General features: G+C 39.8%; 1 long non-coding RNA gene across 1 annotated transcript; it reads left to right on the top strand.

Annotated features, from left to right (window-relative positions):
- The first annotated feature begins 37,705 nt into the window (after positions 1-37,705).
- Positions 37,706-67,155, top strand: LOC129391426 (uncharacterized). The gene is made up of 3 exons (XR_008615543.1): positions 37,706-37,810; positions 58,244-58,335; positions 64,587-67,155. It is a non-coding gene; the product is annotated as an uncharacterized lncRNA (long non-coding RNA).
- The last annotated feature ends 4,934 nt before the right edge of the window (positions 67,156-72,089 follow it).

Genomic DNA, 72,089 nt, shown 5'->3' with positions numbered 1-72,089 from the left:
TTTAAATCAATGTTTAATCATTTAGAATAGATAGAATGTATATCTCCTTTCATTAATATTACATGAAAAGAAATTTTCGATATCCTAGGGTAAAGAGAAAGGAATTACTGACCATTTTCATGAAGATTTAAGATTTTTGCAGAAATTTAACAGATGCTACATGGAAAGCAGAGGTGTTTGTAAAAGAATAAACTCTAAATGCAGTAAATAGCAGAGCCAAGCATTTCAGTGTTTTCTCCCCACTTTAATAGATTCACATGGTACTCAGTAGACACCAAACTGCAGTGACTACTCAAAGCAAAATAGTTTTCAAGCAAATTCCTTCAAGCTTTCAAGGAATCCTGCTAAAAAGAGTAAGAACATGGAGGACAATCAATGAGAAAATAAGAAAAATGGAGCAAAAATGAAATGGAAAAAAAATGGGGATTATTAAACTGGAATTAGACAGAAAATGATGAATTTGGAAGACAGTCAAAGATCCAGCATATATATAATTGGTGTTTGAAGAGATTAGAAAATCTGAAACTGAAATAATTTTTTTCAATGGTCTAAGAGAAGAAAATATTCCTGAAATAAAACTGGACCAAAATCTATAGATTAAAATACTACATGATGTTCAAGGAGGGATGATACTAAATTAACAATGCAGACAAGTCCCAATTAAGTTATCAGACTCTTGTGGGCATTAGGTCAAGAACATCAAATCAACTATGAGCATAAAAAATTATCAGGTTGACCTCTGGTTTTCCTATAGCCACACTCAGTGCTAGAAGACAGTGGTAAACTGCCTACAAAGTTCTGAGAGAAAGGAAGTGTGATTCAGTAATTTTATACTTGGCCAAGGTATGATGAAACTAGAAAGATCAAAGGTATACATCCTCATATATTCCAAAGTTTGGGTAATATAGGAACCATGGACTCTGCTTGGGGACAATAATGACTTAAAAGTGAGTCTCAGTCAATTAAGACATGAATGAAGAAACCACAGTAAAAAGACTGATTCTGATCATTGAATAAGTTTAAATATAGAATCAAGGCTAAATAACTTTGAGCAGAGTATATAAATGTTATAAACTACGGCAGTGTAGAAATATTATGCCTAAAAATAATTGAGAGATAAAGAAAGGAGGAGGCAGGAAAATAGTGTAAACATGCTGATCTCCTCTTCTTTCAGAGTTAGGGAGTCAGAAGATGCAATTTAAGGCAGATAAATACAGGTTTAAGTGTAATATGTTAAAGCACAAAATAACCTCTAGAGAAACTAAGAATAATCATATAAACAATATAAATTGGGTGGTGGAAAGGAAGGAAGAAAGATGGGAAGAATTATTAATATTAAATTTTCATCAATTATAGATAATAAATAATATTTAAAGGTGATAAATAATTTTAAAAAGTTATAGAATATTCTTCGGTCAACAACTTAAGAAAATCAACATTAAAAATGAAATAGGGGGCTTCCCTGGTGGCGCAGTGGTTGCGCGTCCGCCTGCCGATGCAGGGGAACCGGGTTCGCACCCCGGTCTGGGAGGATCCCACATGCCGCAGAGCGGCTGGGCCCGTGAGCCATGGCCGCTGAGCCTGCACGTCCGGAGCCTGTGCTCCGCAACGGGAGAGGCCACAACAAAGGGAGGCCCGCATACCACAAAAAAAAAAAAAAAAAAAGAAATAAAAACAGTACAGGCCAAGCAATAAGGGATGTAAAAGAAATAAACAAATGAGAATTAAAAATAAAAATATCAGAAACATAGTCTGTAATAGCAAAAGACAAAAAATAAATGGCTATCAAAAGGGAATTGGCGAAACTTTTAAAAATAGCCACATAATTGAATAGTGTACAATTATTTAAAGAATGAGATAGAGCTTTTGGGGAAACAACCTCCAAGGTATGTAGTCAAGGAAAAACAGAAAGGTGTCAAATAGAGTACGCAAGATTTTTCCACTTACGTAAATAAAAAAGATGTTCAGTGTACACACACACACTCTCAATGCAAACATAAATACTTGTTTAGGTAGGGAAACATTTGCAATTTTGCAGAAGAAAGTATTAATAGAGATATTTCTTTTTGGGTTAAAGCCTGGTGTTATAGAGTTGAAGAGGTATAATTTTTTACTTCTTTTTGTACAATTCATTAGGACTTTGACAAAAATAAAATAAAACTAGTTCAAGAAAATGCATATGTATATTTACAAATATATGCATATGTATACATATAATTATATAAATACACATTTCTTAACAGAGTTTAATAGACACGTGTGTATAATTAAGGAAGCATCACAAACCAAAGGAATGAACAATGAATTAGCCAATAAATTTTGCCATTAAGAAAAAACACCAAATTAGATATCTCACCTCATGTAAAAAATAAATTCCAGAAGGAAAAATATAAATATAAAAATTAAAACAAAACTAGAAAAAAAACTGTAAAGACATATTCAATTGATATTCAGTTGGTGAAGCGTTTTCTAAATATTATAAAAGACAATAAAAAAGTGAAGAAGCATCTGTAACAATATGACAGTCAAAGGGGTTCATATGTTTAATACTTTAAAAGCCATTATAAACTTATGCGGAAAAATATTTATCTCAGAGAAAAATGGTCAATATAATAAAAATAGATAAATCTATATATTTTTATTGAGTATCAACTTTGGGAATTTAGAGGTGAGCTAAGAGCTGTCATAGACTTTATAGTCTAGTGAGGGAAGAACATACTAGAAATAGGTGGATTCTTACCTCATAATTAGTTTGTCAAAATGGGCGGAAGACCTAAATAGATATTTCACGAAAGAGGACATACAGATAGCCAAGAGGCAGATGAAAAGATGCTCAACATCACTAATCATTAGAGAAATGAAAATCAAAGCTACAATGAGGTATTACCTCCCACCAGTCAGAATGGCCATCATCAAAAAATCTACAAACAATAAATGCTGGAGAGGGTGTGGAGAAAAGGGAACCCTCTTGCACTGCTGGTGGGAATGTAAATTGATACAGCCACTATGGAGAACAGTATGGAGGGACACATGTACCCCAATATTCATTGCAGCACTATTTACAATAGCCAGGACATGGAAACAACCTAAATGTCCAATGATAGATGAATGGATAAAGAAGATGTGGTACATATATACAATGGAATATTACTCAGCCATAAAAAGGAATGAAATTGGGTCATTTGTAGAGACGTGGATGGACCTAGAGTCTGTCATACAGAGTGAAGTAAGCCAGAAAGAAAAAAACAAGTATTGTATATTAAAGCATATATGTGGAATCTAGAAAAATGGTACAGATGAACCTATTCATAGGGCAGGAATAGAGACGTAGACATAGAGAATGGACACGTGGACACAGGTAGGGAAGGGGAGGGTGGGACGCATTGGGAGATTAGGTTTGACATAAATACACTACCACGTGTAAAACAGATAGCTAGTGGGAACCTGCTGTATAGCACAGGGAGCTCAGCTCGGTACTCTGTGGTGACCTAGATGGGTGGGATGGGGGTGGGGGAGGGAGATCCAAGAGGGAGGGGATATATGTATACGTATAGTTGATTCACTTCGTTGTACAGCAGAAACTAACACAACATTGTAAAGCAACTATACTCCAATTAAAAAAAAAATTGACTGACCTTTATAAAAGGAACCACAACTGGTTACTTTCTTTTATAAGCATTTAAAGCATTTTCAAGCCAGCTGTTACTCATTAACAATTGGGATATATTTTATAATATCAGTGGATATACAGACAGTATCAATGCATCCCTCAGTCTATGCTATGTGCTAGGCCACAGACGTGCATTATCTCATTTAGTCCTCACAACTCCAGGACATTGCTATTATTATTTCTCCCATTTTGCAAATGGGAAAACTGAGGGGCTTCAAGAGATTATGCAATTTATCCAGACTCACATATTCGGTAAAAGGCTAAGGCATGAATTAAATCCTCTCTAACCGCAAACTTCATGCAACAAGGTAACAACATTTGTAAAGAGCACAACTTCTGAGAAACATATATATGTTCCATAGACACAAGCTAGCTCTATATGTCACACAAATGAATGCTTTTGCAGCATAGATAAACTAATTTACAATTTTTTACTTTCTATGATATATTTTCACTTAAAATGTGTGTGTGTGTGTGTGTGTGTGTGTGTGTGTGTGTGTGTTCATCTTTGTTGGTTTCATTTTGCCTCTGTTAAGTCATTACTGCTGCGGTTTGATTAAATTAAATGACTGCCTTTGAACTCTCTCCATACTCCAAGGCAGCAGAGCAGGAAGAAACATATGGCACCAGTGCCATAGCAGCACAATTCTTAGGCCTCCTCAAGAATTATGTGGCCGGGGTGGTGATTGCTATCAACAATTTTGTGACTCCTAATTTAGAGTAGTAGATTCATGGCCTTAAAATGCAAACCGGTGGGTCAGCCAGGCAGTCTCTCTCCTGTATTCAGAGTTCAGCTTTTCAGCACACAGCCTCTGCGTTTCCCTTCACACGACCACTGCACTCAGGAGAATGTGGACCAACTCAGCACGCAAGGACAATAGGACAGGCGTTTGCTCTGTAAATAGCACACAGCATGATTACTAGAACAACTGACTTTGTAAGAAGAGAAAGGAAGAAGAGGATGTGTGTGTGTGTGTGTGTGTGTGTGTGTGTGTGTGCGTGTGTGTGCATGCAAGCGCATGCTTTCCATGCACAAAACAGGAAATTATTCATTTTATGGTCATTTACAAGACCTTGTATCCAATGCTTGGCTAAATGATGACTTTCTGCAGTTGCAAACGTGTGAGCTTAAAAAATAGAATTTCACCTCAGCATCACAGTATTTACACTGGAATTCTGTCCCAGCTAAAATCTGAAGTGCCCACAAATCTCATGACTGTGGGTCTGACATCTCTTTCTGGTTTGTTGAATTTATTCCTTCTGGACAGCTTTGCTGTATATTTTTATTATGTGAGGCTGGTCTACATTCTAGCAAATTTGCAGTTGATTATCCTAAGCTCATTCAGGACCAGTTTCCAGAGATGGTTCGTGTGACCTTGCGGAAGCAAGTGTAGGACGATGATTTTTCTTTGCAAACTCATTAAACCTTTTATTATACTTGTACCAAAAAAAAAAAAAAAAAGAGTTCATTTAGGGATTAAAAACTATGTCCTCTCCTGGAAAAGATATGAGGTCCTACTTTAGATAATGCCATTAAACATATCAACATGTCCTCTTTCTTGGACATGCGGTACACTATGGCCCTTGAATCCTGATAAAAGTGTTACTACACTTATTTTTCATTATAACGTATATGTGTGACTTTGCAGAATGTATTTTGCTTGAGAAATGGCCCCTTCTCATCCATCCTGTTGTTAATCCTTTGTTGAATGTCATTGTGCCATAGACAATGTGCACCTTGCTATGAGGAAAAGGAGGGGATTGCTAGTTAGGATGACATCACCACAACCAAGCTTCCTCCTTCCTCACCCTGCCCCTTAGCTGCTCAGCTCACCCGCCTGGATCAGAACGTTGCATTATAAGCAAATGCAGTGTTTTCCCACAGTCATCTTCTCATGGGCTGTGGCAAGAAAGCACAAAAGGAAGATGACACACACCCTGTTTTTGAGTAAGGAAGGGAGGGAGTGTCAATATTGATATTGTTCAAACATCAGAGAACATGAATAAGGACAGATTGTTGAAGACACCAATCAGGAAATTCCAAATATTGTCTCTCATCAACCCAAACTCTGTAGCCCTTGAATACTGAGGTCATCCTCATGTTACCCCTGTTTAAAGTCCCTCAAAGGCTCCCTCACCCCCCAGGATAAATGCAAAGGGCCTTCACATGGCACAGGAAGTCATCTGTGCCCCAGGCTCAGCCCTGTGTTTCTTGTCACTCCTCGACTCTTTGTTCACTAAAGCGGAAGCAAGCTCTTCGAGGACCCCACACACTCCAAGTGGTTTTCGCTCCTGGACCTTTGCTTAGGTTCTCCCATCTGCCTAGAACTCCCTTCCCCACCTTCCCCTGGCTAGCATCTAATCCTGTAATTCTTGCCCTTCCAAAAGACTTCCTCTCCTTCTCTTTGCTCCCATAATGCTTTGCATCTGGGTCTCTTTCTAGTTGGGTTAATTTATTATCTCCTCCTATTTATTCATGTGTTTCCCTGAAGCACTGTGAGGCCCTTGAAGTAGGAGACTGTGTCTTATTCATCTACCTATCCCGAAGCCCTGCAAAGACTCTGGCACATACTAAGAGCTTAATAAACATGGGTTGAATAAGTGAATTATCTTGAAAGGTTGACCTTGAAAGGGAAAAACTGAAACATATAAAATTAGCCTAATTATTTCTTTGCTTTGTTACCTTGAGCAAGTGACTTTTCCATCAAAGTCCTAATTTCCTCACCTTCACATTGGGCATAATGTGTGACAATTAAATAAGGAAACGCCTAGAAAGTGGCTTAGCCAAGTTCCTAACATGTAATAAGAATTAAATGAATGTTAGGTATTATTATTAACTAAATAATTAAAAGGAAATCCATCCTTTGACTTCTAACATGTACATTTGTCAAGAGTTAAATTTTCAGAATTATTTGGTGTTTGTTCTTGGTGGGGAATTTTTTTTTGGCCTCCTTTTGAGGATCACGTTGTGTCGTGTTACTCTTTTATCTGAATTATGCTGATCCTTTCCTCAATTTTTCTCCTCTCTGTGTGAAAAGAAATAACCAGTAATTCAGGTGCCCAGTAATTCAGGGCTGGGTGACTCACACACATGTTGAGTCAGCAGGGACTCCAATTTAGAACCACATCAGCAGACATCATCCTCTGTAAATATTTCAAAAATTGATGGACGTGGCTATTTTCACTATTCCAAATTACCGTATGTGTCTGTCACTCAAATCTGTTTCCATTCACAAATAAGTTTCATGATGTTCTTCTTGAAAGAAAGGAACCATGAATCTAAACTTCAAAATACATCAGTTTTAGCTGTTCTCACTCGCATCAAGGTTCAGCAAGGGAAGGGGAGGTTTATAATTTGGTGACGGAAGTAAATTCTACATGACCCCATAGGTCAGCAATGCCTTAAAGCATGTTAAAAACTAAAGGTCAAATCTCCAAAAGTCAAAAGTTATTTTCCAAGGGCAGAAATCTTATTTTATTTCTTTTAAGACCACAAACATGCTGATTTCCCTAAAGGTCTTGGAGATTTCCTTGGATTGTAAGTAGAACTGGAAATAAAGTTAACTTTAGCACTCAACTAATTACAGACCACCCTGGTGCTTGAGGCAGGGCAGTCGCCTTCCAGTACCACAAATATGCCGTGCTCATTTCCATCTTCTTGCTTTGACTCACACTTTCTCCTTCCTCTATAACAACCTACTTCTCTCTTAGTTCAAATCCTAGCTCTGCTGCTCGTTAGCTCGGAAACCTTGGGAAATTTACTTCACTTTCCCTGAACCTCAATTTCCTCATCTATAAAATGGGGATAAAAATTGTATCCATCTCAGAGAGTTGTTATAATAAGTTAGACAATGATTTAATTTTAGCCCAATTTCTGGCATTACAGGGCACATACTTCATGACCAATAGATGTTGCTGTTGTTAGGGCCTATCCTACCCATCATTAAAGGCCCGGTTCACCCTATATCCCTCCCAGATAGTTTCTCCATTCACTGTTCTCTCTCTTGTGTGGGTTTCATTCTTCATATGTTTATACTATGGTAAGCACTCTTCATACTATGGTTCATGATAATATATAATATATATAACACATGATTACATATATTACATAACATATATATATACGCATGTACCACATGCGTTATATAGATTATAACATAAATATTAAAAATTATAAAATAAATAAAATATATAATATGCAATAAATATATAAATAATAAAATATAATGATATATAACATAAAATAAAATAATATGAAGAAACAAATATAAATTAGGATATTTAGCACTCTTCATACTATAGTACATGCCAATACTCAGTACTCCTTCCAGGCACAGAGGAGGATTACACATTCCCACCCCCTTGCTGTCCTGGATGGGGGGAACCCACATAAGTAGTTCTGGCCAATGAGTTGTGAGTGGCAGCAACATATCACTTTCAGGCTAGGGCATTTAATTGCTGGTGAGAGACCCTCTAGAGCTCTTTGCTTCAGCCCTAGTCATTGGTCCTGGAAGCATCTGTTGAAATAAGGCCTCACTGAGTGACTACAATGAGTAGAATCCCCTGACATCTATGCTGTGTCTGTAGTTTAATGAGAAATCTTGTTTTAAGTTTCTGAGTCTGGGAAGGGAGGTTATTTGCTACTGCAGCTATTCTGATATAGATACAGATATAGATACAGATATAGACATATACATATATGACGGTTTTATCATCTTGACTAGAATGTAAACTCTTTAAGGAGAGGGAGCAAAGTCTTACCCTTCTCTGCACCAGTCACAGAACTCAGTAAGCATCTTCTACTTAACTTGGGCCAAGCTAATGGTTTCAATATTACAGCTGAGATCCAAATGGAGAACGCTCCCTGACATTAATTTCTAGTCATTACAGTGGAAATGTGTTAAACTAGTCATCCAAAAAAAAACACAACATACTCGAGTAGGACCCTAAAGCCAATAATCAGATTTCTTTCACGGCAGACCCTAAGAGCAGCAGATGAAAAAATCTCAGAAACCAGGTTTAGCAGCTGTAAGTAAGGCTGATGTAGGTCATGTGACTCAGAGAAGCATAGACTTAAGATCTTATTATCAGAAAAGAAGATTTAGGAGTGGTTTTAAGGATAAGATTAAGACATAATTTCGTGAAATCAGTTAGTCATGAGGACACCTGCCCATGAAAATGACTATTTGCTTGTTCTTCCGATGATATTTCTGATGCCGTTCAGATTCCTACAAAATAGTTTTGTTTGGCCCAAAGAGATCATGGCTCTCCTGGAAAAAAAAAAAATGGCATGACTATTTATAGAGAAAGTAGAGCATTTTATATAACCCAGAGAAAAATCCACTTTGTTCTGCTGAATTATGTGCTAACGGTTAGCTTGGAAATGTCCAAACTTATCAAAAGCCAATCTTGAATGGGGATGAGAAGTCATATACCAAGACTTAGTACGTGGATATCAGATATTTGCAAACAAGGTAAGAGAGGGTAGACAGCCAGATGACTGAGGAGCATCCAAGTTTCAAATGATAAAGCACATAAATAAGGTTCTCCTCTAAAGGTTCCCACATTTTGCTGATAATCTGAACCAACAAGCACATTTTTAAGAATACAGATTACCAGGCAGCATCTCAGACTTACTTATTCAGAATCTCCCGGAATAAGGTGGAGGCTGAGAATAAGCATTATTAACAACATTGCCAAGTTGAACTTGATGATTAGTTGGATCTAAGGACCTCAACTCTACTCAGTTTTCCTAGAAAAGAATCATTCCTTCTGCAGCTGGGGATGTTCTGGGTCCCAAAGTCAAAATCAAGGTGCTGCCCATCCTACAGAGAAAGGCACCTGGAAACCTGGGAGAATGAAGGGAAACTTTGGTAGGAACCATTCCAACTTTTCCTCCTGTCATTTGAGATTCAAGAACTAAAAGGAAGTTGGGGATCCAAGGAAATCCGGGTGGTTCCCAGCATAGGTTTTAATTACATAATTCTATTTCCAGGTGTTTTCCTGAGAGACAGAGCCTCCATGTGGTTACTGACAGACCTGAGAATCTTTCAGCCTTCTGTGTTGTCATTTTACCTGCATCAAGAGGAACTCAAGGAAATGTAAATAATGTATATCTTTTCTTAAAAATCAGTGTAAATATTTCATAGACTGTACAGTAAATAATAAATACATTTAAAAAAACAATATAAATATTTGATTATTTATAGAGCAACTGTTAAGCCTGGAATTACATATGAATGTTCCAAAAAATCCAGTAAATCCTAAATTACACACAAATGGTTTAAAAGTAACCCTGACACAGTCATGGGCACAGTTTTTTAAAATTCCTATGTTTGTTTCTTAGCCAGGGGAGTGTTAAATCAAAATGTCACAGTCTATAACAGCTTGCTTGTGACTCATCTGAAGTTTTGGTAACTCCCCAGTTCCTGTGCCTTCTGATTCTACTTGGCGTGCATCTTGAAGTAATAAAACGCCCTCTGCCTATGAGAGAAAGGCAGGCATACCACGCCATACAGCTGCTGCTTTTAATGCAAAGAGTTTCCAATCCTGTAATGGTTGCTCACACAGAAACACTGGATAATAAACATCCAAAGCCTCTTACAAACCAAGCAGGTAAAATTTTCTTACACCCAACAGTGGGTCGAATCTCTGAGTAGAAAGCTTCAACCAGATAACTGTTTGTTTGTTTTTTTTCCAGATTATCAGGGATGTGTTTCATATTCATAAAATAATCAATCCATCCTGCTAGCAGACTCCTGGTCTTTAATCTGTTCCTTTTCACATCTCTCTGCTCTTTTGGAATTATATGGAATCCCCGTCCCCATGACCCACCCAAGTTTGTCTGTGCTCTCCTCCACTTCTATTATTTCCTGTCATGTATGCCCTTTGAGACTCAGTCCCAGCACTGCTCCCCTGGGAGATCATTCTCGCTGAAACCTGCACATGCTTGTATGGCAGCATCAGTCCCCAGGAATAAAAATACTTGTTTATATTATTTATTCACCACTAGATCCCAGAATCTAGAAGAGTGCCCAGTACTTAATCAACTTTAAAAATATTTGTTGAATTAATGAATGAATGCATGTGTGTCTCCCCTAGGGACCAGGGACACAATTTTTATTCACTGTGTTCTCAGGGCCTGGTACAGTCCCTCACACAGAGTAGATACTCAGTAAAGAGATGCTGGGTGGATAAATAGACTTTATTAGATAACGTGTCTGTATGTGGTGAGGACAAATGCGGCACGTGAAAGAGAGAGAGAGGAAATAGGGGCTGTAACAAACTACAGCTTCACTCTTCTCATTGAAACACATCCTTGGGGAAGATTAGTAAGTATATGCTTTGATGAAGGCTTATGAAGGGGATAAAGGTATATTTCCTTCTAAAATAAATCCCCATAAGATTAAAAAGAAATGTTCCTGGTTACTCTCATACAGTATTATACGGCACATACCTCTAAGAAGCTCAAAGCAACACCAAAGTTAGCACATTAATTTTTGCATCAGACTACGCCTGTGTGGTTGAGGGAGGCCATTTATTCACCTCATTTTCCCCTTGGAGGAAGCAAAGGCAAATTAAAGGAAAACATCTAATGATTTGCCCAGAGGCACACAAAGATGCAGCAGCAGTGGATCCAGTTTCCTCTCCACGGCTCTTGAGAACATATGGCTCAAAGGGTTTAGATGAGCAAGTCTGGCATTGAGAATCACCAACCCTCTACAATCCACCAAGCAATAAACGCTCACAGAGTTTGAGTACCATCTATGACTTGACAGTGAAAGGTGTGCAAAAGAAAATAAGATATGGTCTCTGTCCTTGTGGAAGAATCTAGTTGAGGACACAAGACAAGACAAACCCCCAGGAAACACTTAAACCCCAACACATCGCATTAAATGGCAGGTGTAAGTGAGTGGGAGAAATGATGTATCATTTAAGGGTCTTTGATTGTCCGCAACAGTGACTGAAGCAGAAAAGATATATAATGCAAGGACAGGGAGAGCCTGAGAATACGAAAGAAGGTTGCAGAAGCAGGAAGCCCCAAAGTGCCTTAGTGAAAGGAGCTTCTTCGAAGCTTAGCCCAGCCACCATTGCTGGAATGAATGAACAATTGCTAACCATTTCTTTCTTTCTGTAATTCTGTTCAAGATTCAAAGTCCCAGTAGAGAGAGCCCAGTTGGCTGAGCGTAGGATAATACTGTCCCCTTGGCTGTACTGAAGTAATAATAGGAAGGATAAAAGTGGAAGAAGCCCCTAAGGACCTCTCAGCCTCTCATGTAGGAGGGCAGATCCCTTTGATTTATCATTCTTCTGTGACCCTACCCAATAAGCAATCTCCCAAAATGGCACTGGGGTGCTGTCAGGAGGAAGGAAGGGCCATCAGAGGATGGCAAATGAGCTTTACCAACAATTCCTGTGAAAGGAATTCAACAGAGGGGGAAATCCCTGGACATGAATCACCTTAGAATCATGGAAAAAAATGGGACTTGAGATTGGTCTAGAAGCACTTAATTAGATGGTGAGCATGTAAAATCAAGATGAAACCCACAACTAATGCTAACTAAAGAGGTTGAGGACAGGAAAGGGTAAATATTACTGTCAAAAAATTAAAGTCCACTGAAATTTAAAAAAATAATAATAAAATATATATTTTTTTAAAAACACAAGCCTATTTAGTTAAAGGCAAGAGAACATACACCAGTGAAGAAATGTACCAAATTAGCAGAGAAGTTAAAAGTCAGGTGGTTTTAAGTTCTAGCAAAGATGTTAATAGTGGTTATGTTAAACTCGCTCTCTGGGCAGTGTTGAATGAGTCCATCTATCTGTGCCATTTACACGATTGTTCAAACAGGGCCTACTTTTCATGGGTAAAGAGTTTTAGATAGGTTCAGGAAGGACTAGCATAAGGAAATTACTCAGGTTCACGGTTTTTTAACAGTTTTAGGTAGTTGTAAAAAAGCACTGCACTCAATTTTGTTATCTTTTAAGCAAGTAGTGAATTTTCCTTCTAGAGCACTTGGCTACAGTTGAAGTCACATGTTATGGTAATAATGCTATAATTTATACTTGCATAATACTTTGCTTATTTTTTCACAAATGTTAAATCAATTGAGCCTTTCAAAACTTCTATGCCATACCTACAACCTCTGTTTCTATTCTCATCTTACAGAAAGGAATTAAGCTCAGAGAGATAAATGACTTGTCCAAGATAACAGTCAGCGTCATCCAGCTGACTTCATACATTTATTTTTCCAAGTCATGTTTAATAAAGAGGCAACAAAATATGGCACCCATTTATAAACATTAGTAACCCGTATTCTCCAAATATTTTTAAGGATAATTATGACATTTCTGTGATCAAAATAATAATAATAATAGTAACAGCTCTTTTAATAGAAAAAAGAGCCATGGAGAGGATATTTCATCAGTTAACAAATATTTACTCAGTACTTTGCTTTGTGCAAATTCTCCTCCAAGACAAGCCAGGCGCCGAGGAGCTAGACAAAGCCATCAGAGTTGGACTGGATGGAGAAACAGGGAAGAAGCAGGACTGGCCTGTGACAAGAGTTTTAGAAGAAAGGAATCCAAAGGACTCCAGGGCAAGGCTGGAGACTAGAAGTAAACAGGCTATGGAACCAAATTTTCAGCCTGAGAAAGCAGAAAAGACAGGAAGAAACCAGAGAGTAACAATATAGAAGCCAGAGGCCCTAAACAAAATGATGGGGAAGGAGAGCTGGAGGATGAGGAGTCTCCCTGGGGCTTGCTGTAAAGCACCTACAGCCTCACCCCAGAGTGAGAGAGAGATGTTAAGTAAACCGGCTAAGCTAGCTCCCAGTTCTGCATGAAAGGAAGACAAAGAAAGCCTAAGAAATAATCCCCCTCAAAGAGTTCCTGATTAAGTTGGAAGGGTAAAACATAAACATTTGAAGATACATTTAATAGCGTAGGACAGGAAACCAATATGAAACAAAATAAGTTAATATGAGAATAGGCATTCAGGGAAGGAAGGGACCACTCTAGGCTAGGGCAGCCTCTGAAAATTTCACCCAGGAACAACATAGACCTTGAGAATGTGCTTGTGGCCCATATGTCTTGCCAATTTGTTTTGAAATGTAATTCAGACTTAGAGTTTACTTCTCAGTTTATCGCTTTTAGGGAGTGTAACCCTTGCACCCTTTATTTATTTTTTCTCTTCCTACACTGGATGATTTCTCTGAAAGTCAGCCAAAGTATCCAATAGGTATGCCTTTGTTTTATCTCATTTCAAAGACGTATGCTGGGTGGCTCTGCTCTGTGCTTGGCACTAGACAAAGTGCTGGACTTGAGTGAATAAGGACAGAAATTAATAAGACACAGGTCCCTGTCCTCAAGAAACTCAATTATTCAGAAAATTCAGACACATAAGCTAAACTCTTAGAAATCATGGTGGAAAACGGTACAAAAGGAATCAGTATAAAAGCTCAGAGCGATGAATTCTAGCATTAGGGGAAAGGATTTTTTAATTCTTTTATTCAACAAATATTTTGAGTGCTGCCCAGTGCTGAGCGCTGTGAAGAAATCACCCCTCAACATGCCATAGTCCATTCTTAGGAATAGTTTACATTTTAAGTTGGGGAAGAAGGCCATCTGAGTGAGAACCAAGAAAAAACATTTTGATCATCCTGAGACTTGGCATCAAAAGGGTAACACATGGTTGCAGAATGGATCTAATTTGGTATCACAGTGATGGAGGACTAAGGAGTTAGTCTACATTCCCATTATCCCTCTCAAACCACATACGGTTCTTTTCCAAACTCAAGGATCTGCCATAAGCAAAAGTAGCAATCCTAAATATCTGTCACTTAAACAAGAATCCCTTTATTATTCATCAAAAGGAACACTCATTATAGCAAGAAGAGTCTCTGCATCGGTGAGATGAGACCCAATATGAAGAGGTGTCAGCCCTGCCTTGCACCACCTGTATGTGTTCTGGGGCAGGCAAAAGGGAGCTCAGAGCCGATGTCCTCATGGTAGCTGATGTAAAGGTCTATGGCTCCCCTTCCTGTAGACTGCTCTACGTTCTTAGCCTGTGCCAGACTCACAGCGTTTCTGAAGAACTAAGAAACTACCACTCAAATCATCTCTGGCCACTGACTATTATGTACCTGTCTTAGTTCATTCTGCTCTAACAAAATGCCACTGTCTGGGTAGCTAATAAACAATAGACATTTATTCCTCACAGTTCTGGAGGCTGGGAAGTCCAAGATCAAGGTGCAAACATGATTTTGTTCTGGTGAAGTCTCTCTTCTTGGTACATAGCCAGGGCCTTCTAGCTGTGTCCTCACAAGGTGGAAGGGGTGAGAGAGCTCTGTGCTTCTCTTTTATAAGGGCACTAATCCCATTCATGAGGGCTCAACCCTCATGACCTAATCACCCCAAAGACCACACCTACTAATACCATTACCTCTGGGGATTAGGATTTCAATATGTGAATTTGCGAGAGAACACAAATATTCAGGCCATAGCTCTACCCCATAAGGTTATTGGGAAGATACATGGGGTAATAAATTACAGGGTTTAGAACTGCCTGCTACATAGGAAGCATCATGTAAGTAATAATGGTAGTGGTAATATCAGTAGTCTCCCCAAATATGTCATATAATTGCTTTTCAAATTACTAGCAAGCCAGGAGAGAATAGGAAAATCAGTTAAATGATGGCTTGAAACAAGGATAAAGTATGTAATTACCAATTTTTTAAAACTCAGAATGATGCTCATCTCCCTGGTTATAAAAACAATGTCGCCATGCCCTTCTAGTTTTATAGAATGGTATATGCCATGTATGTATATATTTGTGCATGTGTGTGTGTGAGTGCCAACTATGGTATAGTGAGGCCTATACCAATATCCCTGATGAACACAGATGCAAAAATCCTTTCAAATTATTAGAAAACCAAATTCAACAATACATTAAAATGATCACACACCATGATCAAGCGGAATTTATTCCAGGGATCCAAGGATGGTTTAGCCTCAATAAATGTGATTTGCCACATTAACAAAATGAAGGATAAAAATCATATGATCATCTCAGTAGCTACAGGAAAAGTATTTGACAAAAATCAGCACTGATTTATGATAAAGACTCTCAATAAGGGGCTTCCCTGGTGGCGCAGTGGTTGAGGGTCCGCCTGCCGATGCAGGGGACACAGGTTCGTGCCCCAGTCCGGGAAGATCCCACACGCCGTGGAGCAGCTGGGCCCGTGAGCCATGGCCGCTGAGCCTATGTGTCCGGAGCCTGTGCTCCGCAACGGGAGAGGCCACAACAGTGAGAAGCCCATGTACCGCAAAAAAGAAAGAAAAGAAATTCAGTAAAGTTGCAAGATACAAAATCAATATACAAAAATCTGTTGTGTTTCTATACACTAATAATGAACTATGAGAAATAGAAATTAAGAAAACAAGTGAATCAAAAAGAATAAAATACCTAGAAATAAATTTAACCAAAGAGGTGAAAGACCTGTACACTGAAAACTATAAGATACTGATGAAAGAAATTGAAGAAGACACAAATAAATGGAAAAATATTTCCTGCTCATGGATTGGAAGAATTAATGTTGTTAAAATGTCCATACCACCCAAAGCAATCTACAGATTCAATGCAAGCCTATCAAAATTCCAATGGCAATTTTCATAGAAATAGAACAAACCATCCTAAAATTTGTATGAAACCACAAAAGACCCCAAATAGCCAAAGCAATCCTGAGAAAGAAAAACAGAGCTAGAAACATCTCACTCCCTGATTTCAAACTATCAGCTATAGTAATCAAAACAGTATGGTACTGGCACAAAAACAGGCACATAGATCAATGGAACAGAATAGACAGCCCAGAAATAAACCCGTAAATATATGATCAATTAATATGCAACAAAGAAGCGAAGAATGTACAATGGGGAAAGGATAGTCTCTTCAGTAAATGGTGTTGGGAAAACTGGATAGCCACATGCAAAAAAATGAAACTAGATGATTATCTTACACCATACACAAAAAGTAACTCAAAGTGGATTAAAGACTTAATGTAATATATACAATGGAATATTACTCAGCCATAAAAAGAAATGAAATTGAGTTATTTGTAGTGAGACGGATGGACCGAGAGTCTGTTCTGCAGAGTGAAGTAAGTCAGAAAAAGAAAAACAAATACCGTATGCTAACACATATATATAGAATCTAAAAAAAAAAATAAAAAGGGTTCTGAAGAACCTAGGGGCAGGACAGGAATAAAGATGCAGATGTAGAGAATGGACTGAGGACAAGGAGAGTGGGAAGGGTAAGCTGGGACAAAGTGAGAGTGGCATGAACATATATACACTACCAAATGTAAAATAGATAGCTAGTGGGAAGCAGCCGCATAGCACAGGGAGATCAGCTCAGTGCTTTGTGACCACCTAGAGGGGTGGGATAGGGAGGGTGGGAGGGAGATGTGAGAGGGAAGAGATATGCGGATATATGTATATGTATAGCTGATTCACTCTGTCATACAACAGAAACTAACACACCATTTTAAAGCAATTATACTCCAATAAAGATGTTAAAAAAAAAAAAAGACAATGTAAGACCCCAAATCGTAAAACTCCTAGGAAAAAACATAGGCACTAAGATCCTTGACATCAGTCTCAGATATGATTTTTTGGATTTGACAGCAAAAGCAAAGGCAACAAAAGCTAAAACAAAAACAAAGAACAAAAAGCAAATGAGACTATATCAAACTAAAAACTTCTGCACAGCAAAGGAAATCATCAGCAAAATGAAAAGGCAATCAACTGAATGGGACAACATATTTGCAAATCATATACCTAATAAGGCGTTAATATTCAAAATATATATAACTAACTCATACAACTCAACTGTAAAAAAAAAATCAATTTTAAAATGAGCAGAAGATCTGAATAGACATTTTTCCAAAGACGACATACAGATGGCCCAACAGACACATAAAAAGACGCTCAAAATCACTCATCATCAGGGAAGTGCAAATCAAAACCACATGAGATATCACCTCACACCTGTCAGAATGGCCATTATCAAAAAGAAATCTTGGCGAGGATGTGAAGAAAAGGGAACCCTTGTGCACTGTTGGTGGGAATGTAAACCAGTGTAATCACAATGGATGAAAAGCATGGAGTTTCCTCAGAAAGTTAAAAAGAGAGCTACCATATGATCCAGCAATCCCACTTCTGGGAGTTTATCAGAAGAAACTGAACACACTAATTTGAAAAGATATAGTCACCATGTTTGTTGCAGCATTATTTACAACAGCCTAGATATGGAAACAACCTAGGTGCTCATCAATGGATAAATGGATAAAGAAAATGTGGTATGTAAATACAATGAGGTATTATTCAGCCACAAAAAAAAGAATGAAATCTTTCCATTTGCAATAACGTGGATGGACCATGAGGGCATTATGCTAAGTGAGATAAGTCAGACCAAGGCAAATACTATGTGATCTTACTTATATGTGGAATTTAAAACAAGAACAAAAAACCAACCTCACAGATACAGAGAGCAGACTGGTGGTTGCCAGAGGCATGGGGATAAGGAGGGGGCAAAATGGGTTCAGAGGATCGACAGGTACAAACTTCTAGTTAAGAAATAAATAAGTTATGGGGATGTACTGTACAGCATGGTGACCATAGTTAACAATACTGTATTGCATATTTGAAAGCTGCTAAAAGAGTAGATCTTAAAAGTTCAAAAAAATTGTAACTATGTAAGGTGACAGATGTTAACTGGACTTATTGTGGTGATCATTTTGCAATGTATACAAATATTGCATCATTATGTTATACACATGAAACAAATATAACCTTATATGTCAATTATACATCAGTTTAATAAATAAGTAACAAACAAACAAACTGGCCCTATAAACAACTATAAAAGCAGCCTTCAAGTGTCTTTTTAAATATTGTAGGCAGTTTTCAGTTTTCTCCAGAATGTGCATCATGCTATTCATCTCTTCATTTTCCCCCTTCATTCTAATCTTTACCTAGGTCTCCTATGTTCCCCTCTTACTCTAAAATTCTAAAGTAGGGATGATATTTTGAGCATGTCTTCTGATATATTTGCCTTTTCAATAATCTGATTCCCCCCTCCTTACAACTATTTCATTGTTATCGCCTAAAGAAAGAGGAGGGTGTAAACCCCCAGCAAAAGTGGAGGCTATGATATAGGGGCAGCTCTTGTCAGATGAGAAGGGAAAATATAAAGCTCCTTCAACGCTGAGGAGAAGAACCCTGATAGGAGAGGGAGGAAGGGAGAAGCAAGAGGTCAGACTCAGGTAAAGGGTTTGCTCCTCCCCACACCTTGGGTGGCTAGAAGTGGTGGAAGCTCCTAGACTGGATCTGGTGATCCTCACAGGGGAGGGGGCCTGCTCCCTGTTTTTCAAACACTCTATAAAAAGACTAGCTTCTTGGAGAAGATAAGATATGTGCATGAAGCCATACAGACAAGGTGGGTATCCACACAGTTGTCTATGGCTGGGTGTGGCATCTGGGAGCCCAGAGATCTCAGCAAGTCCTGGTGGGGAGGCCTGCGAGGGGACTGTTGGGCCAGCATGAGATTACTGAGAGCATCCATGAGCCATGGCATGGACTGTTATCTTCATCAACAGGAGCCAATGTGATACCTCAAAACCAGGTAAGTCAAGTCACACCCTGGAGGCACTAGAACAGGATGCCAGCGATCAGAGGGAATAAAGGACCTCTCAGAGGAGTCAAGCAAGGACCCAGCAGCACTCTGTGCCACTGGGAAGAAGGAGGGGAACAGGAGATATCTTACAGGGAAGAAAAATGCCTCTGATTGGGGATTTGAACGTTCAGATAGCTATTTGAAAGAAACAATTAGAAACGCCATAAATTGAGTCATCTTTAATTGATGAGATTAAGATTCCCCATTCCGCCATCAATGAAATGGAGAATGAGACTAACTATGGAAAATAAAGTTACATTTTTTAACATATCTAGTTGAAACACTACATGTAGATAGCCCAGAGTTACAGTGACAGTGTATCCAGATTTTCTGAGGCAGCAAGTATTAATTACAAATAGCCTTCCATTGTCCACGTAATCTTGATTGTCATTTGGAAACGAAGAGTATTATCAAGAGAACATCACCACTTCAGAAATGGTTAATTTTTTAAAGAAAATAATCATCATGTTCTTCTCAACTAGAAGGAAACATTGCTAAATATGTAGAAAATATAAAATATATGTAGGCTTCTCACAGTAAGTGAAACTTCTTTTCCAAAAAAAATGTTACTCCTACTTGCTTTGGAGAAAGACAGTTTTTCGTTTGGCCTCCTTTCAAATAAAAAGAAAATCTGCTTCAATACATATACAATATTCCTAACTTAAGAAGGGAAGGCAAGCGCCCAATATGAATATCACAGCCAAAGAAAACTAGAAAGGGAGAAAATTACTCTTAGGATCAAAAATTAAAATGTCCGTAAAAGCAAGGAGAACAGAATAGGTCGTAAAATTACTATTTGGGACACAAAGAAGTATATTAGAGGGCCCCTTTCCTTTTCTAGGCAAATACTACACCATCTCTGCTTCACACTCCTCAAATTTTTCCCAAATTTCAGAGAAGTCTGGCTTCTTTCCAGCCTGGGAATAAGTCTACTAATTTTACTATAGTACTCAACTCTGGACATAGAGAAAAAAATAAATAACCTATTTACCTTAGGTCAGCATGAAAATTCAAAATTAATATTGTAAAAAATAGCAAACACATGACAAAAGATAATTTCCCCTTATAATGGAAAATATACAAAATAAAGTAAAACAGAGGTGTTATTTTACAGTTCCGAAACCAAGGGGTAAATATCTTTGATGATAATATGCAATTCTAATGAGGTTTCAGTGATGCTAGTATACTCTCAGCTGCTGGACTACAGCCTTTCGGTAAGCAATATGGTGATGCATAACCAGAACCATAGAGATGTCCCCGGTCTCTGAACAACAACACTGCCATCCAAGTTCTGAGAATTAACCTAAAAAAGGAATTCAGGAAAAGCAAATAGCTATGTGCACAAAGATATTTACTGAAGTCTTGTCTATTCCATCAAACCAAACAACAAAAAACTCAAAAACTGGAAACAACTACATGTCCAAAATAGGTTTATGATCCATTAACATAGTATAATACTCTGCTTCTTTGAAATTACACACAATGCAAACCATCTGAAAACACGGGGCTACGTTCACTGTGTAATGTTAAATGGAAAAATAAGATATGAATTTTTAGTACCCACCCGCTGTCACAAATATGTTGAAAATGTTTGCTTGCAATACGAAAATAATAAAACTAGCTTTATTCTGATAGTGTGGCTCCATTTTTTCTTCCTTAAAACTCCTTGATTTTATTTTTGTGATTGTAACAAACAAACAAGCTATTCTGTCTCTTCAAATGTGTATGTTTTAAGAAAGTCTTTTCAAGAGTCAGTGTGGCTCTGATATAAATCCAGATGGTAAAATTACAATGTATTTAAAGAATTCTGTTCCATGCAGACAATTTAGAGATTAAAGAATAAAAGGAAATTAAAAGGCTAAGGTGAGGAATAGCTTCTGGGAGAAATCTGTCTCACCAATAACCATGTAGTCAGCAAAGAGAAGAATAACATGGGGAATCCAGGTGAGAGAATTGTCAAATTTTGTTTCAGTTTTTCCTTTCTGAAAATTTCTCTTTTTAAACTATGAAGTGAGAGACAAAACAAAACAAAACAAAAAACAAGCAAATAAACAAACAAAAAACCCGAAAAGCAAAAAACTCTCTTTGGCTAGTTATTCTATGGAGCTAACTGCCAAATATTAGCAGAAAAGAAAACAGCAGCTTTGACAAGCTTCTCACACCTAAGAAATTAATGCCCGCACCAAAATTACCCATAGGAGCTTTCAAACTTAAAGCTAAAAGTGACTTGCACGTAGCCATGCATTGGACAGTGCCCAGCATTTGAAGGTTAAAGTGTCTCTAGGGAGAGAATGGAAACCAAACTCAATTAAGTAGAGGCGGATAGCAAATTGAAGTTAGTGTTCAAAGGTACATTATACTTGGAGTTGTATTTCTTTATAAAGTCAGCATGGTAGGGCAGGAAAGGCACTGAACAGGTATGAGAAAACTGGGTGCTAATCATGGCTCTGCTACTAACTACCTGATGGCTTTAGAGAGGAAAAATCACAAGTTTGCTTGTCCTTGTTTTTGTTTTTTAATTTTTTTACCTGAAAATTGATGGAATTAGGTTAGATTGCCCAGGTCTGCTTATAGGACAGAGCCATCCTGGGGTTGTAGACCATGCCAAAAAGGGTTGTTGTCATCAAATGAATGTTTCATGGAGAATGAATTTTTCACGGTCCATTGCCCATGCCCTCCAGCCCAAAACCACCGGAATACACCTATATTCAACAGAGTTAGGTTTATTGGCTCATTGCAGTGAGGGAGACACCACCCTAAAGAGAACCATGGGACAAGCATCTAATGAAAAGGTTTTATGATGAGCTTGTATTAAGATTTGAACTTATAGGTAATGTTAAGGAAGGCTCAAGGAAACATGGTTTTGTTTTGAATTGGGTACTGTTAGAAAGCAGAAGCAATTCTATCATTGGGTAGTATGTTAATAATTTTTCTCTAGTAGACAGGAGGAATGGAGTGAGACTAAAGCTATAATTGGTAAAGCAGCCGCAGGCACTCATGTCAGCCCAGAAAGGGGAAGGTTGGCCATTTTGGCTTGGATACGGCTCTTGTTTTTGACTGTGTGCAGACAAGTTTACACAGTGGTTTTGTTTTTGTCTTGCTCCATCCATGATCAGAGAGTGGTATTGTCTGATATTGATATTCTGTGAAATTGTTTATGTCCAACAGAACTCCATGGTCTAGCTGTTAGAGCCAGACAGCTTCAAGCTGACAGCAGTCAGGGGCTACACTTTTCTTTCTCACCATGAAGAAAATAATTAACTCCAGGGATAAGTGATTAGCTCAGAAGCAAGAAAAGGAGGCCCCAGGCTGGCAGCTATTGAAAGGCAAAGAGTCAATCCATAAGGCAAAATTCTAGGAAAATGAGCCAGAAAACAAGGAAAAGGTATTGACCTGGGGAAAAAAAAGACAAAGACTTAACGAGCAGGTGACACAGGATAGTTGTGGAACTAACTCCTAGAATGCAGAGTTTCCACAAGGCTACTCCTTTTTATGCACAGGCCTTCAGAGTTCGTTGCTAGGGCAGATTTTTAAAGAAACTAAGCTAGGCCAGGCATAGTAATATCTCAAGTATTTCCCAGCTCTATAATTTTATGAAACCTTGCTCCTAATGGTATTTTATCTTAAACACAAAACTGATTTGTGTTTAAAATAACAACTGTTGGTCCATTTTATTGTTAATTTTATTAAAAATGGAATTAAGCCACTAGATGATGTGCTTTATTCAATTTCTCTATCATCTATGCATGGATCAGGGGAACTACCATTTACTCTTTGAAAGATCCAAAGTATAGAATAATATTTAGGAGGAAATAGGCTTATACAGGTGGGAAGAATATGCATTTCAGATTATATGGAACCTTTCTGGTTTCGGAGAGTAAGTCCCATTTCTCAGATGGTGTATCGGCTCATGCTAGAGCGTGTACTCATGTTTTTGTTTTTGTTTTTGTTTTTGAAATGTCCCTATACCAAAAACCTTATCTTGCCAATGCAGATCTATTTAGTGATGCTAAAATCTACAGTCCATAATGGTTAATTGGTTACACAGTCTGGTAAGCATCTGTGCAATAGGAGTTTGGATAATAGTGAAGGGTTTAAACAGCACATGTGAGGCACACAGGACGCTACATCTCGGGATTTCCTGGGGTGCACACTCAGAACAGGATGGGTATTATATCGCACACAGGGCTACTAGGATCTGAGAAGGCCCCAAACCAATTTCTGGAAGTTACTGCAGTATTCATGGGCTGCAGAATGATAAAATAGTGATTCTGGTGTTAGTGCCAGTAATTGACTTTGCAGCGTCAGAGGCAGGGTACCCCCTACAGAGGACATCAATAACTTGGTTCCTCTAGGGGAAGTCTTGCTGATTCCTGGGTGGATCCATGACCTTTGGCAGATGAAGCAGTATTTGAATATACCAAATCAGGAAAATGAAAACAATAAAAGAAATGCAATTTACTAAATGAAATCTACATGAACTGAACTTCCTGCAACAGTTCATCAGAACCTATGAGGATCACACAGGAGGTTTTTTAACAACCTCCACAACTCCAAAAGATCCTGTAATGCCCTCTTTTATAAAACAAAAACAAACAAACAAACAAGAACCAAAAAAACTTGCTTCTTGAAAATAGGTACCAGACGGAGTAAATAGAAATGAACTCGGCCCCCACCCATTTCAGCCTTCAGGTCTTTGTTCCTGGTCTCTGCTGTAGGGTGTGTGTGTGTGTGTGTGTGTGTGTGTGTGTGTGTGTGTGTGTGTGTGTGTGTTTATGTATGTTTATAATCTTATACCCATTGTAATATTTACCTGTTAACAAAAAAACAAACAAAAAAAAAAGAATATTTTCTCTTCTCAGAAAAAACTTCCATAAGACCTTTTCTGAACAGTCTTAGTGGAAAGAACAAATCATGCAATTATGGACCAGCTAGATTTTCTTAGGATTCAGGTTCCACTTTTATTTGTACCTCAAAAGGAACCCCAAGATTCATCCTGTCTCCTGAGTGATGGGAACATTGAACTTTGTGAAAATTGCCAAAGTTTGAAGGAGCTCAGAGGGTTAATATGGGGCTCTTGGAGGATGCTTGCTTATACTGCATGACCTGTATCCAAGGTTGTATTCCTTTTTAAATTGGGATGTGACACCATGACCATGGTCACCTCCACTGAGAAGCTCACACAGGTCACTGTTTCAGGCAGTGGTTCTCACACTTTGCTGCATGTTAGAACCACCAGAAGGCTGTTAATGATCCTGATGGCAGGCCCTGCACCAAAGCCTTTAAACCAAAATCTCTGCTAGTGGACCCTGACATCAATACCTTTAAAAGCTCCCCAGATAATTCAAATGTGCCAACAAGCCTGAGAAGCACTAAAGGAAAAAAAAAAAAAATTAAAAAACTAAGGTCAGTAAACATTTCATTACTAAGACTTGGTCAGAATGGAGCCAAACCAATCCCCAATGACTTTGCAGAGCCAGCCACTCCCAAGAACTAGGGAGAAGATAAAAGGGCCCTCTGCAGCTTGAGTAGAGGCCCATTTACTGCTATAATGTGTTTGTGCAGGATGCCATAGTCAGTCATGCGGGTGGAGCAGGGTTGAGTGACTCTTTCTCACCAAACCTAAAAAAAAAGAGAACACTCTGAGAGAAAATGTAGTGTTGGGGGGATCCCTCTAAGTCTCTCTGCACCCGAGTAGAAATAATTTCAATCTCCTTGGACTACAACTGATCAAGACCCGTAAAACCTCCTTTGGGGTACGAGAGACAGAGTCCAAGATTACGAAACTGTTTTTCCAGTTTTTCTGGGTCCTCCCAAGCATTCACCCACCTTTGCTGACACGGTTTACATGCTTTCCTTGGGTACCAGACGCCTGGGAGCCAAGTCCCGGTGACAAACAAGCTTTGACTTCAGAGAACCAGGTGCGTGGATGCAGCCAGGATGCAGAAATGGGCGGCTGCTATTTTCTCTGACATCCTAAGAAATGTTTCACCATGCATTCCAGCCAGCTGGTAAAAGTCAATCTGTAGTTGGGTATTCTGCTCAGCATTAAACTTATCCACATAATCAAAGGAAAGTTGCTAACAAAGTTGCTTCAATACCTTGCTAGTTAGTGACAAACCCAAAGTCTGTAGAATCTTATACCAAATGACCCTAGTTAACAGAGTCTAGTTAATAGGGTCCATATCTACTTTTCAGTGTTTTGAGGCTCTCCCCTTCCCGTTTGCATGATATAAGCACAAAATAGGTTTTACAAAGCCATTCCTCCAGTGACGGAGATGCAGATTACTTCTAGCTCTTGCTACTGCAGAGAGCAAACAGGAAGAATCCTTGTGCCTACCTCCTGTGAAGTTTTGCAAGAGTTTCTGGGGGGTCCAATCAGGAGTGAAACTTCTGAGGTGTAAGGTAATCATACAGTTAAGTTTACTAATCATTGACAGTTTACTCTGCAGGAACGCTAGACCAGTTTACGCTCCTACCAACGGTGCCTGAGTATGAACAGTGCTGTACAGGCTCAGTGACCAAGCAAAAATGAATAACTAAAAATAACTTAGAGTCTCTTATTCTTTAATTGCCATGGCTCTACCTAATTCTCTTTTAGCTTAAGCCAACTTTCTTAAGAAATGTTGCAATTATTTTTACTCTTACTAAAAATAGATTGATTAGGTATTACCTCGGCTAGTTAATACCACATTCCAAATCCCAGTTATGATTTTCCACATGACTTCATTCTGCGTATAACTCATACTGTATAAAAGCTACCATGTGTATTTTTGTTTTCTATATAACAATAACTCAAAATGAATACAAAAGTTAAAATATACCTATCCCTACGAAGTATAGACAAATAACACCACTTGGCAAATAGCGCTCTGCTCAAGGAACCACCTTAAGAAACGTCAGTTCCACTCAGAAGCATGTTGGAGTTTAAAAGGGCTCTGGGGGCAGGGGCCCGGGAGAAGAAAGAATGGAGAGAAACTATACCCAACATTCAAACCACCAAGAATGTGCTGGCCAGATTAAGGCTGTTGCCAGGAAAAGATTTTTATAATTTCTTTTCCATAATTTAGCCTAGCTGGATAATTACATTTAGAAAAATAAGAGAGTAACCACAAATGTATATGTAATAGACTTCAAAAATGTAGATATATCTCTCATGGAAATAAAAGGGGCAATAGCAGGCCCTCGTTATCAACTTTAGAACTAAAGTTGTACTCACTCCAACCAAAAGAACAATTAAAATCAGCCAGGAAGGCACAGAATGCCAATCTTACCCACTTGTCACTTCAGCAAGTTAGCCTGACAGTTGTGCCCCCACTCTCGTTGACAATTAAACACATTTCTAAGGAACAGATCAACCTCGACAGGTGTGGGTAGCAAAGCTTTTCTCTCCAAACCAGTTTCACCCAACCCAGAGTTGAGAACTTTGTTTTAGGCAGCAGCGCTGGCTAAAACCATTCTTGGTTCTCCATAAATAGTTGAAAATGTCTAGGAAGGCAGCATGTTAAAAATAAAAAGGACACAGGCTTTGGGGCCATCTGGGTGACAGTTGCACTAGTTATGTGATCCTGGGAAAGTTACTTGACTTCTCCTCCCGGAGGTTGCAAAGGAGAATCTGTTTCCTTGCTTTTTCCAGCTTCTAGAGGCCACCTGTATTCCTTGGCTTATGTAATCATATCACTCTGACCTCTGCTACTGTCACCTTATCTCCTTCTCTTACCCTGATCCTATTGCCCGCCCCGCTCTTTTACTTATAAACACCTTTGTGATTACATTAGGCCCACCCAGATAATCCAAAACAATCTCCCCATCTCAAGATTCTTAATCTAATCATATCTGCTAAATCCCCTTTGACATATATTCATAGAGATCAGGACCTGGGCATCTTTGGGGGTCACTATCCTGCCAGCCACATTAGTTATATGACATTTGGCAAGGTGCAATCTTGGTGGACCTCAGTTTCTTTATCCATCAAATGGGAATTTTTAGTTATGTCGAGGATTAAATCAAATAATGACTGTGGAGTACTCACTCGGTCAAGGGCCCACTTACAGAGCAAGTGTTCCATAACTGCAACCCATAATAACACTAAGAACAAAAACAAAACAACAACAGCAAGAATGATGCAAGCAGCCTGAGAGTTTTAAAATTCAAATTGTTTTAATTTTTCCATTGCCTATGCTTGAAAGACATCTTTATGATCATATTGAAACAATATGTCACATGACTTTTTAAAGCTATGATCAGAACAGGAGTTTATAAGACAGAAGGATTACTTAGAGCATTTGCAATAGGTTAAAAAGAGTGTCTAATAGAAGAGATTGAGTGAACCATACCTTTCAAGAGAAAGATCAAACTATGCCATAGACAATAGATCTCAAAAGCCTTAAAACTGCATATTTCCAAGACCCCGATAGCAAACATCCAGGAGTACCTCCAAAGGATATGGGCCAAGACTCAGCTACTTGGGTGCTTGTAACAGCATTGTTTATAACAGGAAAAAAAAGTGTGAAAATCTAATTGTTTTACAGTAGGAATCTCTTTTAATAAATCAAACCTATATTGGGGTTATTTTTAAAGGAAGAAAAAGAAAAGAGAGAAGAAACATACCAAAATGTTAAAAGTTTCGAGTAATGGTAAATTACGAGTAATTTTTACTTTTTTCCATTTGCTTACCTTTATATTCTAAATTTTCCACCATTTTCTACTTTGTAATAGGCCAAATCCAGTCTCATTTGTTTGTCTGTAGAGTTTGTTGGTTTTACATTGCAACATGGAATGAACAGGTTCAGTTAGGACTCTGCCTGGCCTGCCCACAGATGAGCCAGTTGGTTGTTGAACCTGAACAGTCAGGTAAGAGGTAGAGCTTTCCTGATTCTCAGGGGTCCATGAGCTACATTTAAGCCAGACATAAGCAAGCAGTAGCCAGAGAAAGGCTGGAGAGGATCTGGATAATCAAAAAGGCTAAAACAATTTTTTTTAATCCAGAGTTGAGTGCAGATAGAACTTGAGTAGTTAGATAGAGGCATCTAAAATAAAGGGGTCTCTCAATAAAAGCCTATTTATTCTATGTCATGTCATTTTTGATATAGCATTCATTCTCCACTTCTGCATTTACACATGTAAACCGTACCTTCTGTTGCATCAAAAGCATTGACCTGAGATTCTATCAGGGACGTGGTAAACAGGGGCACAAAGGATAAAGGGGAAAGATTTTTCTGATGTTATAGTCCAACAAAAGCCCTGCCAATAATATGATCTTCATGCAGCACCTCAAGTAACTACACCCGTGCCCTAGACTTGCTATTCCATTAATTAGCTATGTGACCTTGAGCAGATCAATTATCCTCTCAGAATTTATTTTCGGAGAAGATCAAACTAGAATTAATGGTTTTCTAACTATTATTCTTGGCAACAACAGGGGATAAAGCAAGGGATAAATGGAAAAATCCTCACCCCTTCTGGAGTGATTATAATTTTTATCTCTTTTATTCATTTACATTTCCTCATAAGATTTCATTTAAAGAAAGGGTTCCACTGTCTTTATAAAACAATTTGAAAATCCATTGACTAGATGACTTCTAACTCATTGCCCAACTATAACCATCTACCTAGAAGGACCTCAGGTGGTGGCCAAAATTCAGAAACAAAAGACTTAGGGACCAGATGCCTGAAGCTTGAGGACAAAGGTGTTGGCCACATAACACAGGACAAAAGCAAGTTAGTACCCATTCGGAAGCTAGGAAGCCAGTGAATCTGGTTCTACAGCCTGTCTATCCACTCTTCCAGGTAAACTCCTACTACCCATGTTTCTTAAGTGCTGGATTTGCTTTATTGTGGTTATATAGACCAGGTCAAATGGGGCAAATACTAGATTGTAAGTATACTCCCAAAGCTTGAAAGAGAAAAGGACTGGAGCACATACATATTTCCATCCCACTATCACTTCTCATTTAGTTAATTACCAAGAGTACGGGGAAGAAAGTGCCAAAGATGGGCAGGAAAGGGTCTTTATTTGCCTAGATATATTGATGAAAATAAAAGCCAGCACTCATCCTTACTACCCTTCTTTTCCACCCTCGGTACACCTACCCCACCACCACCATATTTACAATAATGGCTTGCATTTCTTTAGCGCCCCCTATGGGCCAAGTGTGGTACTAAATGCTCTCCATACAAAAAATTTCATTTGATTCTCACCAAGCCTACTCGGTATGATTAACCCGTTTCAAAGATGATGAAAGCAAGACTCAAGAAATGTAACTAACTTGCTCAGGATTTCTGAACTAGTCATAAAAGGGTACAGGACTCCTACCTTGACATTCCTAGCTGCAAAGCCTGTTCTCACAATGTGGATAGATCTTACAGTTTACTGCAGGAGCCACTAATTGTGTAAAACGAGGGAATCCACACAGTAGTCAAATAGCTACTAATTTGCTCCCACTAGCTAATTATTCTTTATAGCAAATACATTTTAAGTAATAACAGAGTACATAATTTCTTTCTTCAAAATGTCTTCTGAAGGTCATGACTTTTAGCAGAAGTAACTATTTTCTGTTTTGGTCTGGCTTTAATTTGGGTAATAGTCTGATTGAATATAGATATTTATGAAGTTTATTAAAAGCTTTTATTACTAATTTTTCCCAGAAAAAAATTCTAATGGAGACGTATTGGAGAATTTCCATAAAATTAACGTCCAGACTTAATGGATGTCTAAGGTATCATTATTAACGGGAATGTTCCATATACTAGGATCCTTTGATTAGAGATTAGATACAGTTAGATCAGAATGTATTTAAAACTGGACACATGCCAAAGTGTCCAGAAATTCAATTTAAACACATTCTAGAGGCTAATGCTTTATTTAGGTTGTGTCTTTATAATGCTAAATGAAAAGCTGCAGTTACAGAAAATCAATTGATTTGGTCAGCTGCTGGATGATCAAAAGATCACATCATGCTCAGTCAGACTCTCACTGAGGTCTACGTGAAGCCAGTCAGTTGAATCAACATGAATTCTCCCTCTGTAGAAATTGACCACCACTCTTCCAGAAGGATATTCTTACTGGACCAGCAACCTTGATTGACCCAGTCTGGACTGATGGACTCAGTGATATTTTCTGTCTCTCCCAAGACCTCAAACCCACAACTGTGACTCTCAGCAATGAGGGGAAATCGCAGGGCTCCTGCTTCCATCTTGCAAAAGGCATATCAAAAACTCAGCAGGTAGAGACATCTTCATGCTACACCTCCCGCCAAGATTGAAATTCTGAGAGGTCATCCCCCTTCCCAGACTGAGAATCCCCCATTTACAGTTGACTTTAACTGAACACAGTCACATGGATATGTCTTAGCTTTAGTTCCTTCTGAGGAGTCCTAAACCATGCTCAACACTCTTAAGCAACTAAAACCATTTTGAATGCAGCTGGAAATATTAAAGGGAGGATCTCAGGATTTCTGACCCAATTAGGAACAGGATTCCGTTTCAGTCCTCTGACTACATGCAGGTCATGTTCTGGGTTCATGGGCATCCCTAGAAATTTTATAAGCATTGCAGAGGGCAAGCCAGTATATCCCAGGGTCAGCAGTGATTCTGCTTTTGCTAAAATGCCCTGAAGACTCTAATTTTTCAGATCTTGGTTTCTTCTTATCTTCCTAGACCCAGAAGCAGCAAACCAGTGGCTCACAAATATACTTGGTTTGCTTCATGAAGCAGTGGACCAAACAACGTCTAAAATAAATCAACAAAAAAATTGAATCAGTTGCTAGTTTTCAAAAATTATGAGAATTCATAGAAAATGTGGAGTCCCGGCTTCTCTGAAAAATTCAGGATAGTACCACTAGGCATATTCTTCAAGGCTGCAGAAGCACTCAGTTTACTGTCTCCACCCTTCTCCTTTGTCTCCAGAGGCTTAAGGTCAGATCAAACCCACTTAGCTTACTTGGCTTGTTACTATTACCTGCTGGCCCCTGTTAGCATGTGATTTTGCAACTCCACCCCAAACTGAAGAAGCTGGATGCAATCTCGGAGACCATCTTCTCCAACTACCTTCTTCTATAAATGAGAATTGGAGATCCAGAGAAGAGAACTGACTTGCCCCAAACAACACATCTTACTAGTGTCAGAGCTGGGAGTAGATTCCAGATTTTCCCTTAATCCATCGATTTCACCTCCAAATAAAATCAACCCTAACTGACACTCTAGCCATTAACATGAAAAACAGCTAGAATGTATTGAGCTCTTACTAGAAACCTGGCTGGCACTGTGCTAATCTCCATAAACAAGAAATTGCCTCTCTGACCCACAATACTTGCTCAAATACCTACATATGTGCAGGCCTCCCTCCTGACTTCTCCAGCCAGCCCTCCCCGTGGCTGCAGAATCTTGTAGTTTGGTCTGTGGAATAAAAATGAAAACTGTCTCTGTGCCTCATAGAAGCCAGTTCCGCTCTCTTCGATGGGAAACGCAGGCCCCTTCCCCTTGGGCCTACAGCCAGTCAATGTGCTGATGGATGCAGAGACACCAGCTCAGTAACTGGAAAAACCCGTGAACAATTTGATTAGAAGAGGGTGCCTGATTACATCCTAACCAGAAGAGAGCTTTTCTTTTTGTCCAGGAAGTAGACAGAGTCTCAATGCCCTCCTTGTGATGAGACCAGCTGATCACCAGTGGAGAGAAACCCCCTGGACCCTCAGCTGACAGCTGCTGGAAGCCCCCAAAGCAATTGCTGAGCCTGCAGACTGCAGATGCCCTGGTCATTAGCACTCTTGGAATGGGAGCCAAAGCCAGACACATGGAAAGAGGGGGCAAAATGGGTCTTCAGTCAAGTTACAGTCGTCTGCACAAACCATGAATTGCCTCACTCAACCGAAACACCTCTGTAGTAACAGTTGCATGAACATGCAAAGTGCATCAGAAAAAGAAGCCACCTGACTAGTTACCTGGTTCAAAACAGAACCAGTTACCTGGTTTCTTGGAAGAAACAGTTTATCTTCAAAATCATTGATTCATTAATTAATTCATCAATCATTCAAAAACAAACAAGGAGTGAGTAACTAGAATGCTCCAGGCACATGTCTATGCACTAAACACCCCAAGTTCTTTAATAAATCTGCATGAATCCATTATCCTTTAAGTTAATATTTTTAAACTTTCCAAAAATGTTTACCCGGGTGGAAACAGCTTATGCCTTGGGATTATATAGGCTTATATTTTATTTCAATTTGAGTGTTGGGGGTTTTTTTTCCAACCATTCTCCAGTCCTATGGCATTTATTCTCTGCCATCCTCTGTAAGGTTCAGTTTCTTTAAGCAGTCCTGTGAGGTGGCAGAATTAAAACTTTACATCTTTGCATTGTCCTGAGATTAAGCCAGATCTTTTGTAAAAAGCCTACACAGTGCTTCATACCCAGGGAAGTACTCAATCTATAGAGGCTTTGATTTTAGTCTATTACATTACTAAACATTATTTTTAAAATTAGATTCCCATGCCCAGAAAGGAAGAATCAGCCATATTTTCTTTAAATGTGTATGTTAATAAAGTATTAGTATTCACCTGTTTCACTGAAGGCAGAATACTTGTGAAGCTTCAGCAGAAGCTATGTAACACAAGGCATGCCCAGGAAAAAAGTTTGATTCTACTTTCCATTTTATGATTGTTAACAATTACATATTAGAGAAAACAATACAATGTAACATAAAGAAGCACTTGACACTGAGGGAAAAAAAAAATCCTTAAAAGCAAGAATAATGGGGAAATAATTTAAAGATTTCTAGAGGATGGACTTGCCTGTTGGTGCAGGGGTTAAGAATCTGCCTGCCAATGCAGGGGACATGGGCTTGATCCCTGGTCCCGGAAGATCTCACATGTCGTGGAGCAACTAAACCCGTGTGCCACAACTACTGAGCCTGTGCTCTAGAGCCCACGAGCCACAACTACTGAAGCCTGCGAGCCTAGAGCCTGTGCTCCGCAACAAGAGAAGCCACCGCAGTGAGAAGCCACCGCAGTGAGAAGCCCTCACACCACAACGAGAGTAGCCCCTGCTCATCGCAACTGGAGAAAGCCCACGCGCAGCAACAAAGACCCAATGCAGCTAAAAATAAAATAAATTTAAAAACCTATTAAGCAAGGACATGGAAGCAACCTAACTGTCCATCAACAGATGAATGGATAAAGAAGATGTGGCACATATATACAATGGAATATTACTCAGCCATAAAAAGAAATGAAACTGAGTTATTTGTAATGAGGTGGATAGACCTGGAGTCTGTCACACAGAGTGAAGTAAGTCAGAAGGAGAAAAACAAATACCGTATGCTAACACATATATATGGAATCTAAGAAAAAAAAATGTCATGAAGAGATTAGTGGTAGGACAGGAATAAAACACACAGTTATACTCCAATAAAGATGTTAAAAAAAAAAAAACCTATTAAAAAAATTTTCAAGAGGATATCATTGAAAATATGGAAGTAATGAAAAATATACATACCCATTTTTATGCATAAGGTAAAGGAATTAAAAAGTGCAATAAAGGTTCATCAAATCTAGGAGAATCACAACATAAAGAGAACAAGATTTAAACCATCAAGAACCAGATTAGTTGGATTTCCCTGGTGGCACAGTGATTAAGAATCCACCTGCCAATGCAGGGGACACAGGTTCGAGCCCTGGTCCGGGAAGATCCCACATGCCACGGAGCAACTAAGCCCGTGCGCCACAACTACTGAGCCTGCACTCTACAGCCCACGAGCCACGACTACTGAAGCCCACAAGCCTAGAGCCTGTGCTCGGCAACAAGAGAAGCCACCACAATAAGAAGCCCGCGCACTGCAACAAAGAGTAGCCTCTGCTCACCGCAATTAGAGAAAGCCCACGCACAGCAATGACGACCCAACGCACCCATAAATAAATAAATAAATAAGAACCAGATTAACAAAGTATAAAGACGATAAAAAATAGTCTTTAATTTTCACTATTAGAAAAACAAAAAAAACCCACCAAATGTCAGAAATAAAAATTTAACATAAACATTGTAACTTGAGTCCTATTGAGGAGAACTTAAAATAAATTTTTGAGAAAAAAAATATACCTTTAAAATAAGTTTCTTGAAAGAAACAACAAATCACACACTAATTTCAGATTTGATTTGATGGTGTGATAGTGCATGAGAGGAGATGAGATCCTTCTTCTAATCCTCTATTTCTACCAACTTTTAAATTCCTGTGCAAAATTAAATTCAGCTATCAATTCTCCTACCTGTTCAGCTTTTTGTGGGATGGCTGGTATACATGTGTAAAATGCAAATGCAAATAGGTTCAGTATCTTTACATTATTCAGACACATGTATTCAGACACATGTATATTCAGACACTTGTATACATGCGTAAAAAACAAATGAAAATAGGTTCAGTATCTTTACATTATTCAGACACATGTATTTTCCATTATTCAGAGCAATTTCCTGTTGCCTTTTCTATAACATATAGATTTAAATGTGATATTCAGAGTTGTCTTCAATTTGAATTAAAAACCAGTATCTGCCTTTTTTTCCATACAAAAAGGAGGTACTGATATGAAAACATATCTGATAAGGAGTGTCACGGCAAAAAGTCCCTGAGGTAGCCCTCTGGATGTTTTAAACCTTATAGCCTTTCCATAAAGTCTTTATTATTTGATATTTTTGCTTTTCTTTTTAGGTCATCTTGGTTGCAAGTAACAGAAAGTGAATGCTCTTAAAAGATGAAACAATGTCTCAAGAATTTCATGGAAGAGTTGAACAAACAAGACTAAGAAGAGTCAGGAAACACCAATATTATAGGGACCATATAGAAAAGTTCAGGAATTTTTCTCTCTAAAAATGATATTCTCAGTGTGGGTGATATTGCCCTCAAGGGGGTGAAATTTGATTCCTGGAGGAAGGAGCAAAAAATCTTACTCTTTCATGTATAAAGCACAGTTATACATATAATACCCTCAGATATATACATTTTATCTGTGGTATTAAAATTTCATGGGGGTGGGAGCCATTGGGGGAAATGTCTAAAAAATCTCCTTAAAAGGTGGAGAAACATTGCTCTAGTATTAATACATCTATCAGTATGGAGACCCAGCTCTGCATTTCCCATTTATGTGATTCTCAGTTTTCCACTCTAAGTCTTTAAGACCCAGAGTGGGTTAATCAGCCCTGGACAGAGGGTCAGGGCCATGTACTACAGACATCATTATTGAGGACCCACTCCTGTGTTCCAAAGGCAATTTGAAAAGAAGACAGAATTGGGGCAACTGAACAGGCACCTCAAGAGGTGCCTAATAGCAAACTTGGGTCCTCCATACTCCTCTTCCCTACATCTTTCTCCCTGATGCTACCTCTAATGGTCATGCCCTCCCCTCTCTCCTCTTAACTAAGGCTTACCTCTTCCTACAGACTGAATGTATGTTCCTCCAAAATTCATATGTTGAATATAATCCCCAATGTCATGGTGTGTGGAAATGGGCCCTTTGGGAGGCGATTAGGTCATAAGGGTGGAGCCCTCATGAATGGAATGAGTGCCTTATAAAGGGCTGGAGAAACCTGAGTTTTCCCCTTCCATCATGCGAGGACACAGGGTGAAGCTGGCCATGTATGAACCAGGAAGTAGGAACTCACCAGACACTAAATCTGCTGGCACCTTGATCTTGGACTTCCCAGCCTCCAGAACTGTGAGACATAAATTTCTGTTGTTTACAAGCCACCCAGCCTGTGGTATCTTTGTTTTAGTAGTTCAAACTGACTAAGACAGAAATTGCTTCAGAGAACTGGGGTGCTGTTGTAACAAATACCTGGAAATGTGGAAGTGGTGTTGGAACTGAGTAATGGGTACAGGCTGCAACAGTCTTGAGGTGCATGCTAGAAAGAGCTGACATTACCACTAATGAACTAAGATGCCTTTGCTTTAGGTCCCTGGCCAAGGTCCCTCTCTTTTATGAAGTCTTCTCCAACCCACAGTGAACATCTCTCAAATTCCCTGAGACTCGTCATTGGGGTCACACATTTGCCTGTTGGAGTACACAAGTTCTATTGTTATTTGCTTTTGCAAATTATATGACCCCAATGAACTAACAGTGGTGACCGTGTAATAAACCTCATCCAGGAAGATTCACTCCAAGTTGAGATCCCTTGGTAAGAGTTTGGGGTTCCATAAGGGATCATAGCAGTCACTGCATACTTTGTCTCTTCACATGAAGAATCAGCTTCTTTCTCTAGCTAATTCAGATATTAACACACAGCATATGCAGAGAAAAAAACACCCTTTTAGGAGTTTTTCAATTTCATTAGTATATTCAAAGAACCAACCTGGGGTTTGTTGATTCTCTTGTGTGTTTCTTTTGTATTGCATTCATTTCTGATCTTATCTTTATTTCCTTCCTTCTGTCTTTCCTTTTAATTTGCTCATCTTTTTTTAGCTTCCTGAGAAGTAAGATAAGACTTTTGATTATCAGCCTCTCCTCTTTTCAGACATGTTCAAGTAAGGCCATATATTTTCCTCAAAGCACTTCTTTAGTTTTATCTCACAAGTTTTATTATGTTGTATTTTCAGCAGCATTCAATGAAAAAATGTTTTTAATTTTTATTGCTATTTCTTCTTTGACCTATGGGTTATTTCGAAATGTATTGCGTAATTTCCACACGTTTAAGGGTTTTCTAGTTATCTTTTTACATTTTGGTATTAAAATTTCATGGGGGTGGGAGCCATTGGGGGAAATGTCTAAAAAATCTCCTTAAAAGGTGGAGAAACATTGCTCTAGTATTAATACATCTATCAGTATGGAGACCCAGCTCTGCATTTCCCATTTATGTGATTCTCAGTTTTCCACTCTAAGTCTTTAAGACCCAGAGTGGGTTAATCAGCCCTGGACAGAGGGTCAGGGCCATGTACTACAGACATCATTATTGAGGACCCACTCCTGTGTTCCAAAGGCAATTTGAAAAGAAGACAGAATTGGGGCAACTGAACAGGCACCTCAAGAGGTGCCTAATAGCAAACTTGGGTCCTCCATACTCCTCTTCCCTACATCTTTCTCCCTGATGCTACCTCTAATGGTCATGCCCTCCCCTCTCTCCTCTTAACTAAGGCTTACCTCTTCCTACAGACTGAATGTATGTTCCTCCAAAATTCATATGTTGAATATAATCCCCAATGTCATGGTGTGTGGAAATGGGCCCTTTGGGAGGCGATTAGGTCATAAGGGTGGAGCCCTCATGAATGGAATGAGTGCCTTATAAAGGGCTGGAGAAACCTGAGTTTTCCCCTTCCATCATGCGAGGACACAGGGTGAAGCTGGCCATGTATGAACCAGGAAGTAGGAACTCACCAGACACTAAATCTGCTGGCACCTTGATCTTGGACTTCCCAGCCTCCAGAACTGTGAGACATAAATTTCTGTTGTTTACAAGCCACCCAGCCTGTGGTATCTTTGTTTTAGTAGTTCAAACTGACTAAGACAGAAATTGCTTCAGAGAACTGGGGTGCTGTTGTAACAAATACCTGGAAATGTGGAAGTGGTGTTGGAACTGAGTAATGGGTACAGGCTGCAACAGTCTTGAGGTGCATGCTAGAAAGAGCTGACATTACCACTAATGAACTAAGATGCCTTTGCTTTAGGTCCCTGGCCAAGGTCCCTCTCTTTTATGAAGTCTTCTCCAACCCACAGTGAACATCTCTCAAATTCCCTGAGACTCGTCATTGGGGTCACACATTTGCCTGTTGGAGTACACAAGTTCTATTGTTATTTGCTTTTGCAAATTATATGACCCCAATGAACTAACAGTGGTGACCGTGTAATAAACCTCATCCAGGAAGATTCACTCCAAGTTGAGATCCCTTGGTAAGAGTTTGGGGTTCCATAAGGGATCATAGCAGTCACTGCATACTTTGTCTCTTCACATGAAGAATCAGCTTCTTTCTCTAGCTAATTCAGATATTAACACACAGCATATGCAGAGAAAAAAACACCCTTTTAGGAGTTTTTCAATTTCATTAGTATATTCAAAGAACCAACCTGGGGTTTGTTGATTCTCTTGTGTGTTTCTTTTGTATTGCATTCATTTCTGATCTTATCTTTATTTCCTTCCTTCTGTCTTTCCTTTTAATTTGCTCATCTTTTTTTAGCTTCCTGAGAAGTAAGATAAGACTTTTGATTATCAGCCTCTCCTCTTTTCAGACATGTTCAAGTAAGGCCATATATTTTCCTCAAAGCACTTCTTTAGTTTTATCTCACAAGTTTTATTATGTTGTATTTTCAGCAGCATTCAATGAAAAAATGTTTTTAATTTTTATTGCTCTTTCTTCTTTGACCTATGGGTTATTTCGAAATGTATTGCGTAATTTCCACACATTTAAGGGTTTTCTAGTTATCTTTTTACATTTATCTCTAGCTCAATCTCACTGTGGTTGGAGAATATACTGCACATGGTTTCAATCTTTTGAAATTTTTGAGACTTGCTTTATGATCTGGCTTATGGGTCAATATTAATAAACAAATGTTCTGTGTATAGTTGAAAGGAATTTTTGTTACACAGTTGTTGAGTGTAGAGTTTTATAAATTTCAGTTAGGTCAAATTGGTAGATAATGTTGGCCAGCTCTTCTATATCCTCACATATTTTTGTCTGCAGATTCTAACAGCTGTGTTAGAGTGAGTTGCATTAGAATAACTGTATTCTAACAGATCTGTCTGCTTATTACAACAAATCAAATTAATTGTAGATTTGCCAACATCTACTTTTACTTCAGCAATATTTTGCTTTATATTTTTAAAGTTTATGTTATTAGGTTATTATTATGTCTGTTGAATTATTCCCTTAAACATTATTAAATGTTCCCATTTATCTCTAGTAATACTTCTTACCTTAACATCTATTTTGTCTGTTATTCGTATATAGACATATCAGCTTACTTCTGGTTGGTATTCGTATAGTATGTTTTCTTCCAATATTTTACTTTCATCCTCTCAGTGTCCTTACACTATTTTAAGTACGACTCTTACAAACAGCATATAATACAGCCCGGTAGGATGGGTGCCAGGAGTTAAAATTAAGTCAATTTAAAGAAAATGTTTAAAGAGGTACATTTCCTGCACACCTGAGCTTAAGAAATAAGACCCATACTCACTGTACCTACATGTAGGTGTGTGTGGAGGGTGAGTGCCTAGCCCAAGAACAAGGAACTTGGGACTAATTATAATAGCAAAGTGGTTAAGAGCACAGACTCCCTCCTGGCCCTTCGTGCTTCTTGCCAGCAACAGACAGGACAGCTGCTTCACAGCCTATTTGCTAAAACCTGAGAAAGTTGTAGCCCTGAGTGGTATGGGGATGGGGGGAGGGGAGACAGATGAACCCTGCTTGCCTGAAACGATGTGCATGCAGGAGCAAAGAAATATATCTAGAAGGAGCAAGTGGCTCTGACACCAGTTTCTTAACAGGCATAATTGGTCACTCCCAGGCATGCGGAATTTTTCATTTTTAAATCTCCTATCAGACTCTCACATTAGATTTTAAACTCAAGGGGATTCCATGTACAGTTATTACAATGTGAATTACAGCCTGGGAGTAAACTCTGAACTTTTCTTACATTTCCCACACCATCTCTAGGGTAACCAAACCTCCTGAAATAAATGGCACAACAATGTTCAGAAAATCCTTCTTCCTCAAGATGTGATTTGGTGTAGAAACCACCAGAAAGTAAAAATTGTTCAGTCACATCCCACTTAGTTCAAATGACCTAGAGAGGCCACAGAGCTAAACAGTGGCAGGCAACACTCTTTTTTTTTTTTTTTTTTGCATGATAACAAAAAAGACCAGACCCATCCATATGGGGGGTTGATCTGTCATAATATTATACCAAAAAATATTTGAATGCAATAAGTACATCAATGCGGCTGTATGGTTAAATGTTATAACCTCTGAAGTCAAGAAATTCAAATTTATAGTTGCCACATTAAGCATAGATGTTAAAGCATTAAAGTTAACACCATATACAGTCATATAAAATACTGCATGTGCAAAGGGTCTGAGTTACGTTCATACTGGGAACCGTAATTTAGAATTTCCTGACTTCTGAACATGTAACACATCATAGTAATTGATCTAGCTCCTTGGAGCGAATATAAAATACCTTGTTAACATGTTTTCTATCCAATACTTTCATCATTTACCTTTTTGGCTCTTGCAGAAACGATTCATCATGCTCAAATCTTTTCACACACCTGCACTAAGCTAATATAGCAATAGAAAAGCCAATGCAACCAGCATTGAGTGAAAAGATTTGTAAGTCATGTAGGAATGTTCTTAGCATGGGCACTTAGTCTGGATCATGCAAGATGACACATTGCCTTGGGGTTCAGAGTATTGTTTGCTTTGTCTTGTCACAGCGATAACCTCTTATTCTGCTGGATACTGTGGGGTACAGGATATCAAGGTAGCTTATGCAGGCAGAATATCTGTAGACTGTTGGTTCATAAAGCTGATGTAGAAGGGAAAGGTAGCAGGGCCTACTCCATGATGGAACATGGCATGTTAATTTCCTGGTACAGCAAGAAAATCACAACAATGGACTGAATGTCTGTATCCCCCTGAAATTCAGATGCTGAAATCCTAACTCTTAATGGAATGGTATTAAGAGGTGAAGCCTTTGGTTATGAGGGTAGAGCCCTCATAAATGGGATTAGTGCTCTTATAAAAGGGACCCCAGACAGTTCTCTAGCCCTCTTTCTGCCATGTAAGGACAAAGAGAGAATTTGGCCATCTGCAACCTGGAAGAGGTTCCCTCCCTGATCTTGCTGGCACCCCAATCTCAGACTTTCAGCCTCCAGAACTGTGAGAAAAAAAATTCTACTGTTCATAAGCCACCCAGTCTGTGGTACTTTGTTACAGCAGCCTGAACTGAGTAAGACACACAATCTCCAAGGCAATTCTCTGCCAAGTGCTGGGGCTGTGTGTACATCCCCTCAACTGACCTCCGCCCTTATTTTCATTTGACTGACTCTCATATTCTCTATACACGAACCCATTTCCTCTTAGTGCTTAGCTCCTGCTGCCAATTTCAAAGTCATTATCATATTCCAGGCACTGCTTAAAGCACCTTAGAAACATTGATTCACTGAACCCAGAAGAGTAAACATTGGCAAACCATGGTCCATGAGCCAAATCTGGTCAGTCACCTCTTTGGATAAATAAACACATTCTTTTAAGTGTTGCCTAAGGCTGCTTTCATGGGACAACAGCAACGTTGAGTACTTGCAGCATTTGTGGCTGGCAAAACCAAAAATATGTACTATCTAGTGTTTATAGAAAGTGTGCCCACTTGCACTAGAGAATTCCCCACTACGTGGTCAGCAAACCCGATTCTCTGAGTCACATGTGAGAAAGTTAGAATCGTTATTAACAGAATTTTTGGTTTGGGGAGCTCAATTTACATGTATGCATTTATTTAACATTTATTCATTAAGACATGCCTTTTATCATTGTATAATCGGTACTGGGGATCCTTTTCAGTACAAGCACCAGTCACCTACTTTCATCTTTTGACATTCTTTTGCTCAGTCATTTGACCTTGCCCAGAATTTGCTTCTTACAATTTTCAACCACAAATTCAGTAGTGGCTACCAACAAAGCGAACAGAAGAGGAGGACAATGGCAAATCAGCAGGCAGGCTTGTTTAATGTAGTCTGTTTGTAGCTAAAGGGAGGGGGCTGGATATATTTCATAAAGCTCCACGGACAAAAAGCTCGCCTATGGAGTTCTGGTGCTCCCTTTCCGAAAACGAACACGTGCTTCCCTGATACGGAAGAGAAGGAAGCTTCCCCCGGCCCCTCCCAGAATTTCCCCCTTTGTCCATGAAGCCACTCCCCAGGATAGCCACGGGGTCACCCCACAAGCACATGCTGGCCACATCTTCACATTGCCAAAACACCTGGAATGAAAAATTCATTTAATCATTCAGATTATTTTCCCCTGAAGCAATGCCAAACATCTGTCTAACTAGCAACAGCTGTGTATTAGTTTGGGGCTGCCATCCCAAATACCCTAGACTGGGTGGCTTAAACAACAGAAACGTATTATCTCATAGTTTTGGAGGCTGGAAATCCTGGATCAGGGCGCCAGCAGGGTTGGGTTCTGATGAGAACTATCTCCCTGACTTGCAGATGGCAGCCTTCTCGCTGTATCTTCACATTGCAGGGAGGGAGGAAAACAGAGAGAGAGAGAGAGCGAGACGCGGCTGTCTGTTGTCTCTTATAGGAGCACTGATCCTATTATGAGGATCCTACCCTCATGACCTCATCTAAACCCGATTACCTTCCAAAGGCCCCAGCTCCAAATACCATCATACAGGGGATTGGGCCTTCAACAGATGAATTTTGAGGGGACACGATTCAGTCCACAGCAAGCTTCATCTCTAGCATTAAGTAAGCCAGACCTTTGGTGTCCACGGGGGATGCCCCAGGCAAGGGTTCGGTGAATCACAGCTCCAGAGACTCCACACCCCCTGGCTTCCTCCTAGTCCCCAGCGCCACTAACCTCATCCTCCTACAAGCTCCCTCTGAGGGGGCCTCACCAGGGCAATACCCCTGTTGGTGCCATAGGTTTTGTGCATTTGAGAGCTTGCTCTGGGCTCAGCGTAAATCTAGACTGGCTGAGCCAGGATGAAAGTGTTCCAGACACTTCCTGGAACTCAGGTGGCAGAGACTTGGGAAACACGCAGCTTAGAATTCCAGAGCAAAGGCAGGATCACATGACTAGACACCATTACAGTTGTATCATTATTATCGTTGAGTAACAAACCACCCCAAACTCGTTGGCATAAATCTGAGCATTTATCTTTGCCCAGCTGGGCAGTTTAGCTGACCTGGGGCAGATGTGGTGGCTGACTTCTTCTGGGCTTGTTCATATGTCTGCGGCCAGGTGGCGGGTGTGTGTGTATTGGGGGTGGGAGAGGGGCACTAGTCTAGGATAGCATCGGTCACAGGGCTGAGAGTTGTCTAGTTGTCACCAGGGATGATGGGGGTGACTGGGCCATGCAGTTTCCATCTTCCACAGCTAGCCCAGGCCAATTTTCAAGATGTTTCCAAGAAAGAAGAGAAGCACATAAACCTTTGAGGCTTAAGTTCAGTACTGGCACTTTGAGACTCAGCCCACCTCTATTAGCCAAAGCCAGTCATGGCGCCAGCCCAAATTCAAGGAGTGTGGAAATGGATCCCACCTCTTACTAGGAGGAGCTGTGAAGTTGCATAGTAAACAGTATGGATACAGGAAGGGATGAGGAGGTGTGGCCATTTCCACAGCCTACTACAGGACTGGAATCTGGGAAAGAGTGGTTACTCAGTCATGAATGAGCTCCAGATAGTCATACACGTCTTCTCCTCTATTCACTGCCTTTGCCTCCCTAGGAAATGAACATGGAATATTGGACAGTGGAGAAGAAAACAGGAGCCTAGGAGACCAAAAGCGGGAAGGACTGTGTTTTCCTTGTTTTCCTGACATCAACGAACTGTGTCACTTTGAGCAAATCACTTTCCTCCTTTGAGTCACTGACTTTTCATCCTGAAAAAAGTATAATAGACTACTTAATCTTAAAGCATCTTATCACTTGGAGGTCCTATATTCAAATCAGATCCTTCCCTGCAGACCTTTCCAAGCAGTCACCTACCTAAAGCATTGTGTGGGAGGTACAGACATGTGTATCCCCTAGCACCTGCAACCATGCCTCTTTCAGAGTAGCACTGAAAATTAATTGATTAACTCATCCTAGGTCTGCCCCTACCACTGAGATTATGTGATTGAAACAATCAGACTTCTTAAAGACCACACCAACTGGGCGATTCTGTGGGTATGGTCTTCCTCTGTATCTCTTCCATCTGAGTCCACAGCAGCAGGACAAGAGTCTCTCTATTCTCTCAGTCCAAAGGATGAAGGATGGGGTCCTGGGAAAGGGCAGCACATCCTGTCTCACCCTCTCCTGAGGCGCTTAGGTGTACCCGTCTGTGTCTCCATTTTCTCTCCTCTGACTTGTGAAAAACATCTTGGTAGACAAGTGACATATTGTCCAGAGTGTAATTATTATACTAAATTTGCAAATTAAAGAGTTGTGTGAGAAATACAATCTCCTCCATTGAAAGCATAAGTAACTGCTATAAGACCTTTGCCCAAACAGAAAAATGCATCCTTATTTTACCCTTCATCAAAGCCTAAACTTCTTCATATCGGCTCCAGAATCCCCACTATTGTACCTGGCATGTAGTATGTGTTCATTAAATACTTTATGAATTTAAGTCTATTTGGGGTGGCGGGGAGAAATTTACTTACTATATTAAGATGGTGTTTGCTTGTTACCAAAATATCTCATTGGAAAATGAAAACTCAATCGTTTCAATGCCCAATTATGCCACACATCCAGACATCTGGGAACCATTTGGAGCATTTTTCCTTCCCCCTGAATTTTTTGGTGTCCTATAGAGGCAAGCCTCAGGAAATGGCTGTGGGTGTTTGTGGTGAGGGGAGTGTACAATGTGGGAGGTTGTATTTTCAAAGTGGGTCTGGGAGAGGTTGCTGGTAGACTCAGATTGGAAATTCATTCACTTCTCTACACTGATGGCCATGTAAATTTGTGCTAGCTTTTTTGTTTTTATCACAATAAGGCAATTAATAGCAAAAGTCACCACAATGTCCATTTCCCTTTAGTCAATAATCTCACACCAGTAATTCAACAGGACATAAAGTTTAAGAAAAGAATCCTATAACAAGCCAATGGAATAGTACTCATCTATTAAAAATAAAACATGAGGGCTTTGAAGCCATAACCGCTTATTATAAAAATATTTATAATAAGTGGTTAACCAGGAAAAAGTCAGAAGATAAAATATCATATACATTAACAATACAAATAGCTAAAATACAGACGAGTAATGGGTAGCATCCTATAGGAATACACCTGGTCTAGTTCTACCTTGCATGACTCACGGGTACTGACCTCTCTCCACCAGCATTGTAACTTCATGTGTGGGCAGTTTCATATGGTTCAAGTATCTCTCATTTAAATCCAAGTCATTTATTAATTCAATTATTCAATATTGACTGTGAGCTTGCTGCAAGTCAGGCACTAGCTCATAACCTCTGTCTTTGAAGGGCTCTCACAGCCTAATGGGGTAGGGAGACATAACAATAAGTAAGTCTTAAATATAAACTTAGTATTTTTATCTTATTATTTGTGGATTTTGGAAAAATAATTTGGCAAAAATATTACAGGCCTTTTCAGCAGTCCTAGGCGGCCTGCCACGTGTGCAGTGTCCAGCCCTCATCCCCTAGGGCAGGCAAGACAGAGGGGAACATCTGAAATGAGAGGGCAGCAAAGGACTAAAGACAGAAATCCTCCTTTCCTAAGGGACAGTCCTTTTGATTAAATACTTCCTGAAAATGATTCCTTGCCACTCAAAACCATCAAAGCAAGAAAGATTCCCCCAAACCCTGCATCTTTTGACATATATATTTTTTAAAATTATAAATCCAAAAAGCTAACTCTACTGTCCCCCTAAAACGATATCTGAATCCTTTGGATTCTTTCGTCATCTTATCCCAACCAAGTTTGTTTTTCATTCTGTAATTTGTATAAGAAAAATGGATTGGTGCACTTGTTCCTTTTCCAAATTAAATAGTAAATATTTTTCTAAATTAAATATTATAACAGAAAATTATTAGGACACACCCTGGGGGAAAGAAGTCTATTAACCTGTTGTTGTCTACCAATTGAAAGTTTTAGAGGACTCAGAGACCCCAGATTTACAATTAGGGAGCCTACAGTCTACCATATCTGGAGATTTCAAGGTCCCCATGGCTGGAGATGGCAGGGGATCCAATGACAATTGGCTCTAAAGGGGGCTGGCAAGTCTACAAGCTGGGAATAGGCGTTAGATTCATACATTCCACCAGCTCCCCAGAGGTCACTGATAATTAAGCTCATTCCTAAAAGTTGAAGAGTCGTGGTCAACAGATTCAGAGCATTCAGATTCCAGGAAAATCACTCAGTGAGGAGCCTCGTCTCCTCCACCTTATTTTTTTTTTATTCTTTTCCATTATGGTTTATTACAAGATGCTGAATACAGTTCCCTGTGCTATACAATAGGACCTTGTTGTTTATCCATTCTATGTATAATAGTTTGCACCTGCTAGTCCAAAACTCCCAATCCATCCCCCCCACACCTTGGCAACCTCCCCCTAAGCAACCACAAGTCCGTTCTCTATGTCTGTGAGTCTGTTTCTGTTTCATAGATAAGCTCATTTGTGTCATATTTAGATTCCACATATAAGTGATATCATATGGTATTTGTCTTTCTCTTTCTGACTTACTTCCCTCAGTATGATAATCTCTGGGTCCATCCATGTAGCCACAAGTGGCATTATTCCATTCTTTTTTATGGCTGAGTAATATTCTATTGTATATATATACCACCTCTTCTTTAACCATTCATCTGTCAATGGACATTTAGGTTGTTTCCATGTCTTGGCTATTGTAAGTAGTGCTCTCAAAGCACTTCTTTAGTTTTATCTCACAAGTTTTATTATGTTGTATTTTCAGCAGCATTCAATGAAAAAATGTTTTTAATTTTTATTGCTCTTTCTTCTTTGACCTATGGGTTATTTCGAAATGTATTGCGTAATTTCCACACATTTAAGGGTTTTCTAGTTATCTTTTTACATTTATCTCTAGCTCAATCTCACTGTGGTTGGAGAATATACTGCACATGGTTTCAATCTTTTGAAATTTTTGAGACTTGCTTTATGATCTGGCTTATGGGTCAATATTAATAAACAAATGTTCTGTGTATAGTTGAAAGGAATTTTTGTTACACAGTTGTTGAGTGTAGAGTTTTATAAATTTCAGTTAGGTCAAATTGGTAGATAATGTTGGCCAGCTCTTCTATATCCTCACATATTTTTGTCTGCAGATTCTAACAGCTGTGTTAGAGTGAGTTGCATTAGAATAACTGTATTCTAACAGATCTGTCTGCTTATTACAACAAATCAAATTAATTGTAGATTTGCCAACATCTACTTTTACTTCAGCAATATTTTGCTTTATATTTTTAAAGTTTATGTTATTAGGTTATTATTATGTCTGTTGAATTATTCCCTTAAACATTATTAAATGTTCCCATTTATCTCTAGTAATACTTCTTACCTTAACATCTATTTTGTCTGTTATTCGTATATAGACATATCAGCTTACTTCTGGTTGGTATTCGTATAGTATGTTTTCTTCCAATATTTTACTTTCATCCTCTCAGTGTCCTTACACTATTTTAAGTACGACTCTTACAAACAGCATATAATACAGCCCGGTAGGATGGGTGCCAGGAGTTAAAATTAAGTCAATTTAAAGAAAATGTTTAAAGAGGTACATTTCCTGCACACCTGAGCTTAAGAAATAAGACCCATACTCACTGTACCTACATGTAGGTGTGTGTGGAGGGTGAGTGCCTAGCCCAAGAACAAGGAACTTGGGACTAATTATAATAGCAAAGTGGTTAAGAGCACAGACTCCCTCCTGGCCCTTCGTGCTTCTTGCCAGCAACAGACAGGACAGCTGCTTCACAGCCTATTTGCTAAAACCTGAGAAAGTTGTAGCCCTGAGTGGTATGGGGATGGGGGGAGGGGAGACAGATGAACCCTGCTTGCCTGAAACGATGTGCATGCAGGAGCAAAGAAATATATCTAGAAGGAGCAAGTGGCTCTGACACCAGTTTCTTAACAGGCATAATTGGTCACTCCCAGGCATGCGGAATTTTTCATTTTTAAATCTCCTATCAGACTCTCACATTAGATTTTAAACTCAAGGGGATTCCATGTACAGTTATTACAATGTGAATTACAGCCTGGGAGTAAACTCTGAACTTTTCTTACATTTCCCACACCATCTCTAGGGTAACCAAACCTCCTGAAATAAATGGCACAACAATGTTCAGAAAATCCTTCTTCCTCAAGATGTGATTTGGTGTAGAAACCACCAGAAAGTAAAAATTGTTCAGTCACATCCCACTTAGTTCAAATGACCTAGAGAGGCCACAGAGCTAAACAGTGGCAGGCAACACTCTTTTTTTTTTTTTTTTTTGCATGATAACAAAAAAGGCCAGACCCATCCATATGGGGGGTTGATCTGTCATAATATTATACCAAAAAATATTTGAATGCAATAAGTACATCAATGCGGCTGTATGGTTAAATGTTATAACCTCTGAAGTCAAGAAATTCAAATTTATAGTTGCCACATTAAGCATAGATGTTAAAGCATTAAAGTTAACACCATATACAGTCATATAAAATACTGCATGTGCAAAGGGTCTGAGTTACGTTCATACTGGGAACCATAATTTAGAATTTCCTGACTTCTGAACATGTAACACATCATAGTAATTGATCTAGCTCCTTGGAGCGAATATAAAATACCTTGTTAACATGTTTTCTATCCAATACTTTCATCATTTACCTTTTTGGCTCTTGCAGAAACGATTCATCATGCTCAAATCTTTTCACACACCTGCACTAAGCTAATATAGCAATAGAAAAGCCAATGCAACCAGCATTGAGTGAAAAGATTTGTAAGTCATGTAGGAATGTTCTTAGCATGGGCACTTAGTCTGGATCATGCAAGATGACACATTGCCTTGGGGTTCAGAGTATTGTTTGCTTTGTCTTGTCACAGCGATAACCTCTTATTCTGCTGGATACTGTGGGGTACAGGATATCAAGGTAGCTTATGCAGGCAGAATATCTGTAAACTGTTGGTTCATAAAGCTGATGTAGAAGGGAAAGGTAGCAGGGCCTACTCCAAGATGGAACATGGCATGTTAATTTCCTGGTACAGCAAGAAAATCACAACAATGGACTGAATGTCTGTATCCCCCTGAAATTCAGATGCTGAAATCCTAACTCTTAATGGAATGGTATTAAGAGGTGAAGCCTTTGGTTATGAGGGTAGAGCCCTCATAAATGGGATTAGTGCTCTTATAAAAGGGACCCCAGACAGTTCTCTAGCCCTCTTTCTGCCATGTAAGGACAAAGAGAGAATTTGGCCATCTGCAACCTGGAAGAGGTTCCCTCCCTGATCTTGCTGGCACCCCAATCTCAGACTTTCAGCCTCCAGAACTGTGAGAAAAAAAATTCTACTGTTCATAAGCCACCCAGTCTGTGGTACTTTGTTACAGCAGCCTGAACTGAGTAAGACACACAATCTCCAAGGCAATTCTCTGCCAAGTGCTGGGGCTGTGTGTACATCCCCTCAACTGACCTCCGCCCTTATTTTCATTTGACTGACTCTCATATTCTCTATACACGAACCCATTTCCTCTTAGTGCTTAGCTCCTGCTGCCAATTTCAAAGTCATTATCATATTCCAGGCACTGCTTAAAGCACCTTAGAAACATTGATTCACTGAACCCAGAAGAGTAAACATTGGCAAACCATGGTCCATGAGCCAAATCTGGTCAGTCACCTCTTTGGATAAATAAACACATTCTTTTAAGTGTTGCCTAAGGCTGCTTTCATGGGACAACAGCAACGTTGAGTACTTGCAGCATTTGTGGCTGGCAAAACCAAAAATATGTACTATCTAGTGTTTATAGAAAGTGTGCCCACTTGCACTAGAGAATTCCCCACTACGTGGTCAGCAAACCCGATTCTCTGAGTCACATGTGAGAAAGTTAGAATCGTTATTAACAGAATTTTTGGTTTGGGGAGCTCAATTTACATGTATGCATTTATTTAACATTTATTCATTAAGACATGCCTTTTATCATTGTATAATCGGTACTGGGGATCCTTTTCAGTACAAGCACCAGTCACCTACTTTCATCTTTTGACATTCTTTTGCTCAGTCATTTGACCTTGCCCAGAATTTGCTTCTTACAATTTTCAACCACAAATTCAGTAGTGGCTACCAACAAAGCGAACAGAAGAGGAGGACAATGGCAAATCAGCAGGCAGGCTTGTTTAATGTAGTCTGTTTGTAGCTAAAGGGAGGGGGCTGGATATATTTCATAAAGCTCCACGGACAAAAAGCTCGCCTATGGAGTTCTGGTGCTCCCTTTCCGAAAACGAACACGTGCTTCCCTGATACGGAAGAGAAGGAAGCTTCCCCCGGCCCCTCCCAGAATTTCCCCCTTTGTCCATGAAGCCACTCCCCAGGATAGCCACGGGGTCACCCCACAAGCACATGCTGGCCACATCTTCACATTGCCAAAACACCTGGAATGAAAAATTCATTTAATCATTCAGATTATTTTCCCCTGAAGCAATGCCAAACATCTGTCTAACTAGCAACAGCTGTGTATTAGTTTGGGGCTGCCATCCCAAATACCCTAGACTGGGTGGCTTAAACAACAGAAACGTATTATCTCATAGTTTTGGAGGCTGGAAATCCTGGATCAGGGCGCCAGCAGGGTTGGGTTCTGATGAGAACTATCTCCCTGACTTGCAGATGGCAGCCTTCTCGCTGTATCTTCACATTGCAGGGAGGGAGGAAAACAGAGAGAGAGAGAGAGCGAGACGCGGCTGTCTGTTGTCTCTTATAGGAGCACTGATCCTATTATGAGGATCCTACCCTCATGACCTCATCTAAACCCGATTACCTTCCAAAGGCCCCAGCTCCAAATACCATCATACAGGGGATTGGGCCTTCAACAGATGAATTTTGAGGGGACACAATTCAGTCCACAGCAAGCTTCATCTCTAGCATTAAGTAAGCCAGACCTTTGGTGTCCACGGGGGATGCCCCAGGCAAGGGTTCGGTGAATCACAGCTCCAGAGACTCCACACCCCCTGGCTTCCTCCTAGTCCCCAGTGCCACTAACCTCATCCTCCTACAAGCTCCCTCTGAGGGGGCCTCACCAGGGCAATACCCCTGTTGGTGCCATAGGTTTTGTGCATTTGAGAGCTTGCTCTGGGCTCAGCGTAAATCTAGACTGGCTGAGCCAGGATGAAAGTGTTCCAGACACTTCCTGGAACTCAGGTGGCAGAGACTTGGGAAACACGCAGCTTAGAATTCCAGAGCAAAGGCAGGATCACATGACTAGACACCATTACAGTTGTATCATTATTATCGTTGAGTAACAAACCACCCCAAACTCGTTGGCATAAATCTGAGCATTTATCTTTGCCCAGCTGGGCAGTTTAGCTGACCTGGGGCAGATGTGGTGGCTGACTTCTTCTGGGCTTGTTCATATGTCTGCGGCCAGGTGGCGGGTGTGTGTGTATTGGGGGTGGGAGAGGGGCACTAGTCTAGGATAGCATCGGTCACAGGGCTGAGAGTTGTCTAGTTGTCACCAGGGATGATGGGGGTGACTGGGCCATGCAGTTTCCATCTTCCACAGCTAGCCCAGGCCAATTTTCAAGATGTTTCCAAGAAAGAAGAGAAGCACATAAACCTTTGAGGCTTAAGTTCAGTACTGGCACTTTGAGACTCAGCCCACCTCTATTAGCCAAAGCCAGTCATGGCGCCAGCCCAAATTCAAGGAGTGTGGAAATGGATCCCACCTCTTACTAGGAGGAGCTGTGAAGTTGCATAGTAAACAGTATGGATACAGGAAGGGATGAGGAGGTGTGGCCATTTCCACAGCCTACTACAGGACTGGAATCTGGGAAAGAGTGGTTACTCAGTCATGAATGAGCTCCAGATAGTCATACACGTCTTCTCCTCTATTCACTGCCTTTGCCTCCCTAGGAAATGAACATGGAATATTGGACAGTGGAGAAGAAAACAGGAGCCTAGGAGACCAAAAGCGGGAAGGACTGTGTTTTCCTTGTTTTCCTGACATCAACGAACTGTGTCACTTTGAGCAAATCACTTTCCTCCTTTGAGTCACTGACTTTTCATCCTGAAAAAAGTATAATAGACTACTTAATCTTAAAGCATCTTATCACTTGGAGGTCCTATATTCAAATCAGATCCTTCCCTGCAGACCTTTCCAAGCAGTCACCTACCTAAAGCATTGTGTGGGAGGTACAGACATGTGTATCCCCTAGCACCTGCAACCATGCCTCTTTCAGAGTAGCACTGAAAATTAATTGATTAACTCATCCTAGGTCTGCCCCTACCACTGAGATTATGTGATTGAAACAATCAGACTTCTTAAAGACCACACCAACTGGGCGATTCTGTGGGTATGGTCTTCCTCTGTATCTCTTCCATCTGAGTCCACAGCAGCAGGACAAGAGTCTCTCTATTCTCTCAGTCCAAAGGATGAAGGATGGGGTCCTGGGAAAGGGCAGCACATCCTGTCTCACCCTCTCCTGAGGCGCTTAGGTGTACCCGTCTGTGTCTCCATTTTCTCTCCTCTGACTTGTGAAAAACATCTTGGTAGACAAGTGACATATTGTCCAGAGTGTAATTATTATACTAAATTTGCAAATTAAAGAGTTGTGTGAGAAATACAATCTCCTCCATTGAAAGCATAAGTAACTGCTATAAGACCTTTGCCCAAACAGAAAAATGCATCCTTATTTTACCCTTCATCAAAGCCTAAACTTCTTCATATCGGCTCCAGAATCCCCACTATTGTACCTGGCATGTAGTATGTGTTCATTAAATACTTTATGAATTTAAGTCTATTTGGGGTGGCGGGGAGAAATTTACTTACTATATTAAGATGGTGTTTGCTTGTTACCAAAATATCTCATTGGAAAATGAAAACTCAATCGTTTCAATGCCCAATTATGCCACACATCCAGACATCTGGGAACCATTTGGAGCATTTTTCCTTCCCCCTGAATTTTTTGGTGTCCTATAGAGGCAAGCCTCAGGAAATGGCTGTGGGTGTTTGTGGTGAGGGGAGTGTACAATGTGGGAGGTTGTATTTTCAAAGTGGGTCTGGGAGAGGTTGCTGGTAGACTCAGATTGGAAATTCATTCACTTCTCTACACTGATGGCCATGTAAATTTGTGCTAGCTTTTTTGTTTTTATCACAATAAGGCAATTAATAGCAAAAGTCACCACAATGTCCATTTCCCTTTAGTCAATAATCTCACACCAGTAATTCAACAGGACATAAAGTTTAAGAAAAGAATCCTATAACAAGCCAATGGAATAGTACTCATCTATTAAAAATAAAACATGAGGGCTTTGAAGCCATAACCGCTTATTATAAAAATATTTATAATAAGTGGTTAACCAGGAAAAAGTCAGAAGATAAAATATCATATACATTAACAATACAAATAGCTAAAATACAGACGAGTAATGGGTAGCATCCTATAGGAATACACCTGGTCTAGTTCTACCTTGCATGACTCACGGGTACTGACCTCTCTCCACCAGCATTGTAACTTCATGTGTGGGCAGTTTCATATGGTTCAAGTATCTCTCATTTAAATCCAAGTCATTTATTAATTCAATTATTCAATATTGACTGTGAGCTTGCTGCAAGTCAGGCACTAGCTCATAACCTCTGTCTTTGAAGGGCTCTCACAGCCTAATGGGGTAGGGAGACATAACAATAAGTAAGTCTTAAATATAAACTTAGTATTTTTATCTTATTATTTGTGGATTTTGGAAAAATAATTTGGCAAAAATATTACAGGCCTTTTCAGCAGTCCTAGGCGGCCTGCCACGTGTGCAGTGTCCAGCCCTCATCCCCTAGGGCAGGCAAGACAGAGGGGAACATCTGAAATGAGAGGGCAGCAAAGGACTAAAGACAGAAATCCTCCTTTCCTAAGGGACAGTCCTTTTGATTAAATACTTCCTGAAAATGATTCCTTGCCACTCAAAACCATCAAAGCAAGAAAGATTCCCCCAAACCCTGCATCTTTTGACATATATATTTTTTAAAATTATAAATCCAAAAAGCTAACTCTACTGTCCCCCTAAAACGATATCTGAATCCTTTGGATTCTTTCGTCATCTTATCCCAACCAAGTTTGTTTTTCATTCTGTAATTTGTATAAGAAAAATGGATTGGTGCACTTGTTCCTTTTCCAAATTAAATAGTAAATATTTTTCTAAATTAAATATTATAACAGAAAATTATTAGGACACACCCTGGGGGAAAGAAGTCTATTAACCTGTTGTTGTCTACCAATTGAAAGTTTTAGAGGACTCAGAGACCCCAGATTTACAATTAGGGAGCCTACAGTCTACCATATCTGGAGATTTCAAGGTCCCCATGGCTGGAGATGGCAGGGGATCCAATGACAATTGGCTCTAAAGGGGGCTGGCAAGTCTACAAGCTGGGAATAGGCGTTAGATTCATACATTCCACCAGCTCCCCAGAGGTCACTGATAATTAAGCTCATTCCTAAAAGTTGAAGAGTCGTGGTCAACAGATTCAGAGCATTCAGATTCCAGGAAAATCACTCAGTGAGGAGCCTCGTCTCCTCCACCTTATTTTTTTTTTATTCTTTTCCATTATGGTTTATTACAAGATGCTGAATACAGTTCCCTGTGCTATACAATAGGACCTTGTTGTTTATCCATTCTATGTATAATAGTTTGCACCTGCTAGTCCAAAACTCCCAATCCATCCCCCCCACACCTTGGCAACCTCCCCCTAGGCAACCACAAGTCCGTTCTCTATGTCTGTGAGTCTGTTTCTGTTTCATAGATAAGCTCATTTGTGTCATATTTAGATTCCACATATAAGTGATATCATATGGTATTTGTCTTTCTCTTTCTGACTTACTTCCCTCAGTATGATAATCTCTGGGTCCATCCATGTAGCCACAAGTGGCATTATTCCATTCTTTTTTATGGCTGAGTAATATTCTATTGTATATATATACCACCTCTTCTTTAACCATTCATCTGTCAATGGACATTTAGGTTGTTTCCATGTCTTGGCTATTGTAAGTAGTGCTGCCACCTTATTTTTTAAAATAGTAGCTTATCTAGGTCTACTTAAATTGATTATCAAAGGCCACCCAAAGGCATTAGCTTAACGAATATGTGGAAGAACACTGGAGCTGTAGGACAGGGTAGAAATAGTCTTATGTGATTGAGTTTATCCCATGAGCCCAAATACTATTCATTACCAGTTGTCCTGTGCTAACTCCTTCCCCCTCCCTTGTAGTTGCCTGGCTAAATCACTGCACAGGGACCCCCAAAGAAACAGGACTCAAGAAGTCATCTCTATTTGTCATATCCCAAGTTGACTTGGATGGTTCCATTTTAGGCCATGACAGAAAAATTATATGACAAGATTTTAGGTATTTGAGAAATGGAAAAGTCATTTAAGGACAAAAAGGAGGTAAAAAGAACTTATGAGTAATCAATACGTCATGGGCAAGAAAAAATTTGGCACATTTCAAAATGGAAAACAAAATACTACTGAAGAAAACTAGAATTTTCCATAACTTCAATTGCACTTCATTTTCCAAATGTGTGCTCTTTAGAATGACTACGGTTTTTTTAACAATCCAGAATAAAAGGAGCAAAGAGTAAAAAAAAAATAACTCTTTCCATATTTGAAACTTGCAACGTTGAAATTAGCCAACAAAACCATGGGATCACTTCAAACCAGCTCTTGGCCATAATTAAGTTAGAACGTGTTTAAATTCTTAATGGCATTGTATTTTACACTGAGTTTGAAATATACACCTAAACACTCCAGCCATCGTCAGTTATTAATATAAAGTGCCCAATAACTGGAGAAGTATTGCAGCGTATTATCACTCCTCCCTGGCTAATGAAATCAATCATCCTCTCTCGCGTTTTAGCCACACAAACCAGAATCACTCTCCTTGTAGCTTGAAAGGTTTCAGAAAGCATCGAAGCAGCTAAAAGGCAGCCTTTTTGCCTGGTGAAACAACCCTGAAATAAATGTTGGGTTGTTTTTACTGAAATGTGTGTGTGCTTTCTTTTTAAGCTTTCTATGTGTCCACTTCTCTGTATGGAATAAAAATCAGATCCCATGAGGCACAAACAGCATGACCACAGTTTACTAATTGTTTTCAGGAAGCCTCTGTAGGAGAGGAAGGTCACAGTTTAGAAAGCTAAAGCTGCCTGTTTAGTTATTGAGCATATTTTGATAAGAATTGGCTGAAGTGTGTGTATTAAATAGGCCTTAGCAGTAGGTTTTGGAAGTCTGTTGAATTCTGGTAAGACATAGCTTAGGCAACAAGCAACTGTATGATCAAACTTTCTAATTAAAATTAGGGCTGGCTAAACCCTTTAACTAGGGGAATTCATGGCCCAGCTGTGGAACTCAGGGTTTTGGCAAGAACCGTGGTCTCTCCTCCTAGACATTTTGGCACAGACCCAGAGCAGCTCTACCAAACATGTTTCAGTGTGCCCCCTACCCACTGGACTAATGATCCTCCTAATCGTTAGGCCAGGCCCTGTAAAGCGACCTTCCTAAAAATAGGGGCCAGAGAGTGACAGGGTCAGAATGGACAAAATATTGCCAATACTATGAGAACAGGAGACTGCTGGAAGATTTCTCACCCTGGGGAAAAAGGTGAATTAATCTTAGAAGCGTCTTACAAGCCAAGTAATCTAGTAGAAAAGAAGAGACATTACCTATGGAGCAGATTTTAGGATCCAAGATGGAATTTCATGCCAAATAGACATTTTGAGATAATAAGAAGGCAATTTGATCAAGGACTTCCTAATGACCAAACCTAGACCATGGTAGATTTTGTCCAAGGCCCCCATGGGAATCCCAGAGCCCAGCAGAAGCCAGGGAAAAGCAGAAATCTGGGGATGGCACAGGGAAGGCAGAAGATGAGGTGAGCCGTGTTCAGAGAGTCCCCAAGTTAAGACAGCAGGATAGGTAGGCCACCAGGTCTTAGGGATGAGTACAGAGCTGGGTGAGCAAGGCCAAACCGAGAAACCAGAATCCAGAAGACAAGGACCAGAGCAGATATGCAGGAGCAAAGTGGAAGATGAAAATGAGTACATGGCAACTGCTGACATTGGAGTTGTGGGTTAAAGGCTCATTTTTATTGGGTGTCAGCTACTCAGGCTGGGTTAAGTCAGGCTCCTTTAAAGGTATAGGCATAGGTGGAAGATTTAGGTTAAGTTCTGAAGGGTTCCTGTACCAACAAAAATAATAAAAATATCAGCCATTACTACCACTTACTGAGCATTACTCTATGCTAGATATTATCTTAGGGGCTTTTATTTACACTACATTAGAATCAATAATAATAACTACCATTAATTGAGCACTAATATATGCCCAGAACTCTAAGTGCTAAGTGCTCTAAACATATTCTTTTTACTTAATCCAATACTTCTGCAATGTTGTCATTTACTTATTATTTTTATTTTACAGATGAGAAACCTGAGGCTCAGAGAAGTTTAGGAATTTGTCCAAGTTCACACAGCTTGTAGTAGCAGAGCCAGCATTTGAATAGAGTTCTTGTCTAAATACAATGACCAAGCTATTTCCAAAAGTTAAGTGACAGTGTAGACAACAGGGACAGGAAGACTGATAGGTATGATATGGAATGTGTCAAGGACAGTCTGTTAAGCTCAACAGTTTGGAGGTTATGAAAGCAGAAGTGCTTTTCATAAAGACAAAATGATAAAGGGATAGAGGTAGGCTGATCTGAGGTAAGAAAGAAAACAGTCATTCTGCCTACAAGTATTTATTAAGCTCTTCTAGGACCCAAGCCACAGAAGAGTTATTATTCCTATTTTCAAGTATGAAAATTGAGGCTCAGAGAGGTCACACAATTAATAGTTATCCAGCCCATGTCTGAGTCCAAAGCTAGTTTTCTTTCTGCTTAGCCAAAGTCCCCAAGGACTTCAGAAGTAAACAGATGAAATTCTCTGATGAAAAGGTAAGACCATTTCATCTATGCATCTTTCCAACACCACAGGTCTTGGTCCAACAGCAAAACTCGAGAAGAACCCTCTGGCTTCAGAATTGGATTCCTGAAGTTGCCAATAGCCATTCCTGGTTCTGATCATGGTAATTCACATGAGAGATGGAGAGCTTTTTCATGGGTTGGGATTCAGTATTACACATAGAATGGAAAACATTCATGTACCTTGTTAGTCTCAAAGCTTTGTAACAAGCTCATGAAAAATTTGCACGAGACACTTTAATATCAAAGTATCAACTGAACTCCATACAGCAATAAACCTCTCTCCTTAAGCAAGGGTAAGAAAAGCTCAAACTGCTGCCGGTGAGTGAGCGTGTAGCCATGGGGCCAGAGAGTACCCGCAGGAAGACTACCGAGCTTTCCCTATCCTTCACCAACCAGGGCCACTTCTCACACTGACCACCTCTTCCCCACCGTTTCATCTTTTCATGAGCTTAAGCTGTGTCCAGGGACAGCAGTGCTCATCCCATTTGAACAACTTGCAGCTTGGTCTCGGTTGCTTCAGCCAAGGAAGTGGTGCCTCCGAGCACCACAGCTACAAGTGTGCATGGAAATTGACTCTCACAATTAGGTATCACAGAGAGAGTGGGGAAAGCATGCAATTGTCAAATTCAGAGTATCAACAGTAGCTCATGTTTGTTTTCATTGCATTTTTCCTGAAAATTTACCCAGGTGAAGAGAAGTTAAAATATTATTCTTGAAGAAAGAGCACAGATCACATGAATATTAACAAGAGGTAACCTGGTGGTCTAACTGAGACTTAGTGAATGTGCTAAACAATCCTTTGAGGAGGTATTTAAGTCATCACAGTTGGCACTAATTATAAAAGGAAACCACGTCTTTTTCTTTAAGACTTAGGAGAAATGCAACCATTTCAGCACATGCCAGAAAAAAGTTAACTAGATCCTGATTTTCATTACCATGACTGATTCCCCAAACACAGATGTCATCTTAGAATCTGTTATGGGCTCAATTATGCCCCCTCCAAAATGTATATGTTGAAGTCCCAGCCCCCAGTACCTCAGAACATGACTGTATTTGGAGATAGGGTCTTTAAAGAGGTAAATAAATAAAAATGAGGTCATTAGGGTGGACATAAACCCTTATGACTGGTCTCCTTATAAAAAGAGGATATCAGGACACAGGCGCAAGTAGAGGGAAGACCATGCGAAGACACAGGGAGGAGATGGCCATCTAAAAGCCAAGGAGAGAGGCCTCAGATGACAGCTACCTGCTAATATTTTGATCTCAGACTTCCAGCTTCCAGAGTTGTAAGTAAATGAATCTCTGTTGTTTAAGCCACCCAGTCTATGGTACTTGGCTGTGGTAACCCCAGCAAATTAATACAGAATCCAAAACTGCAGATGTTCAATATGGATAAATCAAAGGCAGTTCAGCTGAAATAAATCTGCAATACAATCACTTGGCCTGCCATGGTCATTTACATTCAACTCTCAAAGCCACTGAAATGAAGAGCATCATTGTCCTAGAACTGGGTGAAATCACATCTCCTCCTCTGAACCCCTCTGACAGACAAGATGAAGTTAGGCTGGTGAAGAGTTTATGTGTCTGCTCTAGTCTAATAAATTCCACTGGTCATAATTAAGTATAGATTCTTTCTCCCCTGATTAATCCAACAGCCTCCTTAGTGGTTTCCCCACCTCCATTCTTACCCGCTCCAATCCACTCTCAGTAAAGTGATCTTCTCAACATTTGGAAATTCTCTGGTTTAAAAGCCTCCAGTGGTTTTGCACTGCACTTAGAATAAAGTCCAAACCTCTCAGAGCAGCCTAGGGAGCCCTCCAGGATCCAGCTATTATACATGCTGTCTCTCTGTCCTAAAGCTCAAGGCACTTTCTGTCTCTGGGACACACCTCCCTGGTTTGTTCTGCTCTTGGAAAGTGCTAAACTCTTTCCTGATCCAGGACCTTAGAATGCCTTGCCTGCAACTGCCTCAGAGAGACATTCTCCAACCACCCTCTGAAGATATATGTCATGCCCACACCATACCTGTCACTCTCCATCCTGCCCTATGCTCAGTTCCTCCACAGCAAGTACTATAACTTGTACACATTTTGTTCGCTCTTCTGTGTATTCGTTTCTTCTCTAACCATGAGGTCAAGGACTCCATCCTCCAGTTCCATGATTGAATGGATGAATGGATAAATAATACAGTGAGTGAAAGCACTTTGTAAACTCTGAGGTGTTATATAAATGTAAAGTATAATTATTAGATTTGAAGGCTGATTAAAGCAGAACTCATGTCTTCTTTTCTTCCCATACCTCTTTTCCTCAGTAAAAGGTACCTGAATTGATTGATTTATTCTTTATTGGAAAATGATGTTAAAATGAATTATCAGATCAAATAACTTATGATTTATAGCAATGTCTGAGTTTTAAAACAGTTTTATATATCTTATCCCATGTTAATCTTCACAATCACCCTGTGAGTAGGCATTCTTATTCCCATTTTACAGGGAGGAAAACTGAGGCTGAGGAGTTAACTGTTAAAGTCTATACAGATAATAAATGGTAGAGCCAAGACTATTCCTGTTATCCCACTACTGCCACTCAATCACATTGCTTAGTAATTATCCCCCCTGGGCCCGTGGTGACAAAAGACAGGGTGGAAGGACTCACGCCCACGTAAAAGGAGATTGTCCTATAGGTTTGTTTGGCAGCGGGGAAGATTTTCTTGGAATGGGGTTTTTTGAGCCACTAAGGGAGGATTTTCCTTTGTACTCTATTTTTCCCCTTATATATCAATTCCAGAAGCTAAGCATATTTTATTACCATCTAAAGTAGTTCTGTCTTCATTCTATTTTGAGGTGTATTTCTCCACAAATTATTTTGCTGTTTATAATATAGTGCTATCTTTTTGGCAGATGAAAAATTATATTGTTATGTCTTCCACGGTGAGCACTCCTAATATACTGAATTAGGTATTTGTTCCAGAAGATAATTTAGTTCTGTGACTATTACTTTACACATTAAACATATTTATTTAATACTGTTATTATCCAATGAACATTCATAACAGATTACATTCTCTCTTTTTTTTTTTAACATCTTTTTTGGAGTGTAATTGCTTTACAATAGTGTGTTAGTTTCTGCTGTATAACAAAGTGAATCAGCTATACATATACATATATCCCCATATCTCCTCCCTCTTGCGTCTCCCTCCCACCCTCCCTATACCACCCCTCTAGGAGGTCACAAAGCCCCGAGCTGATCTCCCTGTGCTATGTGGCTGCTTCCCACTAGCTATCTATTTTACATTTGGTAGTGTTACATTCTCTTTTGAGATGACATTTACAAAATAATTTTGCTAGGAAAATGGATTCTGTGGTCAAAGTTGAGAGACAAATGACAGAATATACAAAAAATATTTGTAACACAGATAATGATCAGGGTTAATATCTCTGTACAAAAAAACTACAAATGATTAATAAAAAAATCTCAATATAACAACGGGCAAAAAAAATATGAACAAGAATTCATGGAACACATGAAATTGTACAGCTACTAAACAAATAAAAATAGGACCCAACCTCATGAACAAATTAATGCACATTAAAGCAGTATTTGCCGAAAATATTGGTAGGAACATTAAAAGCTGGGGACATCTATATAAGCAAAAACATTTTGAGGTGTAAATTATTCAAATCATTTTTGAGGGTAATTTTACAATATCCATTTAAATTTAAAATGTGTACTTATGACTTCCATTTCTAGGACTTTATCTTCTTGAAATACTAACAAAATTATATGTTAGCATAAGAGACTATTATTATATTTAAATAACTTCACTGTCAATTCCACAAGTAAATGTCATTAGCATCCATGTATTTGATTGACATTAGGTATCTGGCCATACTGGATGCAAGTTTTCATTTGGAAAATTTATCCAATAAGAGTTGAGTAGAGGCTCAGTAATAAACTCTTATGGAATGGGATTAAAAAGATAATTCAACTGACAAAACCATAAGAACCATAAGAAGCCATTATCATGTTCTTCATGTTGTCCTCTCCTTTCAAAAACGTATAATGGGAAAAAAAAAAAATCAGTCTGGAGTCCGTCATATGTGATTCTAATTCTTGTTCTGATACTTGCCAGCTATGTGACTTTACCTTTCTAAGCCTCAGTTTCATATCCATAAAATGCATGTAAAAAACTGATTTTTTTTTAAATCCCTCAGATCTCAGTGGACTGTTGGTTGGAATAAATAAGTAATGATTCTATATCACCCAGCAAAATTCATGGCACATGCTATGTGCCAACAAATGTTAGTCCTTTCTGCATTTGTGCTCCCGTAATCTGTAGGTCAAGGAGCTGTGCAGAGGGGAAGGGAAAGCTGGGAACAGACACCTCTTTATTGCTCTAGGATTCATTCACCTTTCATTTTCTTACAGTTGCTTAGCATCAGTTGCGAGAGACATGGGGCTTGGTTCTATAGGTGCAAATATACAATGCACCTATCCTGTCATTCAAACTGGGACAAAGGAATTCCTCATAAACACCTATAAGAAAACAAATGGCTCTCTTTTTAGCAAGAATAACTGAAAATAGCCTTATTAATAAAAATAATAACATTGAGAGTTTAACACGTGCCAGGCATGGTTCTATTCACCTTACGTGGATTGTCCCATTTAATCCTTTCAACCCTGTGATGTAGGTTTTAATATTATAGGTCATAATGTTCAATGAGAAAGACACTTGCCACTTCAGGGCACCAAATTGACCCAAAGTTTTAGACGTGACTGACATAAACTAGTTCCCGTTCAGAGCAAGCAACTCTAAAATGAGAGCAACTCTAAAATAAGATTCCTTAATTATAAGATACAGATCCATGTGATTCAGGAGAAAGGCTGGTTCGAGAAGAATAGAAACTATCACCCTGGTCAAAACCCATAATTTGAACAGTTCACCATAAAATGGATGGTATCTGACTTAGATCATAGCCTGCCCAATGGAGTAGTCAATCCAAATCTCTATGGAAGAGACACCCACATCTCATAAACTAATTGACATCCTGATCCAGAATCCATCATCTGTTCATTTAAGAAATCTTTGTGAGCAACTCCTATGTGCCAGGTACCGTTCTGGACACGGAGATTACAGGAGTGAACAAAGCAGGCAAAAAATATATGCACGGATGTAGAGACAAACAAATAAGTACAAATGCATATAAACAAATAAGGACAATAGGCATATCAGTTAATGAAAAGTGCTATGCAGAAAATTAAAGCAGGGGTAGGGAATTAGGAGCTCTGAGCGGGGAGGGGGCGGGGAGCAAAAAATGTCAACCTCTATCTGCAACCTCAATAGCTTGGGAAACGTCAGTCTGCCACAGAAAAAATAAACAGAATAAGACTAGAGATAATGAAGAAACAAATAGGTATATTACCATTTTTATACCAGGTTTTGGTGTGAGGGTCCTGATAAGTACTGCAAACATGTTAATATTGTATGAGTGTTGTCTGTCTTCTAAATGTTTAAAACATTTACAAGAATATGATAAATTAGAATTACAATTTTAATTAAATATTTAGAAATCTTAGATTTAATCAGTAATCACTGTTTACATGTTTTCAAAAACATCACTTGTTAAATTCATGAATTTGTATGTATTCGTTGTACAAATAGTACATAAAAGAGAGAAATGTTTAAGCTTTTATATATTTTTAAATACTCATTGATTAATAAATTCATAAGGTTAATAAATTGAGCACTAAAAAAGTGTAAAAAGAACTGAGTGTTTCCCTCCATGAACAAAAGTCCCTCAAATATATCACACATGAGAAAACTGATGTCCAGGGAAGTTAAGAAACTTACCCTGTTCCAAGTCCTGTGGCCTGCAAGTGGCAAAGCCACCAAGGATTTGAATATGACCTTTACATTAATAGCCTCATAACAATGATATTAAATGTTTAAAGTGTGTAGTACAGAACCTGTCACAGAGGCACTTAATATCGCTCTCGTCCTGACCCCAGCCTAAATCAAACTGCAGGGGTAATCAGAGTAATCCAAAATACCACCCAAACACACACACACACACACACACACACACACACACACACACACACACACACACACACACACACACACACACGCGCGCGCCATTCAAACAGTGTGAGGTAGTCCTAACAAAGAGCCTCCATCTGCCCCCTTCCCTCCTAGCTCTTACCGGCTCAACCCTTTCCGAATACAAATACTCATGATTTCACCAATTAAAAGAGCTGAGCAGTCAAGCTCACCAACAGCTTGGTGATGGTGGTAGGCGCGCCACAAAGATGACCCGCAGTGAACCACACCTTCTTCTCTTCACAAACTTAGGTCGTCACCTCCCACTGAACTTGGCTGTCCCGTGACTCACGCACAACCCACAGAATGAGCCAGAACTGACCCCAAAGGACTTTGAAAGTCAAATTAGGAAAAGCCTTGCAAACTCTGCTTCGGTCTGTTGGAGCACTCGCTGTGGGGGGAATCAGCTGCCAGATAAGAAGTCTGACTACCCTGAGACCATCACACTGTGTAGAAGCCACCTGTTGAAGCTGCTGGAGAGAGAGATGCCCAACCAGCCCTCAGGTGTTCCAGCCTCAGAGCCGGACCTGTGGGCCATGAGGCCTTCAGACGCCCCCAGCCTCCGCCTCCGACTGCACTCACATGAAAGACCCCAACAAGCAAAAATTGCCGGTCTGGACCCACCGACCCGCAGAGCCGTGCGAGACCGTGATAAATCACCATTGTAAATCAATACATTTTGGACTGGTTTTCACACTGCAATGCGTAAACAGTGATCATGCAAGCACTCCAACTGGCTTTTCCTCAATGTGTTTTTTAGTTAATAATCACTGTGTTTCCTTAGATATTACCTAACCATTCCTAAATGTGCAGTCAGCATGCTCTTTTTTTCCCTCTATCCATACTGGGAATAGTAATAACATATACTTTATCTAATATTTCAAAATTACCACCTATCATGATACCCAGACAAAGAATATTTTCTTTCTCCTTTTTCAGGAAATGGTTAAAAACGAACTTAATAATGAACATTTTCCAAGCAATGTTCTACTCCAGAACTCATGGGAGTTATAAAATCACCCAAAAGTAAGAGGGTGAAATGCCTCACCCTTTAAATTCTTTATACCTTGAGGTCTTTGATTTAAATCATTATTTTAAAAAAATCAAATCACCCAGTGCTCTTAATAAAGCATTATTATTTAAGGGAAAAGGATAAAACTTTCCAAATGCAAATGTTTATCTGGAGATTCCAAGACATTAGTCAGGAGAGGGATTGCCTTGCTATTGCAAGTCTGGGTTACAATATCACTGGAACCAAATTCCTATCAGATTAGTCTTTACTCAAAATGAATGTTTGTAATTACGAAATGAAATAAGTTTTAATTTGAATTGACTAAAAAGGGGAAACCAAATATTGTGTAATTACAGGAGAAGAAATTTGAGATGGAAAACAAGATAGTGTTATTTACAAGTAAAAAGGCTTTTATGGGATTATGGGACTTTAATGTGCATATTTGTAGGATTTGGGGTGGCAGAATTTGGAACTAAAATATTTTTCATCAGCATTTATTTACAGTGTGCACGCAAGAAATGGAATCCCAGACACATCTGATATTGGATTTATTTAAACCTTTCATATCCCTCCTAAATCTGAAAAGACTCAAATGTTAGCCACACATAATGGAAGTAATCGTGGAGTGTGATAAAATAAGTATTTGAAAGCCACATGCAACTTTTAGTCTCAAACCCAGAACTATAAAATCCACCTAGAGGCATAATGAGCCTGACTCGCCTTCTTGGAGGAGGAAAAGCTGTGAGGGGGGAAGTAGATCCTTATTCTCCCTTCACAGCTTGGGGCACCTGAGAGGAGCCTCCAAATGGCTCGTAAATGCTTTACTGGAAAGACCGCCCACAAGTACCATGTTGCCTCTCTGTAGGGCAGTCATGTTTTAGCCTCCACAAATCTGTGACTTCAGCACCTTGTTGTCTCTATCTTACACTTCTCCCATCCTCTCCTAAAGCCCCACTTCTCACACCCAGAGCCTAAGACCCTAGGACCACAGATTGGTCCCAGGTATCTTTCCCACAGCCTGCAGCACCACTCAGCTTTATAGCTCTGAACCTTTCTCCCTCACCTTTTCTGGGGTAAAGCCTTCCTATTGAGGTGGAGACATTCCTCTGGTGGGGACAATTTTATTTACACTAAACTGCCCTTCCCAGAGATATTGGCTCCTTACAAGGTATGGCAAAGATGGTCCACTGTTCACCAAATGTTTGTTCCTCTTAATGCACAGTTGTTTCTGGAAAGTTGTTGGCCAGCCAGGCACTCTTGTTTCCCAGACTCCCAGACACACCTTGGTCAGGTGTGGCCATGTGAATGAGTTCTGGCCAATGAAATAGAGACAGAAATGATAAGTGCTACCTGATGTCTGGCCCATGAACACCTCCCAGACAGCTCTTCTCCACGAACTTTTCCTCATTCAGCTGACTGCAAGGGAGACAATCTCTAGGGTGATCTGACAAACCTCCACTAACCTGGGTTCCTGAATGACCTCATGGAATAGGGCCACCCCATGTGTACATACACGCCCTCCCAATGTGGTTAAATACACATTTGGGTTTCTCTCTCTTTTTTTTTTAACTGTAATCATACTACCCTAAACACTACTTAATCCAAAGGAATCGTTCCTTAATGACAGATTTTGGAGGGTGGAAGAGACTTTCCAATCCCCTGCAAAACACCTAGTTTAGAAGTTACCTACATACAGAACCATTTCGATAGACCTCCAGCAAGAGCTTGCTATCCTTCAGTCACTTGTGTATGGGTGCCCGCACAGGTCAGTTAGACTCTGCTCTCTGGCTGCCCTCCTGCCCAAGGACCTTCTTCAACCTAGTTCATCACTGTTTACTCTCAGTAGTCACTTCTGAGACTCTGATTTTTTTCAATGAGCTTTCCCAGCATTTCAATTTAGAAATTCACTAATCAATAAAAATCTCCTGTGTCATGATCTCATCATTTTTTTCATTTGTCATCCATTCATTCATTCATTCAAACACTTATCCAATACAACAAACATCAAGTATTGTGCTATAGGCACTGACTGGACATACACAGCTACTGTCCATTGACGCCAGGAAGTGAAGGAATGGTTGTGAAAACAGGTAAGAGTTGTAAAACAACTATCTAGGTAACAGTATAATAATTACCATCAGAGCTGAATTTATTGAGCCCATGCCAGACACTCTGCTCAGAACTTGGAACCGCTTATTTAATCATCTCAGTACCCTGTCCTCATGCTACAGATAGAGAAATCAAGGCTTAGAGACATTAAACAACATGCTGAAATTGCACGACTATCAGGGTTGAGGTTTAAACCAAGTTCCGTTCCATCTGATTCCCAAGTCATTTACTAACTGTGTGCCTTTGGGCAAATTAGTTAAATACCGTAACTCTCCGTTTCCAATCTGAAATGCCATCAGTCACAGAGAAGTTTCTGCAGAGACTTTAATGGCAGGGCAGAGACGTTTACACTCTCACTGCCCATAGTATATTTTATGAATACTATGTGTCAAAGTCTGAACAATTTTCTTGCTTCTGAAATGCCAGTGGAGGATAGAGGAAGCTTAAATAAATATTTACAATATTCATATTATGAGAGACTTTTCCAGATGGTGCATCTTGAAACGCTGATTGCCTTCACACCAACTGAGACCCCCCAGTGAAGTCATCTCAGACTTCATTTTTGCGACCTAAAACAGTTGTGATAAGGTGATCACCGATTATCACGTGACACTAGGGACTCCTGTTCCAGGTGCTCAGGTGAGCATGACTGTGGGGTCTGGAGAGGCCCAGATAGAGGGCCTCCTGGCTAAGTTTCTGGGCTGTGAGAGGTACCGCGTCCCGAGCCCACTGGGAACCTGACTGACGCTAAATGTGCACTCGAGCAAACCCCCGCACACCAGGTGCTTATTCAGGCTCAGCCATTGAATGATAGGTGAGCATCCCCTGGAGAACGGAGAAATCCACATTTGGAAGAGACTTGGAGACTGTACTTTAAAAGGAGCCAAGAGAAAGGCTGCCAGACAATTAGGAAGAAAGCCGATCCGTGCCGTAGATTGAGGACTAAGGCTCACTTGGGGTCTTCATTTCCCAAATGACAGCTCTGGTGGCTGGGGTCAACTTCAGCTCCCAGAGACGGACGGAGTGAGCGCAGAAAAGAGTGTAACCAAAACAACAACGTTTGTCAAAAGAACCTGTAACACCCACTGCTCTCTAAGCAAAGTGGAGTTTGTTCATGAAAAGGAATTTTTTTTTTTTTTTTTCAGCTGAGTTAGGTTGTAAAGTTGTTAAGTTGGAGACTTCTGGAGTCAGACACTTAAATTTAAATTTTTCCTCTACTACGTTTTAGCTGTGTGATGCTGGGAAAGTTTCTAATCCTCTCTAAACCTCAGTTTCCTTGACTGTAAATGTGAATAATAACTATACCTACCTCACAGGGTTAACAATAATTAAGCTCCATGTAAAATAACTTAACAAAGTGCCTGGAATTTGGCCAGTGGCTCAGCAACTTCATGTATTTGTGCAGCAGATTTGAGATCGGAATCAAAGAGATGAGTTGCTCGAAAACAACAGTTCTCAAAAGTTTGGGTTCCAGGACCCCTTTATTAAGAACCCCAAAGAGCCTTTGTTTATGTAAATTGTATCTGTCAACATTTGCCACAGTAGAAATTAAAACTGAGAAACGCTCTTAAATATTTATAAACACTTAAAAATAATAGTACATTCAGTATATGTTTGCATAACATTTTTATGAAAAATAACTATATCTTCCAAACATAATTTAGTGAGAAGAGTGACGTTGTTTTACAGTTTTTACAAACTTCTTTATTATCTCCCTTAAAAGAATCAGCTGGATTCTCATATCTGCTTCTCATTTGATCAGTTGTGTTATGTCGTTTTCATTAACGTATGTGAAGAAAATCCAGCCTCACAGAGATGTGTAGCTGGAAAGGGAGGGGAGCATTATTAGCCTTTTCATATAATTGTGGATAGTCTTTAATGCAGCACCAAAGCTCTATAAGTGGTAGTTTTTTAGAGGTCTGTTGCAGTGAAGAATCTAAAACTATATAAATAAACTTACTTCTTGAAGTCTCTTTTGCACTCTGAATGGTTCTTTCATTTAGGCATGATTTTGTAACATCATGCGTTGGTCATTTGGAAAATATTGGTTCAAATGAATGTTGACACGTTTCATTACAGAATGTCATCACACGTCATAACTCCTGGGATACTCCACCATACACTTGTGAGAGAAAGGGAGTGAAAGAAGAAAGTAGTCACTTAGTACTATTAAGGTCTGACCTCACAGATCCCATGAAGGGATCTTAGGGACTAGGGAGTCTCTAAGACCACACTTTGAGAATTGTTACTTTAAAGCAACAAAAGAAAAACAATCTATTTGAGAGAGAAATCTGGGACAGTCAAGACTAAGAGAATCTGGGGGAAGGTCCTAAGCGAAAACATACCCACCCACTCCCACCCTCACCCCCAGCAAGTGGTAGAAAAGCTGAGGGAGTTTGGGGAAGGCATATACCTAATTGACATTTTTAAGGTGTATTTTTTTGGTGGGGGAGGGGGATTTGTTATATAAACCACTCCTCTATCTTCCTTGAGAAAGCTTCAGAAACTAATGCTGTCACACAAGTGAATTCTTTAGCAGGAAATCAAAAAAGATGCTAACTTTTGTGACCTGGTCTGTGCAGAGCCTGGGGAAAGCCTTCTTGGACATTGGACCCCAGAGCAAGATGAAGGGTCTGAGGAGTTGCAGAAACATAGGGTGGCGTGGGGAGCAGACATTTGTGGGAAGAGGACTTCCCCTGTCTGGCAAAGTAGGAGTTTGAGGGGGATCCTATCTGGTTGTCAAAATCTGGGTGCCTCTAGCTGACAGCTAGGGTAGTGGACTTCAAAGGCCAGCCTGTCCTCCAACTTTGGACAGCCTGCTGGCACCTCCGCCAGTCACCTCTACCCAGGAGAAAACGCCCTCCTCCTCTTACAAGGGGGTGACTATAGCAGGTAAATTGAGGCCCAAGTGGATTTTGTCCAGAACAAGGTGGGGGCAGTAAAAGAGAATCTCCATGTGGAGAGTGGAAGTCAATAAGTCCTTGATCCCAGGGACCGGGGTCCAGTCTGGCCCTGACCAAGAAAGAATGAAATCAGCAGGTCTTAGGAAGACCTAAACCGTGCGTTCCCAGCTGGGACCAATTTTGCTCCCAGGAAACATCTGGCAATGTTTGGAGACATTCTTGCATTGTCACAACCTGCTGGGGAAGAATATTACTGGCCTCTAGGGAGTAGAGGCCGAGGATGCTGCTAAACATCCCACAGGACAGCGCAATAATAATTATCCAGCCCCAAATGTCAACAGCACCGAAGCTGAGAAACTCTGACCTGTGCCAGTCATTCCCTGGGATGCTCTGGGCCCGGCAATCCTCAGCTACCTTTCCCCCTTCACAATGGGGAAATATTTTCAACAGCCTTTCAGAGTTGTATGGGCTAATGGGATCAAAGACCAGATGCTCACTTATCCCCATGTGAGGGGGTCACAGAGAAAGAATTAGGGAGGACAAGGTGCAGAATATGTCACAAATACCAGAGATGCTAAGAAGCTTGGCTTTGGGCAAACCGCCTTCTGTAGCCTCAATCCCCATCTGCCTATCCCCGCCATCCTGACACTCCAGGCTCCCAAAGCCTCATGGTCTTTCTTCCTTGCAAACCTGTTCCTGGGAAATGACTGAATGTTGGTTCTTCCAGATGTAGGATGGAAGTAAATTATCATGGTTCCCCTCTCAGGGATATTGGCATTTTAAGTCACACTGTCAACTGTGTAATGTGAGTTCTTTTTGGGGGGCGGCGGGGCAAAAAAATACTATATTATAAGTAATATAAGTATAAAATAATATTTATATAATAAAGTATGAGGCCATGGCAAGTAGGTAGGGGAAGGTCTAGGGTTTAGGGCTAGAATGTAGCAGAGTGGCGATCCCCAACCTTTTTGGCACCAGGGGCTGGTTTTGTGGCACCAGGGACCCATTTTGTGGAGGACAATTTTTCCACAGACCGGGCTCGGGGGGGTGGTTTGGGGATGATTCAAGCGATAAATGTGCATTACATTTATTGCACACTTTATTTCTATTATTATTACGTTGTAATACATAACGAACTAATTATACAACTCAATATAATGCAGAATCAGTGCGAGCCCTGAGCTTGTTTTCACTTGCCACTCACTGATAGGGTTTTGATGTGAGTCTGCAAGCAATTGACTTATTATGGTCTCTGTGCAGTCAAACCTCTCTGCTAATGATCATCTGTATTTGCAGCCGCTCCCAGCACTAGCATCACCGCCTCAGCCCCACCTCAGACCATCAGGCATTAGATTCTCATAAGGAGCGCGCAACCTAGATCTCCCGCACGCACAGTTCACAGAAGGGTTCGCGCTCCGATGAGAGTCTAATGCTGCCACTGATCTGACAGAAGGCGGAGCTCAGGAGGTAATGCAAGCGATGGGGAGCGGCTGTAAATTACAGATGAAGCTTAGCTCACTCACCTGCCACTCACCTCCTGCTGGGCGGCCCAGTTCCTAACAGGCCATGGACTGGTACCAGTCCGTGGCCTGGGGGTTGGGGAGCCCTGTAGCAGAGGGTTCCTTATTGGTAGGCTTGAAAGCGCACCATGGAAGACAAAGTAGTAATGAGGATAATAATAGTCGCTTATATTTACTGGACACTTGCTATGGACACACAGTGTTCTTATCA

This window comes from Physeter macrocephalus, chromosome 2 (assembly GCF_002837175.3).
Source record: "Physeter macrocephalus isolate SW-GA chromosome 2, ASM283717v5, whole genome shotgun sequence".
NCBI classification, from domain to species: domain Eukaryota; kingdom Metazoa; phylum Chordata; class Mammalia; order Artiodactyla; family Physeteridae; genus Physeter; species Physeter macrocephalus.
Note: the sequence above shows the minus strand (reverse complement) of the source record. Positions and strands in the feature narration are given on the sequence as shown.